The following is a 72,089-nucleotide window of genomic DNA, read 5'->3' on the forward strand; positions in this document are numbered from 1 at the left end:
AATTTACTGCGAACGATGATTGAATCATTATTACTAGATATTATAGATTTGGCTGTAAAACTGTTTTCAATAATAATAATAATAATAATAATAATTATTATTATTATTTTAACTTCTTCATAATAATATTTACATTTAAATTATCATTTAAAGTTAATACCTACTCTCTATAAGCAATAGCTTGTAAGAGTAAGAGTACAATATCAATTAATTAATTATACACAATTTTACAGTACATAATATTGATAAAAATGAAAACAATAGGTATAATATAATTTTTGATGTTAACTTTTGAATGTTACCTAGAATAATGAACGCATTCATACAATAATTTATAATTTATTATGTACATTATTTTCATTGTACAAACATTTACATTTTATAAAAAAGTATTTAAAATATAATGAAAATAATGAAATATAATATACCTATAAAGTAAAAAAAATTTATCTCTGAAATAAATTTATTTGTTGGTCATCAATATTTTGACTATGTTTAATGTTTATGGGCCCCTAAAATTGTTTGGCCCCGACCATGTAGCAAATTGTCGTTCACTAGTTTCAATAGTGTGCTGTTAGTTTTGATACTAGTGTGAATTGACCTATTATAAAACTTTTAGGTAAAGACATTATCTGTGCTTGAACGTTGTCGATTTTTCGAAATTTTCATTTTCAAGCAAGATATTGAGTAGGTATGTGAAATATCGAAAATTAAAAATGCTCATATCTTGCTTGAAAATTAAAATATCGAAAAATGCCAACGCTTTAGCACAGATAATGTTATTAATGATTATCTAAAAAAATAGATGATGGGTCAAATCACTCTAATATCAAAACTAACAGCATACTATTGAAACTAGTTACTAGTGAATGAAAATTTGCTATGTCGTACATGTGTAAGAGTAAGACGGAGACAATAAATGCATGGTGAGCATCCTGTTAAGAAGGGTTTCAACTCAAATATTAACATTAATAATTGCAGTACCTACTTGCGGGAAAGTATTGCCAGTAGAACAGTGATGTTTTTTTTTACCTAACCTATGTTAGTTTTGTTGGTACATTTTGTAGGGTAAACAATATTTAAAACAAAATCAAATTTAGGCTTGAAATAAAAATGCATAAAATGTATATTATCTTGTGAAATTATAAACTTAATTTTCTTAAAATATAATAGGTACTGTTGCTGCTTTTACATTTGTTTATAATATTTAATTTTGTTGCAGTAGTGTTAGGTTATTATGTACTTCTACTCTTATTCGAATTAATTATTAATATACGAATGCATGAACATAATTATTATAAATATGGCGTAATTTTCTAACATATCTGTAATTCTGTATGAATGTATGATACAAATTTATACTGAGAGTTTAAAAATACAAACGATAAATAACTATTTCATACATAAGAGGTATATGCGTAGGTATTAAGGTACCCGGCAGTCAGTATTTATTTAAACACTATATTATAAAACGTGTTGACAATATATTATTTATAGAATAATAAGTAAAATTTATTTATTTAACGTCTGAATTAATAAATTACAATTTGATTTATATATGTGATTATTATATGCGGAATTTACGTTCCATACATTTTTATATATTGTATAAAAAAAAATGGTTAATGGGATAATAACACGCACGGAAGCAAAATTCATCTAATTGACAAGTTTTTTACATATTATTTATTATAGCCGAAAATTCAACAACCGCGATTTCAATAATTTATTATTATTTCATTACAAATTTGATCACACCCGGATTTATTTATTCAATCAAACGTGGCTTCATAGATAATGAATATAAATCACTTAAATTGTTATGGTATAGTACCTATATCACTACTATATACTTATGTACATATAACCATCGATTATAAATAATAGCATTTAGTATACTATAGTGTTCTAGTGTACTAGTATTTATAACCAACATACTTTATTGTATCTAATATATATACGCAATAAGGTTTTAATTTTATATTAGAATATTAGTTGCTATCATACATTCATACGCGCTTTTGTAATAACATTTTATATTATACGTTTTTTTTTTTACTATAATAATTGTTCGAATTAACTTTAAAAACGTAAAACATTCAGAACATTTAATTATGAATCATTCTATAATAATAATATACTCGTAAATCTAAAATCATTTATCTTTCATAGAAATAATTATTAAACGGTTTACAATGACGTGCTTCTTCTAGTCAGGCACGTATACCTATATTATACGTCTGTATACAAACTACAACAGAGGTGGTTCAAACTCTCCCCACCATTACATTTTATATCAAATTTCTTTTTTTACTGATATATTATAACTTTTAATTTGTAATATATATTGGTTATGAATTATACACCCCCCCCCCCCCCCCCCGAAATCGTTTTCTATGTACGTGGTCGTGTCTGTTTCAATATAGTTATATTTTATGACCATATTTTGCAGTCCTGCTCGTATAGCTGTACACAATTTTATGAGAATTTGCCTATTTTATTTAATGAGAATCCTATACTTTTAACACCTAAACAAAACATGGCACTCATGACTCGTGTTTAGAAAGTATATAAAATTGTCAATGTTCTGTGTGAAAAAATTTTGAAATATCATGTATAGGTTATTAATAATAATAACTTATTATTGTGGTGATTACTTATTAGCTGACGATAAAATTTCTTTATAATTTTTTATTCAAATAAAATTTAACTAATTAATATAAACAATATTTACATAAAACATTTTACATTTAAAAATATATATGGTTTTTAAGTAATTATACCTAAATTCACTAAAAAATGTGTGATTTTTGGATACGACAAACTTAAAAAAATTTGTGGTTTTAAGTTTTAACCAACAGGTACCTACAAAATATGTGCGGTCTTAATCGACTAAAAGTGTGCGGTTTTTGGATTCAAAGTAAAAGCGTGGTGTTTTCTTAGGTGAGTATATCATTACATTTAGAGGCTTAGAGCAGATAAATAATGATTCAATCGTCAATATCGAGGGAGTCTCTGTTGGAAGAATAATATCTATATATAGTAAGTATAGACTATAAATGGTAGGTTCCTAAATCAAATATAGGAAAATCCAAAGAAGCTGGTAGTTAATAATTTGGAACAACTAGGTATCAACTATCAAAAAACAGCAGGAAAATAATAGACTAACCCAACACCAGTCCAGTTTGGTAAACTAAATCCATTTGATTTTTTTTTGTTGTATAATAATTTAGAAAGAGAGTATCGTAGAAATTTGAAAATTTTTCTAAACTATCAAAATTAATAATTTAATAGACATGATTTAATTTAATAGTTTGATCATTTATAGCTGATATTGAAATATTCAAAATTTATTAGTTGTTTTCAATTTATTTTTAATATTAAAATATTATTTCAAAAATACATATTATCTTGTCATAGTTTATTTTTATGAACGCGTATTTATAGATATTGAAATATTCAAAATGTATTAGTTGTATTCAGTTTATATTAATATAAAATGTTTTTTATTCTGTCAAATAAGTTTTACTGCAAATCAACATCTGCAATTAAAATATTATTTCAAAAATACATATTATTATCTTGTCACAGTTTATTTTTATAAACGCGTTATTGCAGAGTATGAATGATTATTCAATTATTGTAAAATATGTATGGTCCCGATTTATTTTATATGCGTTCTTAGTTCAAATGTTGGCAAAATATACAAATTATTTTGTACTTTAAAATTATGTATAAAATGTGCATTTCAAATACTTAAGGCTTAAAATGTGTATTACAGTTTAAAGGTTCCTCGCAAAAGTTTTTCTTATACATTTGCAATTAAAAAGGGTAGGCAAGTGGTACCACTTTCCTGTACAGTAAGTATCGTGTGGGTCTCTGTAATAGATGTGTTCAATTTGAATTCAATGATATATTATTGTATACGAAAACCGATTCTGAGACGGAGACGGTCTGTCAGCCCATTGCCTATATAGTACCTACATTATAAATTATAATATAACAAGTTATCACACTTCGCATGTTAATTATTACAATCACGTTGATTTTTCGGCTAAGATTAAAAATAATAATTAGCTCTAACTTGGGCGATTTTCATTAAATTTTAATATTTTATTTTTAACTGTTTAAAAAGTACGATTAATCTAGCTATCTTGGAAATGTATACGTAAAAGTTGCAAGACCTCACGAATAGTATTTTTGAATTATAACAAAACTTGTTATTCTATTTGTTCAAGTATCTAATTTTGTCCAAATTTGGACTTCAAATGTGTGTAAAAAAATTGTGCTAATATATCTTTTAGATATTTTTTAGATTTCAGTATGAAGTAAGTACTTAGGTAATATAAAGAACATGGCAGTAAATGTTTATGCCTTACTATTAAAATTGAATATTTAATATATTTTTAACCACAATATTATTAAATGTATACACAAATAAATTTAATAAATATTTGGACCAATTTTAAGCTATTTAAACGATTAACCCTAATATTTATAAAAAAAAATTTCATTATGATGGGACATATTAACTAGGAGATGAGGGTGGATATTTAAATTGTATTGGTTGTACCTCTATACATTAAATACTGCTGAAGGTGCCATTCGCTGTATTTTAATAAGTAAAGGCATCCGTATACATTTATAATTATAATTGTTTATAACTAATGTTGAGTATATAGGTATAATTAATTTTACTTTAATTTAATTTTAACGACTCCCACGTACTACGTTGCGTACGTGCAGGTTTTACAACGTACCTATTAATTTTTTCGATTATAATTATAAATATTTTGCAGTTTTCATACCTTTATAGTTAATAATATATTAAATATATACCTTATAGTTTTATACAGTGCATCTATGCAATATACAAGATGTAAAAAATAAATTACGTGCAATTCAATTGTATGGTTAATTATTATATATTGTTTTTATTCTAATCCTACAAAATTATCTTACACTAATTTAATGTAAATATCATAACTCATTTAAGTACCTATTTAAAATAGTTTGTACACAAACACAGTACAAACAATAATTGTTGAATAATTATATATTAATTATTAATTATTAATAAAATACATATACCAATCACCGATACAATTAATACATTATACGGACTGCTTTAGTGTAGACGGGTATAGTTAAACAAATAATATTAATATACAGATCTAAAAAATAAGTAGGTGCCTACATGTACAAAAACGGTTTCACTAAAATAAACCATTGCAGACAGCTGTCATTAGTTTTCAAACGGCAAAACTTATTTCATATGTAAATTGTATATCTTATATTGACTTATTATATAAAAGCATCAGAATAATAGCAGCACTATTTAGTATTTATTACAGAAGCAACAATTTACGAGTCTTGTATAACACTTGTTTAACGACTGATATAACTCGTAGATTGGCAACTCGTATAACTACAGCGGTTCAATAAAACAAGACAGAGACCAGAAATCAGAATTTTAAATCATTATTTTAAGATCAATTCGTACTATATTAATTATATACAGCCCAACCATAATATATTTAGGTATCTATACTATCAGTTACAGAATATTAAATTAGGATCATCTCTTGTTAAAGATAATTCTCTTATAATATTATATACCAAAAAATACTTAAAATTAAATTCATATATTATATTTATATAGGTACACGTCAATGTTCGTGCAACGTAAAATGTACCGTGGGAATATGTCATAATGTACTTTCCTATATAACGTTTAGGTATTTTTTTACATGCAAATAAGGTAATCGTATTTTTCTTCATATACCACATCAACGAAACTTGTATTTTAGTTGTATTATTATTTACGAATGCATACCTATATATATAATATGTTTTGTACCTATATATATATATAGGTATATTCATTCATCCATTTTCTTCTTATACATAATAACTAATAAGTGTTTACTTATTAATAGGTAATACTATTTACTGTATTAGGTAGTTACTTTATATTGTATTCAGTATTTTCGTGATGGGTAAGTTTTTTTTTATCCATGTATTTAGTTTATTCAATTTATTTCATGCATATATAATGCATAATTAAATTTCATTACGTATTTTTTCGCTGTCAATGAATATTTAAGTGTAAGTATGTGGTACGTCAGTATGTGCACTATAGACTATAGTTAAGACTAATATATCTGACAGAGTTATTATATGATGTATACACATACGTTATAACTTATAACTAACTTTAATAAAATTACGATAATATCTAATTGTAAATTTTAATATAGTGCTATTAGATATATGTATATGGTAAACCTACAGGATAAGCTACTGTTTTTTTGTGATTTTCCTGTGTTAACCATAATATATCCGTACCCAATATATAGATATAGGTACGCGGAACGTCTTTTACTATAACAAATATGGTATATATCGTAAGAACAAATAAATTCACATTTTTTTATGATGTCCTGGATACTTATTACATTTATTCGGTATAATAATTAACAAACAAAGTTTTTGAAAAAAAAAAAACAATAGAAAGTAATAGTAATATAGTAATAATATTGTACATTAAGCATTATTATACATTTATACTTATCGAGACAGTCACAATAACATAGACAAACATAATATCTACAACCGTGATATGTGACTATAGTGACTGTAAGTAAAAATTTAAATTAAACATAATATATAGGTACTACGCCTAACCTAGTTAATACCGACATCAATACTTATTTTTACCGCCTATATTAAACTGAACAATATTATTCAAGTAGGTAAATATTTATTATTTTGTAACTACCAAAGTCCAATCAAATAAGTTTAAAATGAAAAATAAATTAATATTTTCAAAATGTAAAAAGCCATTTAAAAATGATTTTTCTCATAAACATAGATTTTAAGCTGTCGTGACTGGTACAGTGAATTTTTTTTTATTTATCAGCCTATATAATATAAGTATACGTGACGTTATGGTATAATATGCTTAAATACTTATTAGGTATTTAGGTATTAGATATAATAATATAACTATAATTTAACAAAATCACTATCAATTTTTAATTCTCCAATTGGAATTTAATGTTATATATACGTATTCATATTAAGTATGAATAGCCTAATCTTATAATCGTTTATTTCCGATATATTTTTGATTTATATATGATACATGTATCTGTATGGCTCTAATCATATATTCTATAGAAATTATATTAATTTGATCATTTTAACATAATATGTGCTGGCGTGCTGCAGCCTAATGATGTAATAGGTATAACTGCAGCAACGCACGAAGAATATCTGAATAATATTATATTAGAAAAACAACATAAAATCGAAAACTTTTAATAAATAGATATATTTATGACCGGTTTTTTGAAATATAATTTAAACGCCTAACAAAATAGTAATAAATAAATATGCAAACAAAAATAGTAATTCATTATTGTCTATAGACTATAATGCAGAACACCTTCTTAGGATAACTAACATATAGACTACCTAATATGTATACAGCAAAATCGTAAAATAATAGGCTATAATGGTAGTACTCTTGAATAGCATGAAAATATGAATATGAATATATCCATAGAATTGACACTAATGTTACTACCTATATTATATACATGTAAAATGTAAATAATAGAAAATATAATGATATTTAAAAAAAATAGAAATAATATTTTTCGTTTAAATTATATTACTGGAGGTATTATAAATGGTAAATATACTTATTTCAATTTGTATAACTATCGTATTATAAATAATATTAATATATTATATATACATATATAGGTAGTAGGTACCTATATGTTGTATGTATAAGTAGATATTGGTACCAGTATTATTATTTATGCGCTTATATTAAATAAATAACAATAATTTTACAACACCTACCTATACACTTATTGAATTTAATTTTAGTTTAGATTTAAGAACTATCAAAGATAATAAATAACTTGCAGATAATTTAAATAAATATTTCTTGTATTTCGAGTGTGAAGAACTAAATAAATTTACCATTGTAACATCTGGAACTATATATAGACAATATAGCCTATAGGTACTTCTGTTAATTCTGTTACAACTTACCTGTATGTATAAATTATTATACTGGATGTAAAAATTGTGTTTCTCTAAAAGCCATTTAAACGAATGACAAATTGATTTTTAAAATTTATCGTAATTATTTGTAAAATTGTAAAGATAATTAGGTATATACTAACTATATAGTAACTTAATTTTGATAATTTTATCAACGGTAACCTGTATGCATACGATGAAAATATTAAACTCGTATAGGTAATACGATTATTTATTTAAGGTAGGTATTAAGGTACTATATTATATTATCATATATTTTAATGTAGGTGTATTGTACATAATAATAATATATATATATATATATTAATATACAACCGTGTTATATATAGCTGTTGTAACGATCTTCAAAGACCATCTGTATAGGTAATTAAAGCCAAACGAATATTACATATTTTGTACTTTTGTATAAGGGAAATTAATTAACAAAATAAAAAAAATACATAGTTCATTTTTTAATTATATTTTTAAACGTTTTGTGTGCATACGCGGTCGGATGGGTTTATATTATATAGGTACCTAAACGAGACGTCTAGATAAAAAAAAAACAATTTTTATAAGCTATTATTATATTTATAGGGTGTTTGGAACCGTCGAAATCGTGTCTCAAGCCGTCCTCGGATGACCGGCGTTGTGTACATCATAATATTATACGCGTGCACGGTACACCTCCATAGTGTATATATACGTATACCAATAATAAACAGTACTTATACTATATTTATTCGGTAATTTTGTAATAAACGTATTACATATTTACACCATTTTGAGATACCGTAGAAAATCTGCCGAGTGCCGGTATAACTGATAGTGACACGTACCTGTTACCTATATATACTATTATTATATACAATAAATATGCATGATATTGTAAATTGAAGTTCACTGCAGCAGTATAAACTATATACATATAGGTACAGGCTGTACTGCATTTTCCGAACCGCAGACCGCAGCCTTGGTGAAACTTACCAGTTACTTATATAAGTATCAAGTATGACGTCGGTTGTTAAATATATACCAAAATGTGTAACACCGTGATGTGTTGATACGCGTTTTTAATTTATATCGCATTATGGACAATCGGATGGTTGCAGTGCAAGCGTAGCAAGGAGTTGATTTGGTATTGTAACATCCACTTCTTCGACCGTATTTATGCAAAAAATATATGATCATATTATTGTGAAGACTATGATGGCAACGACGACTACAACGGAGAGTGTGAGAACCATCTGCAAGTTATAATTAAATTTAAAACACCCCTTGAAAAAACAATCCTGGTTGCGCGTCTGGATTGTTGCGTATTATAATTAGCACGCAATGGAATATTAAATTATTTAATTTACTGACAGGTGGTGCGCTGAATGCACAACGATCGCAGGCACAATTTGAGAGGGAAGTGTAGGATTACTAAAATTTGAGTAAGTCTCTTCCATACTATTTATAATGGGATTCTAAAAAAATTTAAATAATTACAAATCTTCTTGTTTGACTGCTAGATAATTTTCGGTAGCTATATTATAATGTTTATAATCAATAATACATCCAACCTCATTAGGGCTAATTCAATGATTCTGTTAAGATGACGCTACACTCGCATGACATGTAAACATGTTGTCTCCATCTTACAATTAATGAAATACATAGCATAAACTGTTTTGCGCGGGTAAGAACCGTTCAGGCTGTAGTCCAAAATAAGCAACAACATTTTCACACTATAAAGAGTAGAACGTTTACTGTGCAGGGTTATTTTTTCGATACTATAAATACAAAAAGTTCTTATTATTTAAAAATTCATTATTTTTGAGATTTTCAAACTAGAATAATTTTTTTCTTAGGTAGTTCTGATATTGAAAAAATAAAAATAACGTTCACGGTAAATGTTTTCCTCTTTATAGTGTGAACATTTGGTTGCTTAATTTGGACTACAGCCTGAGCCCTGAGTGGTTATTAACCACGCAAAATAGGTAGCTGACAACAGAGCGGGTGTAGAGTCTCTTAATAATATACTGTTTATATGTTATACATTTTCTTTTTATTTGTAAGAAGCATTTTTAGTTTCAACATGTAGATGTAGGTATATTATAACCAGTTCAAACCTCTTAAAAATTATTATTCATTTTTATATTTTATTTTCTAGGGATTTTGGAAATAATGACTAATGAGGACATTACATCGGATATGTATCGAAATATCGGACTTAAGAGTTGTGTGGACAGTGGATGGCCGTTGTTGCGAGGAGGGGTGTCTATCCGCTGCGGATCTGCAGTTTGGCTTTAATATAGTGATTTTTAGCTGATAAGTCGCCAACTCGAATACCGAAGTCCGAAATCGCGACGGTGTCGTGAAACAATGAAAGAGCGAAAAACGGAGAGACCGACAATGGAAGGATCGCGCCGTCCTGCGCGACCGTCGTCTCCTGGCGCGGCGGCGTTCCCGCGACGACGGGCGACCCTCAATGTATATCTGTCCGACGATCTTAATAAGAATATTTAAATTAATGATCAAGCGCGCGCACGTTCTGTTCACCGCGCACAATGCGTATACGCGCGCGTTTGTGTGTGTGTAAAATTCGTCGGCTTTTACGCTGCCGCCCGGGCGAATCAAGGTTAAAGGGAGGATCCGTTTGCGGGGTCAGTCGACCGCATTCCAATATGGCCGACATCGGAATGCGACGCGTTTTCGTGCCCGGCACACACAACGTTTTTTTTTTTTACCCGTACCCCCATCACGGCGAGAGATCACGACGACTGGCACAGCTCGTCGTCCCCACTACCGCGTCACCTGTTGCGACCGGATCGCATTGCCACCTCCACCTGGTATCACGGCCGCCGCGACCGCGGTAACGGCCGCGTTCTGCGAGACCGTCGCCCGACCGGCGAAGAGGAGACGGCCGTCGTCGTCGGGAGAGGACCGGCGGTGAGAGAAAAAACAGTCCTACCCGCAGTCCGCGGTCTACGTTCCTCCGAGCCGTCCGATTGCCCGAACGCGTGTGTCTGTGACGGTGCGCGCGCGCGCGTGTGTGTGTGTGCTTGCGTTCGCTGAGCGCTCTGACGGCGACGACGATGATCACGCGCAGCCCTCGTAATGTCGATGGGATCTTACGATAACGCTAAACAGTAAACAATAATAGTAATAATAGTAAATAATAATATTATGAATGCGACGTGGTGCCGTTAAAGTCTCCGCCGCGATATAATACTATTATCATATTTTATACACGCCGTGATGTAGATGATCGCGATTCTCTAGTTCACGACACGCATAATATAGATTAAGATAAAAATATGTGAGGATAAATCGTTACATACCGGAATACTGCGTAAGTTGACGATGTTATGGCACCTATTTTTTCACACCAGCCAGGTACAACCCCCCCATTTTATGATATCATATTGTACGCCCTTGATCCCAGGTCTCCTGATCTATCCGTTTACGACCGTCGTAAATAGTTCCTCTCCGAAACCGATGGGTCTATAATTGTTTGGGTTTTATGACTGCTCTTATATAACGAGTGTACGAGAAATCTTTTTTGAATTTTACAGCGTTCGCGCCGAGTGTGCAGTCTTGGTGATCTGTAGTTGATTTTCTCTGTATAATATCTTCTTATTGACCTATAGCGGTAATAACGTCTTAAATTGTTTGAATGATACCTATATTATAATTTATAATAAACCGCAGTACTACACACTTATCGTTTTACTGGAATTCATTAGAAACTATAATTTATATGCGATAACGTTGGTACCTGATTAAATATGAATATTCCTGCCTGGGTAATTGCGGTATACTTTCACTGGACTTCAGTTGACTTGGGTAAATAGTAATACTATTAATCAATCAATTTAAAATAGATACCAATCATAGTATCATACAACTTGTTTTGAATATCACGAGATTGATTTCTATTTTGTTGAACAACAACATTTAACTGTAACTTATAAGACAAAAATGTATAGATGTGTTTCAAATTCTTAAATCTATATAGGTATTTAGGTATGATTTAAAAACAACAAATAGGTAATGAACATTGATTGAAACTTGGAACCGGTTTGACTTTGATATAGGTTGTTAAACCTTTAGTAGGTACCTACACAAGAACATTTATTTATGTATTATGTTTGATATGCCATAACGCCATATTAAACTGTTATTTCTTAGACCTCTTGAATAGACACAAGACCTAGCCTTAAATCTTGGCGACAGGTTACTAGCATAGTCGGTGAAATTATTTTAACTCAATTATTCATTACATCATTGCTACTTTTCTGTCTTATAACCCAATATATTATAGTAGGTATTTTAGGTAGGATGTATCTAAATAGAATTACATTTAAAACACAATTTACTAATAATTTATAAAAAAATATTCCCCTCCTTAATTTTTTTACCTATCTGAGTGATTTCTAATTTCCTTTTTACAATGGAACCCTTATGTTGCTAAAAAAATTCTATGGAGCCTCAAAAATTAGTAATGCTTTTAAAATATACACAACTCATGAAAAATTATGAATGATTTGCTTATTAATTTGTTTCTTTATAATATAATCATAAATTACATAAATGATAAAAGCAGTGTAACCTTCAATCAAATTGCATCTAATATTATTTACTACTACAAAACAAAATATACGGGTTATTATTAATAAATTTAACATACCAAATATTATTTTTAATTAATCCAGATACGTCCACATAGCCCCTAGATTACGCTCGCAGACCACAGTTTGATACTGCTGCTATAGTTTAATTTTCAGCATATCTAATTGGGTTTATTAGTAATACATTGTATTTTTGATAAATATTTTTAGAGTAAAAATATCTACAGATATGTGAATATAGAAATGTTGTCAAAATCATGCCACAAAGAGACCTATCCGAGGTAAATATTTTAATTTAAAGAAATTAATAACTTATAACATTTATTACATAATTAACAGAAGAAATTGAAATTCATTACATTTTTATTTTTATTCAGGTGGAGCCGGAAAATGGGTGCGGTGAAGAAGGTTTTATGGAAAAAGTGCGTGAATCTAACGCTGCATGTGAATCCGGAGATTATGCTCGAGCTATACAATTGTATAGTGAAGCTCTGCGTCATTATCCTGATAACCACATTCTATATTCCAATCGGTCCGCAGCACTGCTCAAGTTGGGCAGGTTTACAGAAGCACTGCACGATGCCACTTGTGCCCGCCAGGTCAATCCTAGTTGGCCAAAGGCACACTACCGAGAGGGTGTTGCTCTACAATGTTTGGGGAGGCATGGAGATGCTCTTGCTGTATTTAGCACTGGGCTCTCCATTGAGCCAAAATCTACTCAGCTGTTAGCTGGTCTTATTGAGGCTTCTATCAAGTCCCCTCTTAGAGGTAAGCATAAGAAAAATGTCATTTAATTTTGTATAATGTGTATTTTTACATATTACTTCCCATGTTTATAGGCGTATTGGAGCCTACATTTGAACAGTTGCAAAGCATAAATCATAATGGAATAACATTAGACAAATCTCCATTTCTCGTCATGTCTGTGATAGGTCAAGAATTATTAGCAGCTGGACAGTACTCAGTGGCTGTAGTTGTCTTAGAATCGGCTCTTAGAATAGGAACCTGTAGTGCTAAGTTAAGAGGCTCCGTGTTTTCGGCATTATCTTCAGCTTATTGGGCATTGAATTCTTTAGATAAAGTATGTACATATAAAAATTAATTTGAATCTCGATTAGTTCATCTATTATGATCTAATCTATTTTAACACAGGCAATTGGATACATGCAACAAGATTTATTAGTAGCTAAGTCTTTGAAAGATATAGCTGGAGAGAGTCGAGCTCATGGTAATTTAGGATCAGCTTATTTTAGTAAAGGTAGCTATAAAGAAGCACTTACAGCACATAGATACCAATTAGTTTTTGCAATGAAAGCCAGAGAAATGAAAGCTGCTGCATCTGCTCTCACTAGTCTGGGTAAGTTGTTAATTATTATTTTTTTTTATCTAAATAATAAAAATTATGTTTCACACTTAAATTTAACTTACATAATAACAATATTTCTTACAAAATCTAATAGCCATACTTAATTAAAACTAATTAAAAAAAAAAAGTTCCTTATAATTGTATTACGGTGTTACTAAGCCAGTGTTGTGTTCTATAATAAAAATTAATTATAGCTTTATATAATTTGTTAATTAGGCCATGTGTACACTGCCATTGGTGATTATCCAAATGCTTTAGCATCACACAAACAATGTGTACAGTTGGTAAAACAAATTGGAGAAGTTCTTCAAGAAGCTAGAGAGATTGGAAATGTTGGTGCTGTTTATTTAGCCATGGGTGAATTTGAGAGCGCGTTGGACTGTCATATGCAACATTTAAAATTATCAAAAAAACTAGGAAATAAAGTAAAAATTAGTTTTATTGTTTGATTTCAATGTTTTGTATAATCTAAATTTGTTATTTTGTTTGGTAAGGTTGAAGAAGCACGAGCGTTTAGCAATTTGGGGTCATCATATCACTATAGGCGTAATTTTACTCAAGCAATTAATTATCATGAAAATGTCTTAAGGCTCGCACAAGAACTTGGGGATAAAGTGATAGAAGCCAGAGCATATGCTGGACTTGGTCATGCAGCAAGATGTGCTGGGAATTATTCTCAAGTAGGATTTTTCATATGACTTGACTTATTAGAAATCAACTAATCAAACGTAAATGTTATGCAATATTTTAGGCTAAACATTGGCATGAAAAACAATTAGATATGGCATTAAATACACATGACAAAGTAGGAGAAGGAAGAGCATGTTCTAATTTGGGTATTGTGTATCAGTTACTTGGAGCTCATGAGTCTGCATTAAAACTTCACCATGCTCATTTAAATATTGCCAAGTCCTTACACGACCGAGCTGCTATGGGAAGAGCATTTGGAAACATAGGAAATGCTTACAGTGCTATGGGTTTCTATGAACAGGTATAGACTAAAATGATAATATTATATTATAATTAAGATTAAATAATTTAAAAAAATATCATTTTTCAGGCAATTAAATATCATAAGCAAGAATTAACAATATCAAAGGAAGTCAAGGACCGAAACTCTGAAGCATCTACTCACGGAAATCTAGCAGTAGCCTATCAGTCTTTAGGGGCATTTGAAATGGCTCTTTTACATTATAGAGCTCACCTAAACATTGCTAGAGAGTTGAAAGATACAGCTGGAGAAGCTTGTGCTTTATTAAACCTAGCCAATTGCCTAAGCACACGAAGTGACTTTTTGCAAGCTATTCCTTACTATGAAAACTATTTAATGTTATCTCAAGTAAGTTATTTTTAGTAATTAATAATATAAAATACTTATTAGTTATTGGTTTGAAGGAATTACATGACATTGAAGGGGAAGCAAAAGCATGTCATTTTCTGGGTTATGCTCATTACTGTTTGGGTAATTATCGCGAAGCTGTGAGATATTATGACCAAGATTTATCATTAGCCAAAGATCTCCAAGATAAGATAAATATGGGACGAGCTTACTGTAATTTAGGTCTTGCTCATTTAGCATTAGGCAATCTAGAAACATCATTAGAATGTCAAAAGTACTTTTTAGGTAAATTTTTTAAACCAAAAAATTATTCTTTTATTATAATAATACATTTTTTTTTAGCTATATCACATATGACAAAAAGTCTTCAGGCAAAACTCCGGGCTTTAGGCAATATTGGAGATATACTTATAAAAATGAACGACACAGAGGAGGCACTCAAAATGTATCATCGACAATTCACACTTGCCAGACAAATTAGAGATACAAACATGGAAGCAGCAGCATGTAGTTCTTTAGGACTAGCTAACAGATTTATAAAATGTTACGACAAGGCTCTATCTTACCATTGCCAAGTATGATCTTTACAATACAATACTGTGTTGAGTACTATTTATTGTTATTGTTTATATTTTCAGGAATTAGCTCTAAGACAAGAAGTAAATGACTTGAAAGGTGAATGTTGTGCTCATGGACATATTGGAGCAGTGTATATGTCGCTTAGAAATTATACCAATGCAATAAAATGTTACCAACTACAGCTCGAAAGAGCAAAAGAACTGAGGGATAATGCAATTGAGGCTGAAGCATTTGGAAATTTAGGTATTATTCAGAAAATAAATAATGTATTATTATTTATTTGAAAAATATTTGATTATTTGTGTAATAAAGGTATTGCAAGAATGAATATGGGAATTTATGAAGGAGCGATTGGATATTTTGAACAACAATTAGCTACTCTGGAACAGTTGTCATCTCATACATCTTTAATAGATAAAGTAAAAATAATCAATAAATTAAAAACAGTTAGTTTTGATTATTTTAAATTATTATTTGAATTAACAGGGTCGAGCGTTTGGAAATCTTGGTGACTGTTATGATGCATTAGGGGATTACGATGAAGCTGTTAAATGTCATGAACAATTTTTAACCATTGCTGTACAACTTCAAAATCTTCGAGATCTTGAAAAAGCCTATTGTTGTCTAGGTCAATCATACAGACGAATTGGACATCTTGATCAAAGTCTTGTTTGTTTTGAAAAAATACTAGTCATTGCCCATGAACTTAACAACTCAGAGATGAAAGCTTCTGCGTATGGTGAATTAGGTTCCAATCATGTTATGATGGGAAATTACCAACAAGCAGTGTCCTGTTTGCAAAATCAAATATCGATAGCTAGAGAATTAGGTGATAGAAATGTTGAAGCAAACGCAGCATCTGCTCTTGGATATGCACATCAGTTAATGGGTCAGAATAGTGTGGCCCTTCACTATCATAAATTAGATTTAGAAATTGGCAAGGAACTTAATCAACCATTGTTGCAATGCAGAGCTAATGGAAACATTGGAAATGTAGAAGAAGTATTAGGAAACTTAACTGAGGCTATTAAATACCAAGAAGAACATTTGTCAATTGCTAGCCAAATTGATGAGAAGACAGCAAAGGCTGCTGCATATGGAAGTTTAGGGTCATTGCATCATACATTAGGACATACCAGTCAAGCAGTCATATATCTTACCCAAGCCCTACAAAGTATTGATATGACAGGAAAACCAGACGAAGAAGGACGTATAAGATATAAGCTTGGAATGGCATTATTAGCTGATGGACAGTCTGATGCAGCTAGAGGTCATTTAGAACAAGCGTCTGAATTATTAGACAATGCTCTTAACACTATTACCTTAGAACATTCTCATTCTATTACTCAACTAAGATTAGAATGTTACCAAGCTTTGCAAGTAAGTAAATTAAAACTAAACTGATTAATCTCTACTAATTTCAAAAAGTATTAAGAGAACGCTACACCTGCATGTGATGTCTCTGTCTTACAAGTACATAACATAGCAAATTTACGTTCAGCAGATCATGTATAGCTCCGTTAGTTAAAAATTAGAGTGAATCAACCTATTAAGAAACTTGATGGTAAGAACATTATTTGTGTTTGTATTTTGGTTTTTACGATAGTTCAATTTTTTAATATGTTTATAATATAGCGTAAATAAAATTGCTCATAACTCACTTAGAAACTGAATTATCGTAAAAAACCAACATACAAACACAGGTCATGTTCTTGCCATCAAGTTTCATAATAGGTTAATTTACTCTAATTTTTAAACTAACAGATAATTAATATAATCTTCTGAGCGTAATTTTGCTATGTTACGTGCTTGTAAGATGGAAACAAAACATGCGGGTGTGGTATCCTCTTAATGTTAAAGAAAATATTCTTTCACTTGATTTAAAGTTATAAAACAATAAATTATTTTATTTTTTAGTGTTTTTTTATACTGTATAAATAAAAATATTCTTTATTTAATTTTAGACAGTGTTAGTGCAACTAAATAGATGTGAGGAAGCCCTATTAGTCACAGAAAAATATCGTACTAGAGCAAAACCTTCTAGTCACAACACGAGAATAAAATCTTCTCCAGATTACCATAAAATAAATTCTGTAGAAAGTATACTCGATATTGTGAATAAACAAAAAGCTTCAGTTCTTTACTTTAGTATAGCATCTGGTTATTTGTTTTCTTGGCTCATTATTCCAAATAAAGGTAAGTCTGTTAAACTTTTATCCTATCAAAATATTCATACATATTTTTTGTCATTTAGGTGTTGTTAAATTCCATGAAACTTTAATACAAACTGAAAATGGCATGGATAATCTATTGACGCAGTATCTCAAAGATGTGAAAAGTACACTGAATGTTCAGCAACCAATGTAAGTCTCACCAAACTCTGTGACATTCACATCATAACAAATATATATTGGTAATTTTTTGTTTTTCAGAATTGATTCGGATTTGAATGAAGCTTGTCACTTAGACGAACTAGGAGATAGACTAGCTCAAGAAAATGAACGTAGTTATTTAAGAATGGTCAATAGAAACCATTTATATAACTCAAGTAACTACAGTTTGAGTAGTTTGTTCAGGTGCTTATTTTTTGTAACAATCTTAGTGTATGAAAAACAACCAATAACAATTGTCTTGTTTTATAGTGTTGGAAGCCTAGGCGGAAGTACGGTTGGATCTGCTAGTCGACCTGGTAGCGTAAGAGCAAAGAAAACCAAAGCATGGCTAATTCCTGATAGTCTAAATAAACTGTACGAACTGCTGATAGCTCCTTTTGAAGATTTCTTGTTTGCACCATGTGGTAATTATTAAAAACTGAAGACAATTAATAACACATTAACTAAAATTGTAATATTATATTTTTTAAATAGCTTCTCATAGTAAAGGTTGTTCAGGTAGAAAGGAATTATTATTAGTTCTTGAACAAGATTTATTGTTGGTGCCTTTTTCAATGTTACACCCAAAAATAGACGATGATAGTCATTTATCAGGAGAATACCTTAGTGAAAAATTCAGCTTACTCGTTACACCTTCCTTAATGAAATTCAAGGAAAATCAAAGGTTGGTATTGTGTTTTTATCTGTTGCAATATTTTGGAAATAGAACTAACTTTTTTGTGGATTTACATATTACAAAGTATTAAATTAACCGTAAGAACATTTTATGCGTGGAATAATATACTATTGTAAAACGCAAATTCAAAACTTTTATAGAAAATAGATTGAGATGATAAATATCCATTGTAAAACCATTAATAAGCCCTAAGTTATTTTTAAAACAACTTGAAAACATTTAAATTTATTTTTAGAGCGCAAAAGAAAGCTGGAGTTAATGAGTCTTCAAATATGACTACACTTGTGGTTGGTAACCCATTACTCCCAAATTGTGTTAATGAACAACTTAGTCTAAATGAATTACCTCATACAGAACAAGAAGCTAGTATGGTGGCTGAAATGTTACAAACAAAACCTTTAATTAAAGCGCAAGTAAGTAAAATGTTAATATTTATTGATGATATTACAACTAATAATTGATTATTTTACATTCTTTTTTAGGCGAATAAACATAACATTTTAGAACAACTTGTTAAAGCAGAGTGCATTCATTTAGCTACCCATGTTAGTTGGGAATTATCGGCCATCATATTATCTCCGGATGAAAGTGTAATAATATTTTTCATTTATGTCCTATTTATTATGGTTTATCTAATTGGTAATTATATATTTGTAGGAAACCACTCCACAATCTGATATGAATATATCCGAAGTATTATTAACTACAGAAGATTTATTGTCTCTTAAGTTAAACGCAAGACTGGTAGTATTAAGTTGGTCACATGCACGAGATGATTGGGCTACATCAAAAGGACTGTATGACCTTACAAATGGTTTGCTCATGGCTGGAGCTCAATGCATACTTGTATCTTTATGGCCAGTACCAAGTACTGCTGCTAAGATTTTATTAAGAGCGTTTTACTCTGCTTTATTACAGGTAATTATTTGGCTTAATTTGTTTTAATACATTATTTTCATAATATATAAATCATAATTTAGGGATCAAGAGTATGCCGTGCTTTATGTGATGCAATGCAAACAGTTCAACACACAAAACATTTTTCTCATCCATCAAACTGGGCTGGATATTTTTTAATTGGTTCAGATGTGCGTTTATCTAGTAAAGTGGCATTAATGGGACAAGCTTTATGTGAGCTATTAAAAACGCCTGACCGATGCAGAGATGCTTTAAGAGTTACCCTTCACCTGGTATTTATATTTATTACTATTATATTTTTTATTAAAAACAGTTTAAGTTTATTTTGTATTTTAATGTGTTCAGGTTGAAAAATCTTTGCAACGCATTCATCGAGGACAGAAAAATGCAATGTATACCACTCAAAAGAGCATCGAAAACAAAGTATGAAGAAAAAATTATTTTTGACTTAGTTAATAGACTTATAATAATGGATTAAGAATATTTGTTTTCCCTTTCAGACCCATGCGCAACACAGATAAAACGCTTTCATGTAAAATTGTTCTTTTTATGATTTTCGAGTAATCTTAGATTAAAATCACTTATTACTCTTATAATATAATATTAGGGTTTATATATCGGTTTCATATTCTCTATAATTCTTAGAACAGGTGATTTTTTTCTAAGATAGCTAAAAAAAAAAAAAGTAATTTTGTGTGAATGCATTCTGTCTATGTTATACATGGGCCAGAGGGCAGAATCAGTTCGCTGACATCATCTTAACATTTTTATTTTAACACAAGAATTGCAAAATTAATAAATAAAAATACACAATTGCAGTATAATATAGTAGAACTGTAGGAGTATTTTTAATTTAATTCTTCTTAAAGGTTGGTGATGTTACTGGATGGAAAGAGCTCCTACAATCGGTTGGATTTCGTTTTGAACCTGCTGCTAACGGTATACCTTCTTCAGTATTCTTCCCTCAGAGTGATCCTGAAGACAGGCTTACTCAATGCAGTGCTAGTCTACAAGCGTTGCTTGGTATGTTTTTTGTATTTTTAAAAATAATATATTCCTAGTTTATAATATCCATCTAAATTTACAAACTGGTATGTTTAATTTGTTATTGATTTAATTAATATCATTAATTGATTAAAATATTAAATAAAACAAAACTAATGCATATCCCACTGCATTGAACAGTATGAAACCCATTTATTAATAGCACAAAGGGTCAACAGATAGTGCAGAATATCACCATAATTAAGTCAGTAGGTAAACAGGTAGTTGGTACATTATTATAGTTTATAGTTTAAAACATTCATCAAGTTTCAATTGTTAATTATGCGTCAGTACCTAACACATTTCAGAATAGAATAGATCAGTAGCGCCGAACTAAAATTAAGTTTGGACGGGCAAAAATTATTTGTCATTACCTACCACCTTTTGCACCACACTACACCATGGCTACATACTTTTTATATTTATGTTGACCTTGCATACTTATTTTATAGTGTCAGGGGAGTACCCACAGACCCCCCCCCACCCACCGAAAAAATGGGTGGGCGGTCCCCCTGGGTTATAGGTTCGGGTTCACTGGATTGGACTTAAATTTGCAATTTTGGTTGAACAATCTATACATAATTTGTGTAATAATTGTGAGGTCAATCAAGGGGGCTCTAAACCATTGGGTTTTTCATACATTTAGCCTGCATTTATTTGGCTAAAAGTATGTAAATTTTATCAATCCTACCGATTGACATAATAATGCAATAATAATAATATTTGTTTATGAATGTGTATATAAATAATATAACATTATAATATACAATTTCACAAAAGTCAGAAAAATATTTAAAACAATTTTATGTTATTAGGTCTGAACAGTACAACATTAAGCGCAATTTCTAAATTGATATTGACATCTGATGTTACTGACGATGTAATTGCTGTCATACGGCATGTAGTCGAACAATTGAATAATAGACTTTTATCTGAAAATGAACAGTCAGTTGAGATGCCAGTAAATGTTAAACTATGGCATACTCCTGGGTGTCACGAGCTTTTAGCATCTCTAGGTAAACACTGTTGTGGATAGTTATTTATTTTTACACTATAGCTATTAATTAATCAAATCTTATTGTCTAGGTTTCGATTTAATTGAAGTTGGAATGGACGAAGTTACACTGCGCACTGGAAAACAAGCAAATAAACGCAGTATTCAATTTGTTCTTCAAGCTCTGTTAGCTTTATTTGGTAAATTTTCATTACATTTAATTAATAAATTGTGTTATTTTTGGTAATTTTACATTGTATTAAATTGACGATTATCGTTTTAAAACGCACAGACACACAAGAAGCCCCTAAAAGCCTTTCCTTGTGTTCATCAAGTTCACTCGAAAGTGTAGTAACTGTTGAAGACGATAGGCAAAAAGATTCTCCATTAAAACCTAGTTCAACCAACGCACTACGAGTGTCTGGAAGTAATGGATCTGGAGCGTTTACCAGTTATGTAAGGAAAAGAGGAGAACCAGATGGTAGAACTGCTTCAGATGCGTCCACTCAAATCACTAAGGTTAGCTAGATTTAATCAATTTTCTTTTAATATATTAAATAAAAATATAATGCGCATATTATTGTATTTATTTCTCATACCTATTATATTTGTTGTACATCAGAATTCTACTGGAGTTTTGATAATGCCTACGATATTGAGCCGCAGATCAGGTGGTACTAATGGTGGCGGAGAAAGTGATGCTGCATTTACACCATCGCCACCAGTTCCTGGATTAGGGGATGCATTAAGCAAAACACTAGCTCACCAAACTAAAATTAGAAATTTATACTCTACTCCCGTCAGACCAGATTCGTCAAGTTCAGCTAGTTCCGCTACGGATTGGGAAGGTTAGTATTTAAAACTTATAACAATTTTAACAAAATACGTGGCTTTTTGCCATCGATTTTTGCTCAACCGTCGATATGTGTTTACCACGAAGAAACATGCAGGTTCTACGCATAACGCATGCAGAATTGTAGAATGAGATCCGTAAGTGGTTAGCATTCGACCGTTTAATCCCCTCCGTACGGTCAAATGTTGCCGACGATGACCGACCGTAGTGCACAAGACAAAATATATAATCGCTCGGCACCTCCTATCGAGTATTTGGTGGTGACTGGCTGTGCGCAGAGCTGACCCATTTTCGTTATCGCACGCCATGTTCTCTCGTGTAAAAGAATACCTATGTATTATAATTAAATATTGAAGGCGAATTAAGGTCACTAAAAAATAATTTTCAAAAAGAAAATACCATGTGTCCATAGACGTTTAAACCAAGGCCACCCACAGGGGGAACGCCTCACCCCGCTCTTTAGATAATAATTTGTATAGCATTTAATTGCATTTATTTCACGATTAAAGATATAATGGTTACCCGGCGGGCTATGTCACAAGCGATATCGCATGGCAATTGGAATCCCTTTCAGGATCAGCTGCTTAACTAACTTAGTGCGCTCTCTATAATACGATATAATATTATTATATTAATATAGTACCATAATAGGTACATAAATATTCCACATTTACACTGCTTTTATAGAGCCCTGTAGAATAATTGTTATTATCATGAGAGTAATATTAAAGACAACTATTCCATGCTCGTTGGGCAACAATTATTTATACTATCTTTAATCGTGATTTATTCGAATTTTATTTAGCCACCGTCTTGTAGGGTGATGAGGACTGATAAGGTTATACAAAATTGTTCGTCAGTTTTCAATATCATTATTCAGTATTTGGTTTTAATCACGATTTAAAATATACAGGTTACTCAACGAAAATTATTTTTTGGTGCTCGAAAAGTTAACGATCTTGTCATAGCAAGAATTACAGTTAGCGCTTTTGCATTATAGTGATTTCTCTTGGTACTACAAAATATATCAATATAAAATATAGATATACAATATAATGAATTTTGTCCCCCTCCTCCTCCCCGGAGAAAAATGTCTGCGGGCGACCTTGGTTTAAACTATAAAAAGTACCTATATAAATCAATAAATGTTACACGTTGCCTATTAAATATTTATTAGTATTAATTTTAGATAACCACAATATAGGTAACACCAACTTATTGTGTCGCACATTTTCTTCGTAAATGTATGATTAGGTTATTTGCAGTTACAAATTACAAATTATATTAACTATTGTCGAAGCTATTTCTATATGTAAGTCACGTAACTGTCGGTGTAATGAACATTCATAACCATAACATTTTTAGCTTGTTGCTTGTATGCGTTTAGGTGTGGTGTAGTGGACGCAACTTAATGGGTGTTTAAAAATAGATGTGTTTTAGGGATATTTTAAGTCTTACTAGTAAATTTAGACGAAAGAATATAAGAATATTGCAGTTATCTAAATTTTACGCTAGGACATTTAACAAATAACAACCATTTAACAGCCAACTCTTGGTAGTGATAATACTTAAATCTCAAAATAAGCAAATCTAATTTTATTTTGTTATATTTTTAAATATTATTTGTTTTTTACTATTATTTTAATAAGAAATATACAATATACACAACAAGTACCTATATGCAGGCGCCATAGTCTATTGTATATAGATTAATTACACAACAATTAATTTTCAGAGGTAGGGGGGGGGGTTGACCATGAATAATAATTTAAATAATGATAAAGGTCCTGTAGCCTCCCAACTTGGACGTACCTTGGACTAGGCCCTGGTGACCCCAACCTAAATATGCCACTGTTACGCCCAAATTTACTGAACAAAAAATTTTTGATTTTTAAAAAATTCTTCCGTTTTTAAATATGTAGAAAATGATAACAGTATTCACTACATAATAATTAGCAATGACTCTACTAACCCTAACTTAGTAAGGAGTAGAAATTTACTTGCCGTTTAGTTGTACGTCTGAACATAATAATGATTGGTGATAACTAAGGTTTGGATTTGAAGGCAAAAGTCTTTTTTTTAATAATAATAATAATAATAATAATAATAATAATAATAAAAAAATCATTTTTGTATAAAAACGCGTGTCATTTAATATTTAAGATAAGGAACGAATTTTTTTGTTGCCTTTTTTACTGATAAATGCCTTTATTGTGTTTAATTTTCAATTGATTTAATAGTTTTATACACGACATACGTATAAACGGTCTAGATCGATAAGATTTTCTGAAGACTGCATTGTCGGCTGTTAATTATTTGACATTTTATTATCGGCGATATTTACCGTTATCGCTAAATACTTTATCGAGTATTTGGTATAGCAAGTTAATTTAACGTTTATAAAAGTACCTATACTACCTATCTATAGATTAAAATATATTAATAATGCGTATAAACTTACTATATAGATTCAAAATTGTTCGTCAGTCCGCTCCGATTACATTTTCCATGTACACAAATATTTTAAGCCCAAACTGTCAACGTTTTACTAAAGTCAGTTTATCATATCACTATCATATAAGTACATGATAGTGATTTTTTTTTTAATACACACACTAGTTAAATATTATACAATACATATTATATACAAACTATTTAATTTTTTTGTAATTGCTTTTTTAAATTAATTAAATGCTTTTTTTGGTCTTTTTGACATTATAAATGTTTTTTTTTACTGACTATATTGCCTTTAAATCCGAACCGTAGTGATAACTATACCGATCTATTATTAGTAGTTTTTGACGAAAAATTCAACGTTGGCCATCATATTATTACTCTACGACTTTGGACGTATTGTTCCGGTATATATTTAGAAACGCATTCGATAATATTTTTACTCTGTATTTGGTGGACACAAAAACCTCTCTCTTGTCATCCACGTCGATTAAACGACTTCTGATGTGTTTTTTTTTTTTTTGATTTCGCAGGAAACGGGCACTCGACCATACTCCGTCGTGGAACTCACTCGCTACCCCCCATACCACCGATCAAGAAACTCCACAAGCCCAGCGACATCCTGGACAAGATCGTGATGGTGGACACCGAATCGAACCACCAGCCGGACGACGCGGACAAGATGTCGCTGTACCTGGCCCAGGTGCTAGACATATCGGAAAAGGAACCAGGTCCGTCCAAGGTTCAGCCTAACGTGGACGTGGTGAACAGCGGGCTGCAGGATCACATCAGGACGTCGCAGCTGCGGCAGCTCAACTACGAACCGAAACCAACGATATCGGACGTGTACCATGAACGGAAAATCGGACTTGGTCTGGCACCGTCCCTGCTCAAGCTGCTGTCGCTCGACAAACAGCAGAATAACCATCATCGTGGTCATCATCAACAGCAGCAGCATGCCGGCAAAGACAGCCGGTCCAGCTGGCTGTCGCCATCCATGCTGAAGAGGTTCGGTGGCGGGGACAGCGCGCAGGAAACGGCGTACGGCGAGCTAAACAAAAGGGACGAAGGCGATGGCCGGTCCGTCGCAGAGTCTCAATCGAGCACCGGCAGCTACAAGAAGCGGACCGACCACCCGAATGCCGCCGCCGCTGGGATACGCAATTTCGAGAGCCTCGTTGAGGAGGAGAACGGTGGTGCGTGCAAGGAACCGAAAATCAGGATCAAGAAAAAATCGTCTTACGCGCCTCCCCCGCCACCGGGCACATCGTCGTCTTCGTCTTCTTCTTCTGTTATTAAACCTACATCTATGACTGACTCGTAACGCGTTACTCACCGTGTGCTGTAATGACTTTCGGACGATGTGGATTAATCGCAAATACTATACGGTACGAGTCGTCTATTTACATTTATTTTTGTTTTTTTAATTGTTTGTACAATATTTTTTATGTAAAAACTTATTACTGGTGTATATTATTATTATTAAAGTTATTTTGTGTATGTTATATGGGAATATAAATGTTTTCCCCCTTATAGTTCTTATTATGTATTAAGTTTGTTTTACCTATTGAATACAAAAAAGTTACAAACTATATTTCGTTTTTGTACTGCAATAAACTATCCAATGATATACTCAGATATTCATACGAATAAATATTAATTTATTCATACATTTTTTTTAATCTCAGATTTAACACAAACCCTTTATAAAAGTCCTATCTTTATGAACCTTTCAAGGATCGAAGAAGAATCGTCGTCTCTAGATTATTTTATGGTTAATAAAAGTTTTTAACTCAATTGTTATTGGGGGAAATGATATGTTCAAAACAGGGACTGAAACCTTGATGATTTTTACGGTTCCGGTTCCTATTTGATTCCCAGAAAAACTAACATTTAGGTTTCGGTTTCTTTTCGGTTCTAAAAAATAAATTAATTGTTACCTGATTTGGTTTTTTACTTGTGTAAAAAAAATTGCCTAGTAAAACTGTAAAAGTATCGGTTCCAGTTTTTAAATTATTTAAATAAGGGTTCCGGTGAGTTTCCGGTATTAAAATTAATTTAAATAAGAGTTTCGATGAGGTTTTGGTTCCCAATATTCAAAGGGTTCCGGTTCCAAAACCGGTTCTTTTCGGTGAGGTTCCAGTCCCTGGTTCAAAATGAGAATTTTTAAAAATGTTAGATATTTGTTAGTTGTTGGAGAAAATATTACTATAGAAGAGGTCATGGGCAATCCCGACAGCCTGCACACAAAAAAGTAAAAAAAAATCCAAAGACCGTGACAAAAAATTTTGGATCCTCTATTGAAAATATTAGAAAACTGACAAAAGATACCAGAATACCCGGAAAAGTCTTTTTTGATGTCAATGCTACCAACTTCAAATTAAATCCTTGGACGAAGACCAAAAAACAGCTGTATATAAAATTTTTAAATGCCATACAATGAGAAAAAACTCTTCTGTAACCTCTACTTATCCTCATAATACACCAAATGATCAACCTTACTCCTCATTCTTTCCTCATCATCATCATTTCGCCCCAAATAATGATCCTCAAAGTACATCTTTTTCTTATCAAAGTCCCCCATCATACATGTCACATTTTAGTATTACTCCTCGGTATACTTTCCAAATTGTGTTTATATCTATAATACACTTTACTATAATACTTCTCCACAAAATGTAAATGATGATCCGAGCAATTTTGCACAACTACCCCTTCTTGAAATTTATTCTGCTCAAAAACAACATGAACGTAATTATTCCATAACAGAACTAGAATTTTTATCTATTGTCTTTGCTTGTGAGAAATTTCGGGTATTCATCCTCGGATATCCAGTCACTGTCCTGACTGATCATCAATCCTTAACTTTTTTTATTTCAATGTCTGCTGCAAAACGCTCGATTGACCCGGTGGACGTTACACCTTCATGAGTTCAATCTGCAAGTAAAACTCAAACTAGGATTAGATAATGTTATTGATGCTCTATCCAGAAGTCCTGCCGGACAAGAGGAGGCCGAGGAAGTTATGTCAATATTTCCATGTGTCCTAACAGTCACATCGAAAAATGCCCAAGTCAAGTGTAGTGCCAAATATCGTCTTTCAAATCAATTTGTTTGTCCCAGAGAGAGGACACTAACCTCGATAGACTTTAACAGCTGCTCATGGACCTCCATAGTCAACAGACTCCGTATCATTTAAGGAGAACACCATACCTACATCATTAACCATGATTCCCATGGGTAGTTATACAATCTTGAATACCACAGGTCAGGGTCATTCGCAATTCTTTGGGTATCAAGAACGCCTCAACGATGCTGTGTCAGAATTCTCAGGACAAACCCGCACCATCCATCCATAACACTTTATCCGCCAACTGGATGCATATTTTGAGAATGTTCCAATGTCAGTGGACCAACAATTAATTTCTGCACAACGTAGACTTAGTGGTGATGCTCAACTGTGTACGATTCACTAATCCCTTCCCCTGCAAGCTACGATAATTTCCGCATATCATTTCGTCAACAATTTTGGTCCGCTATGACTCAACTTAAGACTCGTAACGAGGTGTTTCGATTATACGAAGGTCTCGCAACACACGCCGTGCAATGGATTACCGAGGCAAAGGATCTGTCACCACCCATCGATCCAATTAACTTGGTTTCGACAATCATTCAACACTACCCAATTCCCTTTAGTATACAAGGACGTGGACTACTACGTGATACAAATTGCTGTATTGACTGAGTTTGAAGAATCTACATCGTTCTACGATTAACGTCATGATGATCACCGACCACATCACACAAATAGTCAACCAAATCCCCATAACGAATGGAAAGAACATGACAACCGACAATGTTATCGTGGAGGATACAATTGAGGGCACCAACAGAGGAATCAGCCTGCAACTCTAGCCGGGGCACCCATTCATCAATTAATTGTATCAGGAAACAAAGAAGCTCCTCGCCAGTGATTGCAGAACGTGACGAGAGCCAAGATACATATTTGTCTGCAACCAACCATCATCGTCTCACACTGATTTTCCTGAACGCACTGTGCAACGTGTCCTGAGCTTCGCGTCGACATTTTTGGAACAAGTACGCCAGCACTGTTGGACTCTGGTGCTTCCATATCCGCGGTCTCCGAACAGTTTTTCGCTACACTGAAGAGTCAAGCTTCCACCCCATCAAAATTGTCTACGCTGCCCGTAACGGGGCTAACTATTTTCACCGCCATCCAAGGTTGAAGTAAGAAGATCACCCGGCAAGCGTATGTACCACTAAATGTTTTTGCACATGAGCTCCAGGGATTTTTCTGGTTATTCCCCATCTGTTCACTGAAATGATTCTCGGCGATGACTGGCTCACTCAGTATGGTGTTGTTTTGAATTATGTAACAAACCAGGTTGAGTTCCGAAATGGAACACGGTTTCGCCATTCCGACCAGAAATCGGAGATATCAAATCTACCCAGATAATCCAGATCATCGTATATCAAGAACTAAATCGACTCATGCACACTGACATTTCTTTCGTGAAGCAAGTCTCGACACCTCCACCCGTTTCGTGACTTCCATTGAACTGTTTCAATCATACGCAACCAGTTGTCGATCCTTTTATAAAATCATGGACTGAGTGTATAGTTAATTCCCACGAAGTATCGAATAAGGAACGTTCAAAACTCATAAGTCTACTGGACCAGTATCAAAGTATTTTTGGTTTCGACCTAGGCTAAACAAATTATATAGTTGCCGTTTCGAAGTATCAGAAGATGTGCCCTTCAAGCCATATGCAGTTAGGTTAGTGCTATATACAGACTTGGGTAAAATACATATTAAAATTATTTCAAATACATATTCTGAATACTTTATGATAATAATATTCCTAAGTATTTGGAATACTTCACAATAATATAATAAAAGTGCAACAATTACATTTTCTAAATAAATATTAATTATATATGAACTGACTATATAATATAATATTACATGTATATAATACATAATATTTAGTATTACGTATATTATAATTATACATTTTATAGACAATTTTGTATTTTCGGACTTTTTGTCCGACAATCAAAAAATGAATCCGGACTTTTTGTACACGGACTTTTCGTCTGGGATTTGAGCCTAGTATATAATATAAAATAAAATAATAAATACCTATAACGAATTTTATGATTGTCATGAATGCATAACTGTCTATTTATGACGTATTTAGTATAATTAGACATTTATAAATGTTAAAAATGTTTTCGTTCAATGTCAACGTATTATTATGACATTAACGATAAACCTACCGGCCGCTACCATATTTCAATATTTACATATTAGCCATACATCGTGTACAAATAACTACAACTTGACGAATTTTAAATAACAATCATGATATTAGATATTTATTATGTAAATTGAAAATTGACATATACCTAATATACGATACATCTACACGTCTATGCACACATATATTATATATATGCATAGTTATAGTTGTACACAACTGAACAATTCATTAGTTATATATATACTTCAATACCTACTTGTATATTATATTATATTACAGCTTAGGTACAATGTACATACATAATAATATAGAAGATATTATAGTATTAAACTCGGATAGTCGGGTATGAGTTTACAGACCGTAATAATAATATTATATAGGTATAATAGGTACTGCAGCACGTATTGTCATTATTGTTTTTACTAGTGTTGAATACATTATTTAAATAACCAACATGGCAAAACAGTAGGTATAAAATATATAATAGACACTAATAATAATCTGTACTTAAAAGTTAAAAGTATTAAGTAGGTATATATTTGAACAATTAATATAGGTATAACGTTTAAATGAAGATAACTTGTTGGTACATACCTACGTCATACCATATTTTTTACGCAAACGTTCAAAGAATATATTGCCAATAGTCTCTATAGAATGGAATGTTTTACTATATTATATTATCTTCGTTAATAAATAATTATAACACGACCATAGATATAGATATACAATGATTAAAAAAATAAATTGTAACATCACGTATTAAACTATTTAAGAGCTGTTTAATAGGTATAGTAATATACTTAACAAATACGGTTTAAATCAGGGCTTCAATACATTATTGTAACGTTATAATTTATAACGCTATAACGGAAAAAAAATGAAAAAACATAAACAAAAAAATCAATAAACGAAAAACGAAAAAAATCGAATAACATTAAACATAATATATCATTAATCATAATTCATGATTAAAAATAAACAATAAACGTATTTGTAACGTAAAAAATTGCAAATAACGTTATTTGAAATAACGTTTGTGATTTTTTTTTTTACATTGAGCCCAATATAATTTTTTTTTTTAAATCTTATAGTTATGAACAATTCAAAGTTGGCTAACCTGTGTTGACAATAATTTATATTTTCCGAATTATTTTATCGCAGGTTTATTTATAAATATTGAATTCATTACTAATTTATAAGTAAAATTAATATTCAACTAATGATTATCCGATTTAATTGGTGAAAAAATGCGGGCGTGTTATTTGGAGTATAATTTGATATAATTTCAAGTTATTGCTATTGTTGTTTAGTTAGTTGTAGATTTGTCGTCAAATTGTGATTATGTTCCTTTCGTCTAATCGTCTATGGTGTATACCTACTTAATAGTTTAACTGATAATGGTTAACTGATCAGTTAGCTCGACCTCGCTAAAAACTGTAGGAAGATTGTAAATAGGTAATGTAACCTGGCCAACAAATTCTACTAATTTCATAATTCTTAAATAACAGTGTGGATAATTATGGCACAAATAAAAGTAGAATTTATTCTAAAAAAAAAAAACAATTCCTTATTTATTTTTAAATTATAACGTTTAACAAAAACGAAAAATTAAAATAACGTTAAACATTAAAATTGTATAACGTTTAAATACCCAAAAACGGAAAAACGATATTTTTTTTTAGAATTTAAGCCCTGGTTTAAATTAAAAATTTTTTTTTTAAATTTTATTAGAAATAAATCATCTATACAAGTAATGTTCAATAAGCTTAAATGTTAAGAGAATACAGGACGTGAGAAATTGAACAATAAGCCGCCCACTGGCAACACTATTAGCATGAAAAGTTTCGATTTAAATATTTATAAACATAAATTAATAATAAACCAATAAACAAAAATGATAATATAAATAAATAAGAAAACAAATGGTATGAAAATTAATACGAAACGACACATTCGTTACGTAGGTACGGATGTATAGAGGTTGACGAATGTCAATTGCGAATATTTACGCATACGTTTCGTTCGAAAAGTTTCGAGAATACGACATTTTGAAACATTACGCTAAAATAGCGGATTACGTACATTTTGCCCGTTCGTTTTCCTTTCCCTTTCGTAGTTTTCGAGAATAGACCCCCAGGAGAAGAGACTTGCGAGCCGCCCAATATATTTATAATGGAAGAGCCGAAATGAAAAAAAGGTCAAATTTATATAATATTAATAATAAATAAAATAAGATATCAAATGTAATGAAATGTATATATCGTGAAATAATATAATAATTAATAACGTACGATAATCAATAATGTCAGATTAAATTTTATCTTAATTTTGTTTTTATAAATACCATAAAAATATTATGAAATACACATGGATAATATTATGTCTTCATAGTTGTGATATTGCGCCGTCGTGAACTCGTGACTGTATCATCGTAAATCGTAATAGGTATTAATAAAATAATAATTTTATTATTATGTCTAAGAAACGCAAGTATGAAGAACATAGAGAATTCAAATTACACTGGGAAGGAGAGTTTTTTTTTTATAGAACTGTAGAATTGTAATTTAACAAATCATTATACTTTTTCATACACATAAATTTGTATTACCTATTTTTTTGTAAAAATGTTATGTGCCTTACGATAAGAACGGCTCGCGAGCCGCATAAGTCTATGACGCGAGCCGTAGTTTGGCCACCACTGATATAGTCTATACAGAATAGGAAATGTTACTATATAATATTCGTTAATAAATAATTATTATGCGACAATCATCATTCGCGCATTTATATACCTAGCCACCTAGGTATCTGATATAAAACCAACACCAGTACATCTCACTGTTATCGAACATTAATTATTTACGTTTGAATTAATAACTAGTAACTACCTAGAATATTACTATTATTTTCAGTGCCGTGCTAATTTTCATCGGTGTCACATGACAATAATATTTGGCACCCCTATAAAACATTTGCACCCTAGGGTCAGTCTTGTAAAGAATACTTTAAAAAGTATTCGAATACTATCAGAATACTTTTTTTCACAACTGGTTTTTGACAATTTTTGAATGATTGGTATTTAACATTTATTAATTAATAGTTAAACATGTAACGTAATCATAGGTTATTTATACATTTTGACCACATATGATTTGGCCGATACAACACATTGGTGTTTATAAAAATAATCATGTCATGGGCCAATATTATATTTCGTTTAAAGAATAAAATTAATGTTCATGATTTATAATATGTCTTGTCACAAATTTAAAACTATTTTTCTGGATCGGAAAAAAGTATTTGTTTAATGAATAAAAAATACAAATAAAAGTATTCAGAATACGTATTAAAAAAAGTATTAAAAAAAGCATTCAAATACAAAAAAAGTATTCAAATACATTTATTTGAATACATTTATTCGAATACTTTACAAGACTGCCTAGGGTACTTGTCCTATTTGCCTCCTCCTTGGCACAGCTCTGATTATTTTTATTAAAGAACACTGCCCTAATAATATTCTTTGAGTAAGATTTAGATTCTTAGTTGTTCTAGTCTTCAAGGTGCATCAAATATCATTGCATCAAATTATATTATTCTTGTATCTACCTGGTTTAATTGCTATCATTATATTTTATATTAGCCGACCCGTCACAGCTTCGCTCGTGATCGGTTGTTTAATTTGCCTTCGGATGATGATATGTAGAATTTTGTTTATCAAATGTTATCGTTTAATGTGATCGGCAAGTAAATATACAAAACGGTTAGGTAATGAAAACGTATTGGAATGTTACTTCATCAATTGATAACGGCTGGACCAATTTTTCAAATTTGACGGGTATTTTCAGATTTCTGTTTTTGTTTATAGATGGTTGCTATAGGGGAAATAACAACTTTACATAGATTATAATTATTATTATTATTTATATATGTTATTATGTATATTGAATATTAATCCGTTAGAGCGCACCACTTGTACCAATATTGTATCTTTATTTCCTGTGACTTTGAGTTATATTTTGCGATTCTCATATAGCTACTGACCTTCCCCTAATCCGGCTAAACATCTGTGTTGAATTTCAAGTAATTCGGACGAGTAGTTTTCAAGATATTGAGTTCGGAAAAAAGCGACATTCATTTTTATTGATATAGATAGATAGATTACATTAATTATTAGGTACATATACTTCATACTTCTGAATTAATTAATTTTCTACATATACAACAATTTATCAAATTCGTAATTTTTTCTCTAAAATGATTCATTCATTTTTGTTACACCCGCATGTGTTGTCTCCGCCTTACAAATGTACAACATAGAAAAAACTGTATTGCGTGAGACAACGCATGCGGGTGTAATAAAAATACTGGAATATTGGTAGTTCTACTATTTATACAGAGGGAGTAATAAATTGTTAGTAATAAATTGTTCCGCGCAAAACAGCTTTTGCCATGTTGTACATTTTGTAGACGGAGACAACTCATGCGGGTGTGACGTCCTCGAATAATAATTACTAATTAAAAGGACGCCGCACCCGCATGTGTTGTCTCCGTCGACATAGCAAATTTAGGTTCACTAGTTTCAATAGGGTGTGGTCAGTTCTAATATAGAGACTAGAGTGAATTTTACCTATTATCAAACTTTTAAGTAACACTATAATCTGTGTTCTCTCGTTAGTTTTTTACGATATTTTAATTTTTAAGGGCCAGTATTACCATCTCCCGTTAAATTTAACTGACTCCTAACCGGCTGAATTCGGCTAAACTATTGAAACCGGCGAACGAAAATTTGCTATGTCGTCCGTGTGTAAGACGAAGACAACACATGCGGGTGCGACGTCCTCAATATACCTACTTACGTCGTAGTGACTGTATATCTTTTTTTTTCTTGTCACATCGCTATTCGCTGCATATTATTGCTAACTATTTTGTGCATTGCTCACTATCATGCAACACATATAATGCTTAATATTTCATTATCTATATCATATTTTTTTTTTGCCTAATATAGGCCCCTTGCCGCAATATCTCTTCTTCTGGTTTCTCTATTCCTATCAAATTTAGGTCTATACGACAATCATATTATGACTATATCATATTATTGTAGAATATGTCGTGTTATACGTGTACAACAGTTGTATTTGTTCAAATGATAAATGGAACAAAATAAATAATGGCATTATTAGCTTTAACTAGAACGCATAGATAATAATATTATAATATAATATAAAGGCTCTGTAGCTTTAACCATCTTTATTCAAAATGACGTCACAGTGTCACATCCGCATGTGTTGTTTTATTACAAAACGCGTTTACGCAGTCCGAGTATAAATCACTCAATTTTGGTTCTAGAGTAAAAATACCTATTATAAAATTGAATTGTGACAATATTTCTGAAGGAGTTTATTATACCCAATATTAGTTCATTGAGTGTAATACGATTGCGCGTGCTAAATTATTTTAACTTCTAAGCAACGTTGCCAAATATACAGGTGCGAAATAAAACTAAAACGACAGAAAATGTACTTAATTTTTTAGGCACAGTTGGATCTGGGCTTTAAAATTTAACTTAAAAATATTAAATGTAATTAGTCAACTTTTTTCAATTATTTACTTTTTAATTTATTTTTCTATTCGAATATTTAACCATTTTTAATGAATAGTTTTTTTGTATAACGATAATTATTTTCTTTTAGACGTAGACTGCGTGTGAGTGTAAAGTGTTAGTTTTATTTTGTGTTATTTACGTAATTTAACGCTATTTTTTTTATAATAATAATGAGTATTTAAAAACTTCCTGAATGAATGAATTTGTATCTGTAATCAAATATAAAAATTAATTACAAAACAAGTGAAACTGTTTACAAACAATTTGGCAACGGCGCATTCGTTTTCACGCGCAATCGTACGTTTTTGAATAGTCAAAATCATGTTATTTGTTATTCCGGCACTGCGTGCAATCGTACTTCACCGAGTTTATTATATCCATGACAAAATAAAGTTATTTTGTCATGATTATATCGTTTAGATATAGCAGGGATGGGCAACTGGCGGCCCCGCGTACCTTTTTTATCTGGCCCGTGCTACATTTCCAAATTACCTTATTTTCGTGTTTTGTAGTAATCATTTTAAAAATGTCCGCTAAAAAAGCGTAAAAAATAAATGTTAGTAAATTTGAAGGACTTTTTTTTGTTTTTTGCTTTCTCCTATGCACTGCGCGGCCTGCTAGAAATTTAAATTTTTTAAAAAAATGTCATCATCTTGCCTTCCAAAATATTGTTATCTTTTAATTTTCTCATAGGTGCTTTTATTCTAACACCAAAATTGAATGAGTTCTAGGCGGAGACAAACACGGATGTGACGTACTGATGACGTCTTCTTAAAAATGAATAGGTACTTCATATAAGTGACAATTATTGAACGCATCAGTAAACAAGTCCAGATATATATCGTATTATTTTACAAAGCTAGGTACACTGACTCCGATTTTTCCGTGAACTGAAGAACATTAAAACTGAGATATACTTAAACTTATATAGAGTATATTATAATATAATATATATATATATACTATGTGGGATTTGGCACAACAAAAACTGCACACGGCGAAGCCGGGATATTCAGCTAGTCTATTTATATAGTATATAGTATAACGGTTTTGTTTTTGACATAATGTCACTTGACATGAATTATACACATCATATCATATTAATCTTTCTTCTTTTTTTTAAAATTGATTTCCTTTGCCCTTATAAGTATTATTGTTTATTCAATTTATAAAAATTAATAATTTATTGTGTCTTAATTATAAATATGTATAATTTTTAATAATTAAAATTAATACCAAAAATAAAAATGTACTTGAACAATGAACATAATTGTTTCAGCTCCAAAACAAATTTTAATACACAAAATATGTTAATGAACATGAATTTATGCTTATCACTAGCAGAAAAAAAAATTTTAAAAAATTTGAAAGAATAAGTTATGGGTCCAACTGAGTACAAATATTACTCTGCTAGTGGCGTGTGAACAAAAATTGGAACAAACATTTTAATGAAAAAATTAAACATAAAAGTAAGAGACCTGTTAAAGAAAACACTATACTCTCTAACTACCTCTATTGAAAATAATAATGAATTTGAAATTCAGTTGCAACGATTTCTTACAAATCTTGAAAACGACACTGATACCTTGTCTTTCCATGGTTGTTTTTGAACGTATTATATTGTATTAAAAAAGAAGAGTTGGAAATTCTGCTATACAATATATACTAGTGTAGCAGTAGAACATTTGCACCATTAAATAAAGCATATTTATCTAGAAGGAAAATAGTGTACATGTTTAAATCTATATCCATGTATGATGTATCCACAAGGCCAAAATTACTATGTACATTACCTAAAGCTAAGCTAAGAGACACTATAATATTATAATTTATAATAATATGATGGAATAGTTAAAATAGCAAAAAATAAACCAAGTGATAGAATTAAAATCATTAGTTAGTCATACAAAAAGTAAAGATTAAAAGATCAAGATGTTGAACAAAATAATTAGAAAAAAATAATTTAAAAAAAATAAATAACAAATATATTATTTGTATAATTGTATTTGTATACACATCTGTACTTGTCTCGTTACTGTTATATATTTTAAATTATGCAAAAATATTCACAAAGTTGAATCCATGAATCCTATAATAGTAGAGACGTAGAGTAATGGATGCCAAGGCAAATACTCTAGAAAATATTGAAGGAATAGAAATTCAACAGACAAAAATATTTCTTTAACCTTCAAACAAAGTGGAAGAATTTGTAGAGGTCAAAAAACACAAATTAAACATCATGATAAGTCAAGTCAAAAATTCATCAAGTGAATGTAATACCAAAATTGTTTATAGTAGATGAAGCTCCTTATTTTTAAAATAAAAAAAGAGCAGAAGATAACCCTCATAAAAAAATTAATCATCAGATTCCAAAATGGCCCAAGGCAAAGACAATGGAAAGACACAACTGTTACCAAAAACTACAACTGCCCAAAACGAAAGCTGTATTAGTGTGGATTTTGACCATATTTATTAAATATTATCTTACATAAATATTAAAGTTATTTTATGACTAGTGAGAAAAAGTTTCAAGTAAATGAATGCAACAAATGCATCTTTTACTATTATTTATTGTATTTGATAAAGTGTATTAGGTATACAGTCTTGTAAAGAATACTTTTATTTTGTATTCAAAATACATATTCGAATACATTATAAAAAATATATTCTGAATACATAATTAAATATTATTAGAATATTTTTTTTCAAGATAATTTTTGTGTTTTGGAATGGTTGGAAATTAACATGGATCAATTATATTTCATTCAAAGAAAACACTATTGTTCATAACTTTTAATGTGCCCAATTTTTAATAGAAAATTTGTTTTGTTGCGAATATTAACTATTTTTTGAGTTTAAAAAAGTATTTTTAAATGAAAAAAAAAATACAAAAAAAATTATTCAGAATACGCATACAAAAAAAAAATATATTTGAATACACTACAAGACTGATTAGGTATATTATATAATATTATATTTGAATGAAGAAAATATTATGAACATTATCTCAAACCATTATACCACCTATTTACTATAATAGATATAAATTAATTTTGAAATTTATATTGCAGATATTTATTATTATAATTATATAATAAGGTATTTTAAAAATTGCAATAAATAAGCTTATTATTATTAATTGTTATTCTTTTAAATCTTTTTTTTAGGTAGGTACGTACAAGAACATATTATGGTACTGTTGAATATGTTTGTATTATAAATAAAATATCAAACGAAGATATTGCCTACAGAAGTATAAAGTTGGTAGCAGGGTTGGGCAGTATCTTAGATATAATTGTATCTTGTATCTTGTGTCTCGATATAATTATATGAAGTATCAAGTATTTCATAAAATAATGTATGATGCAATACAAGATACAATTCTGCTTTTTAATTTCAAAATAATTTCAAAATAATAATAATAATAATTAATAATCTTAATAGTTTATACTAGTTCTTTAATAAAAAAAAAAATTATTAATAATTCAATTTTACTAGTCTCAGGTCATTTTTTTGTAGGTTGTAGCCTTGTAGGTTATTGGAAATTATTTTTTAACCCAGTACCGAGAAATCATAAAATATAGTTATATATGTGATATATATATATATTATATCAGTGACACATGCACATTGAATTGGACTTAACGTCTCTACCTTATTAGATATCCGTAATTTTACCCAATTTTTTTCACTGACGGAGTTTACACTAAAAAAAAGGTTCTTGTGGAGGAGCTTACATAAAAACTGTGATAGAGTAACTGCAACTTTGTTACTAAAAATATATTATTAAGTTAATAATAAACAATATATTGTATATTGTACATTGTAATTAAATTTAATGAACTAATACTTTATAATACTTATAAGGCAAAAAAAACAGTTTTTAACCTGTTTTTCGGTAAGGCAAAACAAGAATATTTTTTTAATGGTTTTTCTGGTACTGATAAATAAATTAATATATTTGTATATTAAAACTTGTTTTGGAGCTTGAACAATTATGTTCATTGTTCAAGTACATTTTTATATTTGAGATTCATTTTTATTATTAATAACTACACACATTTATAGATAAAAGTGTAAAACACTATAAAATATTAATTTTTATAAATTGAATGAACAATAATACTTATAAGGGCAAAGCAAAACAATTAATAAGAAAAGAAGAAAAGATTAATATGGTATAATAATATGTAGTTCATGTCAAGTAACATTATGTATGCCAAAGGCCAAACCGTTTACTATTTGTAAATTTACTAAGCAAATACATATACATTTAGGTATATTGTAGAAATGTATTATGATATAAGGTATTCTATGAAGTGCAACAAAAAGGCTTATTGTTATAGAAATAAAAGTATTAATATTTGCTTATAATATTGTAACTATATTTTAAAATCTTTATTATTAATTATAAGGGCAAAGGAAAACAATTTTTTTATGGCAAGTACCAGAACATAATTATTATTATTTTTTACTAATAAACGCTATACAGCTTTTAACAATATATGTATGTAGTACATAATATTAATGAATGTATACACTATACAGTAACATATAATAACAACAGTGAATATCTTATAAATTAAACAATATAATATTACATAATAAGCTCTTAATCACTATCATTGATCTTCATAATGATGGACCCCATTCTTTTGTTTAGTGTTATCACCTTATCTTTTCTACATCATAGAGTATTACAACATTTACAACTCTATGCGCTATGCCTCTATATCGACACATCGTGCCTAACAGAATAAAGCCTCGTTCACACGGTGACACTAATGAGTATGACACTAATGATATTGTGTGTCGTGACCCCTAGTGCCGTATATCAAAATCGTTTGATACGCGACACTAGTGTCAAGCAACTGTCGCCGTGTGAACGAGGCTTAATAGGTCCAAGTGTCACATATTTATTATTATTTATCCCTAATACTTTTAAAATTGCACGGGTGTACGGTACACGACACGCGCGTGCCCAGAATCAGCTGGCGGTTCGTGACAGCCGATAACGTTGAACCGCAGATATCTATACTTAACTAGATAAGGTACCTACTCCTTTATAATAACGGATATCTATATACTTCTAGATAGCGAACTCCGACCATAAATTGCAGCATCAAGGTCGACGGAGGGTAATTGTATGCTATTTTATATGGTAAAGATAAGGTACATTATGATTTACCTCGTATTGTATTTTATTATTTCTAAACCTGTTGTTTTTAAAAATACAAAATATTTTACGTTTACTATTTTATTTTACCGTTAAATTAGTATCATATTATAGATATCTGTGCGTTGAACTTATACCTGATAACTGATTCTGGATAATTTTCTCACATGCGTATTATCAGAGAACACCAAACGACAATAATATGCCGTGGTAATCGTAGATAACACATAAAAAGATGACCTACTCGGCCGAAAAAGTCATTCCTCGTGCGTAGGCGTAGCGATCACAATGACTGACATCTGAACTACACTATACACATGATAAGTTATAACTATATTTTTCCTTGTCCCTACTATTTTTTTATCCCGTGGTGTTTGAACAACTAGCGCTGCCGCCTGCCGGGGACTGATTTCCTTACTAATTGATCGGAACGAATTTTTTGTACCGAGACGAGGGGCTCAATGATATTATGTCATGTAACAGTTAGTAGTTACATTGTACCTGTCGAATGTGATTTTGGTGGGGAAGATACTTTACACAATTCAGTACAATACCCATAATAACAATACCCATACAGTATATGATTTTAAAGGGTAGCACTGCATTTGGTAGTAACCGCCGCTTGGAGTGCCCGTGGCGTAAACAGGAATTTGCTCTGGGAGGGAGGCGATTGTGCATTTTTTGTGAAATCTGTAAACTACATGACACATCATGGTACTATACCATGATATATTATAATCATACAATCTCCGCAAAACTCTATAAGGAACCGAATTCAAAAAAAGAGGATATAGCGCAATAATGGTTTTATCTCAGACTCACGCATGACAGGTATGTTCATAATCGTTTTTTGAGTAATCTTAGAGCAAAATCATATGTTGTAAAAGTCTTGGGGAGGCTTGCACAAACGACTTGTACTCCTGTAGCGACTTACCGAACAGTTTTTTAAACAAAACCGGGCGTGGCTTGAACGCCCGATAGTGGTTTGTGTACTATTGATTACCGGACCTCTAAGCTACAGAGCACAGATTGGATTTCGGTTCGGTAAATTATCATTGACGCTATCAATGTTATTGGTAGTTTAATATAATATTATTCGGTAATAACGGTTATCAATAATTCAATATTTCTTTACGTAATTATGCATGGTTTAGATATACAAGGTTATAGCAATAGTACCCTCTCATTATATAATTTTATCACGTTAAGGAATTAAAATGGCAGCGTAAGGGGACGACCTATATACTGGCTGTATACTATATTACTATGATATTACAATATATACCTACTAAGATAAGGACTGTACCCTTTCGCTGCCATTTTATTTTCGTTTGATAACAATATAGACTATGTGCAATGACCTTGTAAAATTAAGTCATGTACTTATGTAACACAGGCACAATCATTAACTTTATAGAATGAATAAATAAGGTGCCGGTAATAAATTTACATACTGTTCTTTATGTTACCCATATTTAACCCACCCATAGAGAATAATAATATCTTTGAGGGTTTGACATATCGGTTTTCTACACTAAACTATTTTTTTCCAATAGTTCACTGATATTTCAAAACACCGTAATAAAATCATATTTTTTTTGTGACTTAAATATTATTGAGTGAATACTGATGTGTCGTTAGTACTAACAAGAAGATGTAAAATGGTCATCTATATTTAATCTATTGTAAAATTAAAAAACAAATGTACCTATTTCTTAGCAATTAAACATTATTTTTTTTTACTGGCGATGCGCAGACATTTCTAAAAATTAAGTTTAATATTGAATGAAATTGAAGGTTGTGCGTACTAAATATTTTTTGTTACCTTTATCGTCGAACACGGCACAGTCTATTATGATATATACTTATTGCATTATGTAAAACATTTTAATTATATGTATTGGCAATCGTTATACTATACGATATTATTTGGTCACTTCTACTGAGAAACGGAAAACAACAAGTTCAGCATTACATATTTTGAACTGCAATACGAGACTATGGTGTTTCTAATAGCTGAACATAAATTAAAAACTCATTTCGTCGTGGGAATGTAAGGACAGTGAAAACTATGTATTTAGTACGTAGTTATTACTTATTGCGCGACAACAATCTCTGTGCGCCCGCATTAGTTTTAAATAGTTTTAATACAATAATACATACCTATATTATTGAATGTTAAAATACATCGAAACCTACCTTTGATACACTCGAAATCTAATTCTTATTTTTCTAAGAAAATACATCGTACCATAAGGTCCCTAAAATTGTAATTAATGTTCTCTTGCGGGCTACAAATAATAATTCAGGGTTGGAACGTATAATACAGTACAGTATAAAACACGTATTATACGTGTGTATAAAACGTATAAAACGTACAGTATAAAACTACTTAGTTTTATACGTTTTATACTGTATAAAAGTTTTTTTTTTTTGCTGCATCGAACAGCTATTATCAAGTACCTATTCAAGTTATAATTAATTATTTACTATTTACTATTTAGTTCATCTTTAATCTTTATTCTGTATTAATAAACTACTCTAATATTAATATTTTATAATAACAAAAAAGACATTTGTGATAATTTTTTATATTAATAAAAATATATATATTTTTGTTATAACATATAATTCAAAAATAAATTTGTATTGTTTTTAATTTTATTCTAAATTTAAGGAAATTTAGTATGTCTTGGGCGTTAATTAGTTTTATACGTATTATACGTTTTATACGTGGAGTATAATACGTGTAACGTATAAAACGTTTTATACACGTATATTACCAACCCTGATAAATACAGAATATACCGGTGTTATACCACCAGCAATATGATAGATACAACATTATTTACTTAATAGTTGTTTGCAATAACCAGATATAGGAATCGAAAATGGCAAAATCAAAATTGAATGTAACTTGTTATTAAATAATTATTATTAAATATCTATATTCTTTGTGATGATATTATTTACGGGATTAACATTTAGGGCCGTTCTTACAGTGCCCGGTAAAATGTCGGTTAACGCTAACCGACCGATAACGGATTTTATCACCGGCAGAATTCGGCCGGTTAACATTAACCGGACATTGTAAAAACAGCCCTGTCCGGTTTTTTGTATTTAATAAATCTTTAATGTCGAAATTTGACTGGTTCGAGTATTGAGCGTAATTTCTTGAACTCGCGCAATATTGATTATCGGTAATACTCCAATTTCTTCCTTGAAAATATTGATCAACGAGAGTGACCATCATTACGATAGTATAACATATCACACATTGTATCAATACTACAGTAGTTGCTCCTGCTATATTCAGATATTCTATGGTTGCTGCCTTTCCATTACGAACCACAACGAAGTTAAACAGTTTTAAATTTTTGTTCAGACCAAACAATTTTGTCACCCGTCAGTAGGTAGTAATAGTACCTATATGAAAGTAGTGGTTCGACTGGATCTACTACTATCGCGTTCGCGGATAACGTGCGATATGATATTTTCGGTATGTCTCGCAATAGCTGGTATAATATTACCGGCGTTTTTATTATTATTATCAGTGTTGTCTGTGTTTGTTGCGAATGACGTCTACTCTCGTCGGATTTTAACGATCGGAGGTCGTCGTAGAAAGGAAGAGGAACACCGTTTGTTTTCGTAATAAACGGAGGTAGGTACGTGTTGTGACGGGCGGACTCACACGGGAAGGCGGCCACGTCCTCAAATGAAAATTGAAACCTTTCGCGCCGACGCCGTTCATCGTCGAATTTAAGACAGAAATACTATACGCTTCTGCCCGTGGAACTTTTCCACGACGCGACGTTTTACGTTGCGAAAACTCGCATTTGGCATACGCCCGTTCTATGGTCATTACAATCGTGGCCCGTAGCGACTTGCAAATCGCACTTTTGTTAAAAACTAAAGTCGCAGCAAGTTATAACCTACCCGACATCCATCATAGTATTTGTGACAATTTTTTTCACGACATGGTCGGTCTCGTATGTGTATAGTGATTAAAACATAGTAATAATAATAATGAAAAAAAAACGACGAAATATATTTCATACAATAACATTGGTAACGTTTATTCATTTATTGCACAATGTGTGTAAAACAGTAGAACATCGGTTATATTTGTCAGTGTTATCGGTAAATATCGCAGGAGAAAAAAATATTAGTAAATATCGCTAACACAACAAAACCGGAAACCGAGTGGCAACGTGACGATGCGAATCACGATCTTGTAAACGCGAAGCAATGATTAACTACAACAGCTGCAGGCAGCTGACGGATCTTTGAGCCGCCGTCGCCGCGCATTTTCGTTATCGCGTCACGGACAGCACTGTAGAATAAGAAGCGGGAAACGATGCGGTGACAAAGGGCCCAACGCGATCGGACGGCACTACAATGGTGAACCTCTTAACTTGTCCGTCGCTGAAACGAATATTATTATTTATTGCTCAAAAATCGGCAAACACATCACGACGCGTCGAACGAATTCGGAAGACTGCTGCTGACTAATGACAAAAAGGATCGTGCTGAGCGCTAACGCAAATCTCCCCACCACCCTTCTGAAGCAAAAACGGCACTGTAGCTGCTGCAGCGCTAGGACGGCGCGGTGCGCGGCGACCAGCACTACACCGCACCCCGCGCACGATCATCGGGTCAACCGTAGACAGTTCGTAGTTTCGTCCGGCGTACGTTCGCAGCACCAAGTTACGAGCCCACAGTGAACAGTTCACAGTCCTTCTTCTGTTGTTCAGGTGTTCGGCCGTTCGTTTGTTTTGTGCCCGACCGTCGTTCCGTCGCCGCCTTGCAACGCTCGGTGCATGTACTCGGCAGCGCACGCAACTGCAGAGCCTCTCACCGTTCGGCGTGCGCGCATGTTTTGATCGGATAAACCACTCGATTTTGTCTCGTCCCGGCGATCCAAACTCACCCGCTTGAACTTGGTTAGACCACGCAGGTTGCCGTCGATTACCATGTGAATTTCATACGACCGTTAGCGCGTTTTCTTTCGGCTCCGACGAATTACCACGTGCCAATATTATGGTACGCGTACCATCGTCGCGGTCGTACCGCCCGAACCAGATTTTTCAACGGTTCACTTGACGCCGCCGCAACTGCGTCCATCTCCCCCACCACAACTTTACAGAATATCCGCCATCTTTGTTTTTTGTTTCGTCACTTCATTTGCTACTGGGCCGTGGTTGGGCGAGTACGTCTCCTGCATTTCGGTGAAATATCGACCACGTGTTTTTCGAAGCCATGGGAGACGCCGACGACCCACCCCGTGATGCGAATCAACCCTCTCGAAACGACGCGCTTGTGGCTCCCGAAGGTATGTCGTATTATTTTTGTTCGTAACCTAATCAAACCATAACCTCTCCTTGTTTAATTTGTGCGCAGAAGACGAACATTACTACGGCAAACTGCTGACGCACCTCCAGACGTTTTTACCGTTTCTCACTGAAGTCATTAACAACAGCGAACTTTTAGACATTTTACCCGACCGTGTGTCCAAGTTGCGGTATTTGTACGAACTGGTGGACGCCAAAAGGTTTGCGTCTTACCTAAACAATATTATATCATTATGCCAATCGTTTTTATATTACATTGTACTTGGCAAAGATTCTAATTTGTTAACATTAAAATATGGTGTATTATTCTTTGGTTTAGGTTAAGTACAGATATCTGATTAAAAATAGACACTTAACAAGTTAAAAAGTTAACTTAAAAGCTAAGTTGAGCTTAAAAAGTAGAAATAATGATTTTAATTTAGAATTTTTGTTTATACAGTGTTGCCGATGTTCCAACACTTATGTGCTGACATCTATGGTGGAATTATTTTGTACAATTTTAATTTTGTACTATCAAAATTTAGATCTCTTTTTTTCAATTTTATATAGACATTATTTTTACAGAAAGTAACGAAAAAAAAACCTTTTAGGTATTTATTTTATCTTTTAAATTCAAAGGAAGCTGATTTATTGGCCATTGGGTTTATGATGTATTTGATGAAGGTTATCTTTCGAAAATATATTATTTCAGATTACTTAAAATGATAATGAAACTATTTTAATAAATTATCTGTAATTTTTACGTTTATACATTAATACACACAGTTCCTAAACTAACCAACATTTTAATATTTTTTGCAACATCACATTTAATTAACATTTTAGTTTTATATGTCATAGATGAAAAATGTATTATGGTGTTTCAGATTATTAATGAGTTTGGATTTATCTTGTGATTTATGGTAAATACTATTTTTGAATTGCATCCTTAATAGTCACTATTTGAAGCTTCATACATTACCCATCCAATATTTGCACATTTTCTACTGAAAAACCACTGTATTTTGTACTAGTTCATTAGGTTGGCTCTTTTTTATTAATATTATCATTTTCTTATTGTTACAAATGACAGATACCTATCTAAATAACTTTTATGTTAGAACAATTTTAAGTAACTACGATCTACCCAGATGTATTACTGTTTTTAATATTCTCAAGCTAATGTCATATTTGAAGATGTTTGGTCCAAGATTAACTGTATATAATAACTATATAATTTGCAGCTTACCTAAAACACGTTATGTAATAATACAAATTTGAAATACTCTTATATAAAACATTTATTTTAATTATAAATTGTTGAGGTACTCTGTGGCCTATAATTATGTCTTAAAATTATGATTATTATTTGTATGTTGTTATACGCAAAATAAACAAAGACTACAGTTTTATGCATGGAAGTACAAATACTTAAAAATGAGTTTTGTTTACATAGTATTATATATATTGAGCTAATATTTATTTAGTTCCCATAAATTATATCCCTACCCATAGTATCAATATTATATTATGTACAATTGTGGAAATTCTATTCTTTGTTTCCAATGATTAAGAAGTTGTTTTATTTTAGTAATTAAAACCTCTTCGGAATAATAGTGAAATTATTTACTAAAGTAGATAAATAGAATTCTTAAAAATTGTTTTTAGGGACGTAATAAAAAAAATACACAGAAACTAAATCATTGTGTTAAAACTTTAAATTGTTCATCATTGTTTTACAAAAAAATGTATTAATATTTTTATCAATCATAATATATTATCATTTGTTTCTCATGTACTTGTATTTTATTTTGTAATTATTTATCACTAAGTCATTTAAAGTTTGGAATCAAAATAATTAATTGAATATAACAATTAGTTATTACAATATTATGTTAAAATATACACTATTTTTTTAACAAGAAATTTTCTTTGTATTTACCTATATATATTTTTTTTCTTAGGTTGTCACCAGATCGACTAAAAACTTGTAAAAAAGTATTTTATGATTTATACGATAACTACAGTAATCCGTTAAACTACGTAAGTGTTATATTATTAATCTTAATTTATTTTAAACATATTTTGTTATAATATATAATAATTTATTTGTTTGAATAAAGTCTAAATGATGCATTAGAACAGTAGATTTTCATTATTATTTACATTTTATTTGTTTATATCTTGAATATATATACTAATTAAAATGATTATGGCATATTTAACATACACTAGTTGTAATGTTTATATATTAACTTATACATCTGAACTTTCACAGTATTTACCTCCAGATTTTAAAACTAGTTGGATGCAAGAAACAAAGTTAAATGACGAAGAAAATAATGTGTAAGTAGTGTATTCTTCTTTATTTATCTGTATCCAAATACATTTACAAAATTGTTACTAAAAATAAGGAATTATTTATTAGGCATTTTTTTTAATAAAATATTTTTTTGGCAGATCTTTAGAAGTAAGATGTACATCTAACAAAAGTAATCAAAACCAAAATAGTGAGTCTGAACTTTCCAATATAATACCAGAACCAAGTACTAGTTATGAAAACATAGTAAACAATCAAATGGATTTGCCACCAAATAATGAGAATATTATTAATAAAAATGTTGAAATTGGCGAGTCATCTTGTAGCAAAAATTCAATCAATGACTCATTGCTTGCAAAGAATGATCTACCAGAGTTCTCGGACAGTCGTATAAGGCTTAATAAGATAATTGGTTTTGCAACCAATGCTTCTATTGAAAAACTTAATAAGTCTGATGCATCTATACCGCATACTGAACTTAGTACACAAATTTTTGACGAAATGATCAAACAAAAAAATGGCCCAGTTATTTATAAAGATATGTTAAAAGGTATCAACATGGATGATATTGATGTTAACTATGTAAAAAATGTAATAGATGGTATAAAAAGAGCTAGTTGTGTGGAACCTGTTCAGCCACCACCATTACCCCCATCAGATCTTATGGATTTGGGAGCATCAAGAATAAATTTAATGTCAACCACTGAACCAAATTCTAGTGATGTAACTCGTGATAATGTTTTATTAAGTAAATCTTCAACTAATAGCCGTGTACAATTGAACACTGAAACAAATAAATTGTCTAAGACTGGTTCATCAAATGAAACTAAACCAAAGTTTATATCTGCATTAAAACCAGGTACATTAATTGATCTTGAAAATTCAAAAGTAGTTCGTGCTTCATTGCATATAGAGTCTCTTAGACCAGTTATCAAATCAAATGAGAAAAGTACTGAGGTTAAAACATCTCTCGTTGACATCGTCCCTCGTGATCCAAGAATAAGGCATAAAACTTTATTAACTTCTGGAAAGAATGTTAATCCATTTAATACACCTGCTTCATTAATATCAATTGCGCCATATACTCCTTTTGCTCCAAATAGAGACAATTCAAATGCCAAGTTGTTTGATACTAGAGCACAGGAAATATATAATGGCCAAAGTTCATCGAGTCATACAAATCTTCAGCCGTTAAATCCACAATTTTCTTCAGAACATAATGGAAACTCTATTCAATTGAAAAACAGGTCATTGTCTCTTAACCAAAACAAACATAATCGTAGTGATGATAAAAAAAATGATTATAGTCAATTCAGTAATCCTACCCAAATGCATGTTAATCCATCCCATATTGAGCCATTAACCAAATATTGTGATCCAGTGCCATACAAATTTCATTGTAATGATGCATCCAAGAGAGATCCAAGAACATTGAAAAGTGTTAAAACAACTGTTCATCCTAATTACAAAGAACATAGAGAAGCCAAGCTCAGAGAACAAATGAAAGGTTATCTAAAGAATAAAAACCAAATGAACCAGGACCATAATCAATATCGTAGCTTAGTCAATGAGAAAATAGAAAAAAGTAACATCATTGATTCTTCTTATAATACTTTTGGACCTGTAAATGAAACAGCTAATATAAAAAAATTTAAGATACCCAAAATTAAACATAATGAAGAACTTAGTGATAACAGTAAAGAAAGGTACTCTAAACTTAAAACATTTGGAGACAATAAAAATGATACAGATGTCTTAACAACTGAGAAAAAATCCAAAATACACTTGAAATCTGATACAATTAGAGAACAATATTTAGTAAATGATCAGAAATCTGAAACAAATAAAAGTAAAAATTCAAAAAAAGACCTCAAAATAATTGATAAAATTATTGATAGTGGTACGGATAAAACCTCAGAAATTGAAATAACTAAAAATAGTAATACAGATGGAGATCTAATAATTAAAACAATGATGGACAATAAATCAGAAAAAGTTAGTTGTCCAGAAATGAATCTTAAAGAAATTACTGTTGACATTCCAAGTAAGGTAAATAAGGAAGAACTTGATTCTAAATCTGAACAAAGTAGCATTTTAATTAATCCCCCACTCAAGACTAAGCCTAAGAAACATAAAAAGTATTCCAAGGAAAAAGAATTTGAAAAAATTATAAAAGAAGCTGCCGAGAGTTTAAATGATGACGGATGGGGTCCAAGAACAAGAACAAGGAGTTCTGTGATGAAAAAAGAAGGAATCGTAAAAACTATAAAAGTTAACAACTTAAAGTCAAAATTTGAAAAAGACAATACAACAAAAAATTATAAGAAATTAGAATCAGGTGAATGTAGTAAGGAACTTGATAATGGATCAATTCCGAACTTGGAAGATGTTAGTGGACGGACTGAAATCAAACATAACATTATATCATCTACATCAAAGGAACAATCAGGAGTTGTCAATTCTACAACAACCGAAATTGTGTGTAAAAGTCAAGAAAAAAATATTGTTTCTTCTAATGAAATTAATTCTACAGCTGATAGTATCCCTAAAATTGACGATAAAGCTTTAATTGACATTTTAAAAAATCCAAAGTTTATGACTGTGATGAGTATATTTCAAGATGAAGATAAAATGGAAAAACTTAACAAATTATTAGAAAGTTCAGATGTCAATACCAATGATGATAAATTTAAAAAAAAAAGTATATTAAGTAAGGAACAAATTGAAATTGATGAAAAAAAAAAGATTAGAAGAAAAATGAAAAAAGAAAAACGGAAACTGAGAAAAATGAATAAAAGTATTAGTGCAGAATCTTCTATTGAAGAAAGTAAAAATGAATTTTTTAATGACATATCAGGTAATAATTTTAATCAAGCAGAAAACATAGTAAAAACTAAAAGGAAAAATAGCTTTTTAAATGAATTCTATGATGGTAATACTAGTTCTGAAAATATTAACAGCCATTCTTCAACTGATCAACATAAACTTAAGCCTATCAAACGTAAAAAATCTAAAGAAAGCTATGGTAGTTTTGAAATACTTAAAGATAAATGCAAACCGGAATTAAAAGACTTAAAAATTGTTATTGCTAAATTTGATAAAAATATTAAAAGAAGTGATAACTGTAGTTCAGATATTTCAAGTACAAGCAATGATATACAAATCAATAATAAACCAAAAAATATTGAAATAGCTCAAGAAATAATATCTAAGAAACCTTTTTTAGGTCCATTAAGTGTTAAATTAGCAAGACAAAAAATGGAAATAGAAAAGAATAATTCCCAAGACGAATGTGACATTAAAAATTCGTTTGAATTTAAAACTAAAAAACTTAGAAAGGGATCAAAATCCATTGATAAATTTAATAAAAAAGAAAAATTAAATTCTGAAACCTTAAATAGTTTAATGATAGAACAACCCATTGTTTTAATAAGGCCTATTCAAAACCCTAAGCCATTTGATGATGAAACCAACTCCAATAAATCAGTTGAACAGAATTCTAATACATCAACTTTTACTGTCAACAAACCAGAAATAAAAAAGGCTAGACCGTCAGAATTAGATAAACTTCATGCTGATATTAGTGAAATGTTTGATTGTGAAGCTGTATTAAATGCTTCAAATATACGACAATGTAGAACCAATAAACAAATTGACTATGTAAATACAAATGTATTTATGTCAAAGAAAAAGAAAATGTCAAATATTGAACCATTGGATTCAAATGATGATCAAAACGAGTTGGACTGTAATGTAAGAAAAACAAATAACACAAAAAAGAAAGTTAAAAAATCAACAGTTAAATTAAATACAAAGAAAAAAATTGTTAAAAAGTCAATGGCAAACAAAACTTTACCACCAGTAGTTGTGAAAACTGCAGTTTTAAATAAAAAATCCAATAAGCAACAGAATAAATTAAAAAAATCAAAAAAGAGAAACAAGAAATTTATGAAGTCTAATCGTAAGCAATTCAAGGTTGTATCGTCTGATGATTTTGAATTGAATAATGTGTTGAAAAATAATATATCTACTGAAATAACATCTAAAATTGTCTCAGAAAACAAATTTAAGGACAAACTTTATTTTCAAACTGCTGATAACTTTTTGGAATGTAAATTTTGTAATTACAAGGATAAAGGATTGAATATTGTTCGCCATTATAAAGATCAACATGGCGAGGAAGAAGTTTTACCATCCAGATTACCTAAGAATTGTACTGAATCATTAATACATCAATCTTTAAAAGAAAATTTTGTATATCCAAATCCCCAAGATTTAGAACCAATTTGTCATCGGTCTGTGAATGTTAACTATACCTGTGTTTTTTGTCAAGTTATTTTCCATGATTATTTTAAGTTCTATGATCATATTACTGGTCACACTGGAGAATACAGGTACAAATGTAAAATGTGTGAACAAATTTATTCAAATGAAGATGATTTGAATAATCATATTTTAGAACACACAGACTATGATAAAACTGGTGGAATTTCACATTTAATATTTCCTAATCCAATCCGTGGTAAATACATTTTTGGATATTTATGTTCCTTTTGTTATTATGTTCAACTTCATTATAATAACATAGTCAAACATATGGCATCACAACATTTTGATGAAGATAAAAAATTGAATGGCCATTGGACAGCTATACGTATTAGTATGTCTGTGTCAGATAAAATGTACACAGGTTCTTCAATTGATTTTGACAATTTGGTTGGATGTTTACCTCCTATTGAGTCTGATCAAGTTATTTCTAAAAGTAAAGATAATGAAGACCAAAATCAACAGTCAACTGTGATGGATTTAAACGCACTATCAAACGAGCAAAATCAACCAAATTCCTTTTTATCTATCAAAAAAGAATTCAATGAACAAAATATTGACGAAATTCCAAAAGAGTCAAGTATTGATGAAAATCTGCCAAAATCAGTTACTCATGCAAATCCTCCAGTAACTGCTTATGACAAAGTTTTAGAGCCAACTAAATTTCAATTTTTACCGGAACAAGCTTATCAATGTAAGTATATCTTTAAAGACTATTAGTATTTATTAAAATTGGATTTTTTTTTATTAGCTCCTAAAAAAGAATCAAGAATCACCACAGAAACACTTGCGACTGAATATTTTGAATACACATTAAAAGACAAATCTAAAAAATGTGTCATAGCTGGCTTAAGTTGTGAATTGATAAATTCAATGTTATTGTTTAAATGCTCAGTTTCAAATTGCCGAGAAAATCAATTTTCTACTGTAATTTTTATTGATTATTCCAAGCATGTAAATAAGAATCATCAATTTGTAGTATGGGATGGACATTGCGAAGCATGTCATCACAAACTACCGATAGTTTCTGAACAACATTATGTAAGAGATGCGTTAGAACATTTAGTTTCTCATCATTTGACTCTAAAGAATAATGAACAACATCCCAATACTACAGGTATGTAAATCTATTGTCTTATTAATATTTTAAAGATCTATAATCTAATAAAATTAAATTTTCTAGCAAATCTTGGAGGTTCAAATATTGAATGTTTATCTTCTTGTCAGGATACAGTAAAAAATACACCATGTGTAGAAAACTTTTTGAAAGTTCGTTGTTTGCCTGGTGATAAATTATCCATTCGTAAGTTAAAATTTTGTTATTCTTTATATCAGTGGTTCTTATTGTTTTCAACCATGGAACACTTATAATTTTAAACAATCTTTGCGGACTATAGCCATAAAATAAAACAGACAATGTAGTATTAGTACTTGTAATTATTTAAGCAGTAGAGCTATAGTTGTAAAGTCATAGTTATGAAAAACAATTTTTAGCAAAGACGTCTTTTATACTAGACATTAGTAATAAAGTAGGTTGAATTAATTTTTGCCTAAAAAATTGCATTTGCATAGAATATAATAATGTATTTAAAAATTTTCAAGTACTCACAAATAATATTTTTAAATTACAACAAAATAACTAAAATCATTATTCTTTGTTTAAGTATCTAACTTTCAAGTCCAAATTTGAACTTCAAATATCTTAGATTTTTTGGTTACAGTATGAGAAACCTTGTTTTAAATTTTCAATCCTTAGGCATCAAAATTGAACATTTTAAACTTATAATTCGTTTTTTTTTTGAGATTTTGATAAATTATGTCAAAATTTAAACTTTAAATGTTTACAAAAAAAAAAAAATCATTCCTATGTATCCTTAATATTTTTCAACTGTTGTTAAAACAACTTATCCTTATCTTGTATTGATTTTTTGTATCTTATGTATAAATAGAACATTTTTTTATGAAATTATTACTCTAAATAATTGTTGTGCTTTTGAAGAGTTTTGTTTAAATTTCTTCAAATGCTTTTAAAAAAATATTGTGGATTTATGCTCAACTTTTTTTTAATTTCCACTAACAACAACTTAGCGAGAGCCTATTATATTAAAGTTAAAAGTTTTTTGATTTAGTGAAAATGTACGAAAAAAACTTAAAAGACAAAATTTTCTCATGCATAACTCAAAAAAAGTCGAAATATTTTTAATATTATACGCTGAAAAAAAATTCTAATATAAACACTTAATGATAATTTCATGGATCCATGGTCATTTTAGAGTTTACTAAGACTCAAAATTGAATTCAAAACTGGTTTTGCGTAAATCTCAAATTGTCCTTAATGTTTTTATTTTTCCCGACGATTTTGAAAACTATTGAGACATTTTTGATTTCGCCTATCAAAGTAACAACTATTAGAATTCATTTGTAAATATTCATATTCATATTATTATTCATCATTGCTCCGCCTTGAATCAAAAAATGTTTTTCTATACAATATATTACAATATCCTAATACAACAAATAATTAGAAATATAGAAACATAGTACCTATGTCCTATATAGTTCCAAATGTATTTTAGTTAACGCCTATATCTATGATTGGGTCTAAAATATGAATTATGATTTATTATAAATAAAAAATAAATAAATAAAATACATTAATCTCTTATATACATACCTTCTTTAAGCATAGCTTGTGGATGAGGAGTCAATATTAAAGTTATAATGTAATTTATTATGTTTACAGTTTGCGATAACCAGATATTTTAAACACATTTAGTAAATATAATATAATATAATATACAATTTAATTTAATTATACATTTGTATTAAAAACATCGATAGTGGTAAAATGAGTCCGGGCACACAATTTACACAACTGCGACACCCGAGCCAAGACAAAAAACTTTACCGCTATCTCTGTAGTGTGTGCCAATCTTAATACTAGAGACTGATAATTACCGCATAATATAATATATTGATATAATATTTTTTGCAAATTTCATTTAGGATTATCATTATTTAAATCTACATTAAAAAAATTTTAAAATTTCGGACGAAGGTAATACACAAATATTTGTCTAAAACCGGTATTCATATAATTAGTTTTAGCCAGGGAGTCAAAACTGGTTAAAATATTTCGGGTTTCATGCTCAAAACCGGGTAAAATTTTTTGCAGGTACCCGGGTTAGGTTAGGTATTAGGTAATTAGGTTTATGTTTTATAACTCAGGTTCAAATTTTATATTTACCGATAAAACTGTAGCATATAAATGTAAATATAAAATGCTGGTCATCAAACAACACTATACTGATTTTATAATTATATTACGCGAATACCTTTATAAAGTCGACTAGGTATACAATTAAATATTTAATATTTAAATGTGTACTTAGTCAATAATTAATAAATATTTATAAAAAATGCAATAAGTCTTTACAATTTAACTAATTACCCCATGGCCTGAAAGTATAGAGAAGCGGGACTGGGTTCTAACTTCTGGCCTCTGGGTAAAGATAATTAGAAGTTAATTAATTATTTATTACTTATTAGTGTATGCTGTATATAGTTCAGTTAATTTTGTGGATTTCGGGTTTCGTGTTAAAAACCTGGTAACATTTTTTCCGGTGTCGAGTTGCGTGTTGCAAACCGGGTAACATTTCTTGCTGGTAACCCGAGTTCAAACGGCGATCTTAGGTCCAGTTGTACCATCTCCGATTAAAGTTAACCGAATCGGTCGAATTTGCCTGGTTAAATATCTGTTATTAGCTAATTAAGCGTAATCGAAGTTTAACCGTAAACGGTACAACCAGGAGCGTCATTTCAACTTTTTTTTGTTGGCGTCAAAATGTTTGCAGGCCATTCAGATCATTACCAGGCCACATAAAAATATATTTTTTTTTTTTTTTGATGGTGGGGGGTGGGGGGTTAAGTGGGGACAAAAACTGTAGAAAATTTGTATAATTTATTTAATATGTCACTTATACTAGTATGAAAATATTACAATATCGTTGCTATTTTTGATGAACTATGTTTAGGTACTTTTAATGTATTTATTTTATATTATGGATACCAGTGTACTGCAGTGGTATTTACACTTGGTAAATAAATGTATTGGTATTAATCACCTTTATAATAAAATACCTAACTAAACCTAACCTACACATTTTTCTCCCTGCATACTCAAAATATATAACATAGCTAGCTTAATAAAACCACAAATCTATTTTATGGGTACCCTTCTTCACATTGTTCGTGTTATAATTTTATCAATTATAATACTGTGGGACCACAAAACCACACCAAAAATTTTGGAAATTTAACATTAGTACAATACATTTTTTTTAAAAAAATGAAAAAATATAAAATATATATAATATAAAACACTTAGGTATATATCGTTTCTTATATTTATTGTTGGCAGGCCAAAGAAGGCGTTTTAAAAAAAAGTTGATGCAAATGTACACCCTGCACCCCCCTAATGACGCCCCTGGGTACAACTGTCCTTTAGCATCATATATCCTACTTTCCCTAATTTTTTTAGGGTTATCCATATTTCATACTATACCAATTTCCCGTATCCTTTGTTATCCGTAATATACCAAATTTATTAATAAACTGATTTAATGGCCAAGGCCATTAGTACTTAGTAGTTTTGTAATCTACATTCTACATAACATCATCCTTCCAAATTTAATTTAATTTGCGATTGCAGTGGTTTTATAGCTTTTTAAGTAAGTCTTCTCTAAACTTTTTTGTTATTGCCGAAGCCCGAAGCTATAGTAGTAAGCTATAGTACTAAACTTAATATTCTGACCGGAGCGATCAATGTATTGATTTTACAATTTGTTCTTTGTTTTCAAGATGAGTTGTTCGAAATAATACTTCGATTTTAGACTTCAGTAACTGTACTGGGTAGGAAAGTGAATCTAGTTGGTGCATTCAAGCAGTGACTTATACATAATTCCCCAATCGGTGTATTATACATTTATATTATTATTTCTTAAGAGGACGCTACACCCCCATGCTTTGTCTCTACATAACATAGCGAATTGTACGTTCTGAATAATCTATTTCATTCAAGCATGTTTAATATAAGTTCGAATTGATCTATTTAGAGATGTGAGTGCTATAGATCTACCACATACATTTTCACCAGAAAAACAATTTACCATACATTTTACCAATTTTTTTACCGGTAAATTATTTTATACCTAAACAAATCCGTGGCCACTCTAATCAAATGAAATCAAAAACTCCTATCCCGAATTGTACAGAGATATCATTTTTATCAACTGATAATATATACCAATACAATAATTTATTATACTAATCACATTTTCTATTTTTTCGATACTGCAAATTATAACTATATAAGTAAAGTTAAAAGTAATATAAATGTTTTGACTTATAAACATAAAAAATAAAGGAAATTATGTGTTAACTTAGATAATTTAATTTAAATAATTTATTAATTGAATTATGAATATTCATAATATGTACTGAATACTGATACAGAACAATAGAACCATTTTTAGTTATTTATTGGTAAATTTACCGATATTTTTTTGCGTAAATTATCCATTTCTACATCTATTATCAAATTTAATATTAATAATATTGTTTGGCGAACCTCGGGTTTTATATTATATACGATATATTATATTTTAATTTTAAAGCAACTTATGAGTATTTTAAAAATATAAATTGTTTGCGCATTTTAAACTAGGTATTCTTAACTTGTTATAAAATTTAAATGAAAAAAAAAACCATGAGGTTCACTATATAATACTATTATATTACTTCTACATTTGATAACAGGATAATTCGCTACAGTATTATAATGGCTGTCAGTGTTATGACGTGAATTCAGAACGTCCAATTTTCTATATTACGGGTTTGTAAGATGGTGTCAGCGTACGCGTGTATAGCACCTTCTTAAAACTTTTTTAAAGTAGGAAGATTAAAGGTCCCCACAGAATGCAGTGGTGGCGTTAAATTCTATTGTCTTGGCTTTACCGCCGCGGTGAGCGGTGAATTGTGTCCTGCAGCAATTAACCGCCACCGCTGCAGTGTGTGGGACCTTTATTATTAGCCGCACGGACATGTTATCGGCGGCGGTGGCGACGGCGGGCTGTTAAATTTTACTCTTATTTCTTATATTATATATTTTATAAAATTAATGTATGATTATTGATTACTGATTAATCATTAGTGTAATAGTGTGCCGTCTGTTGGATGTGACAAAATATAAATGTAATTAAATCCTAGGCATTTTTTTTTTATATTACCTTGGAACGGCCCAAGAACACTATTTTATAAAATTAAAAAAAAGGCTTTTCTGAACCCTCACATACTCTTGTATACGCCTTTGCATTCTAGAGGCCAAAATTGAAAATTCCCAGTAGTTTCAATTTTCAAAAGCGCAGGGAAAAAATAAAATTCGTGCATTTTTATTTTTTACGCACAATTGATATTGTTTTTTAGTGTTCCTTACTCAAAAACAAATAACTGTTGATACTTGAAATTTTCTTCGAATGTTAATATTAGAATTTTCTATCTAGTATATTTTCTTTTTGAACTATTTATATGCATAAACATTTTTTGATTTTGATCAGTGTTTAGATTTGTATAGATATGTTTATATAACATAATAATATATCCCCGTTGTGTCCGTCCGTTAGTTACTAGCACGTTATACGATTGTTGATATTTAATTATTTATTTATTGTCCGTTCTCTGTAGTTCTGTAGTTATTGTACATATTTACATTTATACGTATACATTTTTTATGAAATTATAATTTATCGCGTTGCATTAAAATACGTTTTGAAACTGGGAATTTAGCTCTAGAGTGAGCTTTCCTAATTTGTTATTCAATTATTGTCGTTAAACAATTTTCCGCTTAGGTAAAAATTTGAAAATATAAAATATGGGTATCTCGTATCGAGGGTTGTTATTAGTATTATTAGAAAAAAAAGTTGAGCACAAAATTCGTCAAAATCACTAAAATTTGCAAATTATTTTAAGTTAGACATTTATAAAATACTTTGTATAGGGGACGGAGTGGGCGAGCGGACTAGGGTGTTGGTTGCGACGCATACCGTCGCCGGTTCGAAACTCGGCCATGGGCGGCACTTCTCTTCGGACAGTCACGGTGTCTGGAGAGAGAGAGACCGCCGTCCCCCATCCGGGCATGGCAAATACGGGTGCCCCAGAAAATTCTGCCAAACTAACAAACACGCGTGTTTAAACCTACAGTACCCTCGCCCACAGTTAAAAACCACCCAATGGCCTAAGTTGCCGCGGGTTAATTAATAAGAAAAAAAAATTCTTTATTTGATTGATAAAACTAAAACTTCTTTTTGGTTGTGTATATTATACTATACTTTTTTTATTATTAATTATTAATTATTAAACATATTAATAATTTGCATTCATTATTTATCTAATACAGTCATATATTATGTAACATTATTTGAAAAAAATATATTTTATTAAAAATGGTTTCTTAATAAAGAAATATTATACTTCTATCTATTTTATACAGATAAACCCAGCAGTTCAAGTATTACCAATATTTGTGAGATGTCTTTTGATGAATCATGTGATGAGACAAATTCCAATGGCGAAAATGGTAATGAAAAGTATTATAATATATATTGTGTTATTTATTTATTAAAACATTATACTAAATAAAAACTAGATAGGATTTTAAATTAATTTAGTATATGAATCCTAGTAATTTAAATGATTTTTTCCAAATTCTAAATGTTGGAAATAAACCATGATTAAAAATCTTAAAAATGTATTGAATATAGATCAGGTTTTTAAATTATGGGAAAATTGTGGTTTTTGAATTGTTGACATAATTTACCCTATTTAATCTAAGAACTGTACTCGGCAGCCGACTTGTGTTCATGGGTGTGATATCGTTACAGTTAGCGTACAAACAGGTGTTGTCATCCGACAACAACTAGAGTTGCTGCTAAGCATGACGAATTAGATAGGTGTCATCGTAGTTGGTAATCGGTCAAAAAGTCCGGATTAATTTTTTGATTGCCGGACAAAAAGTCCGAAAATACAAAATTGTCTATTAATGTATAATATATACATGTAATATACACATTATATGCATGTAATATTATATTATACAGTCAGTTCATATATAATTAATATTTATTTAAAATTTTTTTATATTTTATTACTTTATATTATTTCTGCGATGTCAGTACAATGTCAATGTCACAATATACAATATTATAATATAGGCCATAGGGGAAACCCGGGTGAGATGTAAAATGGGATAATCCAATTCTACAATCATACGACTACTTTTCTGGGATTTTTATTATACTTACCTACAGAAATCTTACAAAATAAAATAGGTAATAAAAAATCTAAACCGCGTTGCTTTATTTTCGATCCTTAGCTAGAAAAATTGAACATTTTATAATTTTCATATTACGTTTGGCTATACAATAATAATAATAATATTAATAATTTGACATACATTAGTTACGTTTCCCCAAGAAATGATTGTTGATACCAATACAATAATAATATTTCCATTTCAACCTCCATCTTAACTAAATAGCGTCTCAGGATACACTTACTAAGTGACAAATTCAATTTATAATTCTCGTCCACTACGTCCCTCATGAAATCGATTATATCTATGAGATAAATGTACATGATGCAATATACCATGCTAGGTACCTATATACAGACTTGGATAAAATACTTTTTAAAAGTATTTCAAATATATATTCCGAATACTTTTAAAAAAGTATTCAGAATATGTATTCGAATACTTTATGATAATAATATTCCTAAGTATTCACAAAAAGTATTCTAAATATTTATCTAATACTTTCTTTCAGTAGATTTAGATTTCAATAGCAACAATTTTATTTTTTAATTCTGTGTTTATAAATGAACATTATTATAATCTCGATAATTCACTCCTATCTGGCTATCTATTAGTTATAAATTATATTTAAATTAATATAATTAATAAGTAATAATTAGTAATATATAAGAGTACCTATACAAGAAATCTAGTACTTAGAGTACTTGTAAAAAGTATTCAAAATACCGTATTAAATACTTTTAAAAAAAGTATTTCTAATACAGTATTCAGAATACTTTATTCGGAATACTACCCAAGTTTGTCAATATAATATATTATCTAGATTTATATTATAATCGTGGTAATAATGATTATCGTAATTACTTATTGTAGTATGTAGGTATAATCTTTTGGTAGATAAACTGTAGAAATACTGCCGCGATAAACATAAGATAGATATAGCCAAATAGGTGCCTACCTACCAAACTACAGTGGATTTCCGTTATATTTTTGTTAGGTATAAGAAATAATAAGAAGTAAAAAAAATACAATAATATAATAAAAGTACAACAGTTACATTTATTAAATAAATATTAATTATATATGAACTGACTATATAATATAATATTACATGACGTATATAATACAAATATAGTATTACGTAAGTTATAAATATACATTTTATAGACAATTTTGTATTTTTGGACTTTTTGTTCGGCAATCAAAAAATGAAACCGGACTTTTTGTACAACTTTTTTCATTCCGGACTTTTCGTCTGGGATTCTTTACAGTTGTACTAGTTTTACACAGTATGCGTATCTCCTTCACCTCCGACCCGTGTCGTAGTTCTCCACTTTTCATTGGTTTATTTCGTTCTATGTTAATTATGTACGTATATGATTGATATCCAATATGAAGTGGTGTACTACGATAAAGACGAAGTAAAAAGCGGAGGATGCGTCTCAAAATACTGTGATGATACCAGATATCTAATATTTGTCATGCTGCTAAGACCAATACCTAGTATACCAATACCTTCATAACTTGAATAGAGTATAATGTGATAAAATACCATTAAGCTGATTAATTTGCTGAACATTATTTTGAGGTTTCTTGAATAAAGATAAGAACACTGCATAAACCATAGATAGTCGTCTCCTTATCATTGAAGTCGGCCGCCATTTACACAGCAGGGAATGTTTTCAAAATAATATTATCACAGTATATAATATTATGTATAAATGTAAAATAAATAAATAACTGCCTGCTTTATAAATTGTGGCCCACTTCAACATTGGTCACAAGCTCACAACCAGCATTCGGAACGTTCTCTAAAAAATTGAATTCATTCACGTTCACGTTCAGTGCTTAAAAAAGGAACTCGTTCACGTTCATATTTTTTTCAAATGAACAGATTCACGTTCTTTGAAAATATAAATGCGTTAATTTGGTTTGTTCATTTAATTTTTATGTATCGTTTAAGGCCGGGGGCTATACACAGCGTATTCCGCAGCGTTTAAAACCCGGCGGAATACGCCGTGTATGGCCCCGGCCTAAATATTAATACCTACATTATCGTGGACATCATAATATTATTGTTGTTTTATGTCTAGCAATGTCCTTTTGAATCTCACGTATTTTATTTTTATAATTCGTAATATAATATTATGTATTATGATAGTATAACCATTGATTATAAATACTAATAATATTATCAATCAATATTTATTAAATAGTAAATAAATTTGAACGTCTTAAAAATCGTTCAAACTCATGGTTGCTCACGTTTATTTGAAAATAACGAGTGACGTTCATGTATCTTTCACTAAATATGAATGTGTGTTCATTCCAAACACTGGTCACAACTGCATTATAAAGAGTAGTATAAAGATTAAAGACTTAGGGCCAGTATTACCATCTCCCGTTAAATTTAACCCACTCTGTTATAAAATCTGTTATCAGCCAGTTAAGCGTATTCGAAGAATACCGATGATTGTAATACTGGCCCTTAGACGGCTATCTAGAAGTGTTGTATATATCTATGGCATAAACTATTTTAATCAAAAAAGAATTTATTAAAATAGTTTATAAATAAAAATATTTACCTCCCCTAAGAATCTAGAAAATAGTTATGACACCTTCAGAATTCAAGTATCAATAAATTTAAATTCTTACAATATAATGGCAAAAAATGCATATTTTACTTAATTCTGTTATTTAGTGTTCCTATTTAATTGATTTACTGGATATATTTATGATTTATGTAATGATTATATTTGTTGTCTTAACTTTTTAAAATATAAATATTATTTATTTTTTCCTATAGATTTCATAGAGAACAATATGTTTGGAAACCCTGAACAATCTAGCCATAATATATTACTCGGTACCCAATGTCTAACATCAGGTATGTATCAGGTGTATTTCAGCTATAAATTTCATGTAGTTTTTTAGTAATTTAAAACTAATATTCTAACCTCAAATAAATCATATTTATGTCAGACTTGTCTTTGTGAGTATGTAGAATTAAACAAAACTATTTTGAGAGTACCTAAAGACAAATAGGAGTAGTAATTTATGTAGCAGATGTTTAATATTAGTTATTAATTATTTCTTATACAATTCTTAACTATAATAAATTCTTGATTGTCCCGGGATTCCTAAAAACAAAAATGTTTTTTATATTTTTAATATTATGTTACGAGTTGCTGCCACAATTAAACTAAAAGCTGCATATCAGCTGTTATTTGTACGATAGATTTAAAGTAAAATTAATTATTGATGTGTCTGTTTTCTTTTCTATATATATAGTGAATCTAAATATTAATCATGGTTCTAATGACGAAAGGTTTCCATCACAGACTACTGGTGTTAAGAGTTTAAAAAAGGTACATACATTTTTTATTAAAATAAGAAATATACAATTTTGTAGACCTAATATTTTTATTTTACTTATTGTGTTTAGGGAAAAGTAAACACTTTAAAAATAAACTCAAGTGCATCTGATGACAGTGATCTTAATATGTGGATGAATGTAAAAACAAATCGTGAAGTTATTCTTCCAAATTCCGAAATATTTCTTGAAGAAGGTCAACAAATTGTTAATAATGGTGCGCCTGTAGATGGCACAATATGTTGTTTAATAGACACAGCATATACGAAAGATTATATTAGAAAAGTACGAGAATTGCCGATGAATGTAATGAAAACACGATTAGCTTTTAATGAAATGTCTGCTCTGCCAAGACTATTGGGTCTTTTTAAATGTATGGACAGAACCTGCACAAAAATTTTCAGCTCTAAAGATTTATTTAAATTGCATATGAAATTACATTTTTCAAATGCAGAAAAAAAAAAAAGTAAAAAGTTTTATTTAAAACTTTATTCATACAAAATAATATGTTTTCTTATTAATCTTTGTGTGTTGCAGAAAATCAAATTTACAATGTTGAACAGTTTAAAATGTGTGCCTATTGCTTTAAATTGTTTGATGATGAAGAATCTTTGGCTAACCATATTTCTGAAAAATACACATTTTGTGAATACTTTTGCCCTCATTGTTTTTATCGTGCTTATACTGCCTCTCATGTTTTGATCCATCAGGTAATATTATTTTTATCTATAACTTTAATATTATAATTCCTGTGTATAAAAATATTTGTATATTTTCAGTCTGTAATTCATACCAACATATCCAAACATTGTATAATAAAACTTGAATATGATGACGGTGTTTGCAAATATCCAAAAGAAATGTTACTTGTGGTAGACTTCAAGGAATTTGTATTACCTTACAAATGCAACGTTGGTAAGTTTTTCTGTTATTTAATATTTTCAATATTTTGTTAGTTATTGGTTTAAGTTTAAATATCCAGTGTAGTCAGTTGTATATTTAAAAATATAGTTCCCCAGGTTCACAATGTAGTAGCGCCCCTTTTCCAGCATAATTATAAAGTGCTTAAGTGGTGACATAGTTTCCCAACTTTTCCACTTACCCACAATACCGAAATAACCTCACAATAATTTGTCAAATCTCGTAACGCCCCAAAACGACGACTGTTGTCACCAATTTGTTTCAAAATGTACACCTTTCTAAAATAATTTCCTTAACTCTTACACAACACCAATTTTGACCCGACAACAACGACTACAAACGACTTAGTCATCGCAATCCACATCAAAATGTCTCCCTTTTGGGGAATGGAACCACGATTTCCCCCAGTCATGCGTGACAGGCGGTGATATACTTACCTTACTAATACCACAGAATAGAATAATACTACTGAGCTACTAAGAACTAATTATTAATTACATTTTCCTTTCCATTTTTACATTATATGGCTGTAGCATTATTTTTACCACAGGTAGATTAAAAATGTTGTTTTGCCGTTTTTATTTTACATTTTTGTAATTTTTTTTATAAATTTAAATTAATTAATTTGTTACTTCCATTATTAAACAGTAAACCATAATACAATAATATTATGATGAATTGTAAAATGTAATAACCCCTATAATATAGTGATTGTCGACTGTCGCTATTAATAAACGGCTTCAATAATATTATTGGTATGAACTATGAATAGATTAGACACATTTTAAAATCTATATTTATAAAAATGAATGTTTGTGTGTGTGTCCTTTATCTATTCCTTAACTGCTAGACCGATTGCGATGAAATTTGGTATAGGGAAGGTTAGACCTCTGGGAAGAAGATATTAAGATATTAAGAAGTGCTCAAACAGAGATTTTAGCACCTAATGTCTCCAGTTCGAACCACGGTTTCGGTGGACCAATTTTTCGCATTATTTTTATTTTTCCTTTTTAATTTGTTTTGTTTATCTATGCACGTTGCTTACGATATAATATGAATGTTTAGTTTTTTTTTATTCATTGGATTTTAGTACAGTTAGGTAAGGTTAGGATTTTATATTAATTGATTGCATTAATCCGCCGTAGGTTGAATTAAGTAAAAACGACAAACTTGGTATAACTGTTAAACCTTAATGTTAAATTATACTCACTTACATACAAACCAAACAGACACGGGGTCCGCGATCTACCGCAGGTTGATTGCCTACCTAATAATATACGCCTGCGAATATCACGGACAACGTCAATGGAGATGGCTATTAAAATATATTATTTACACTTAAAAAGGCATTGCTTCCTCAGCGTTAGTTTTTTTTCGGGGCAACGCCGGGTGATTCAGCTAGTAATAAATATTAATCGAGCCACAGCTTTAGATTAGTATAATAAGTACTATAGTTAATAATGCAAAAAATTCGGGACGTAATCTTTTTGTCGTAATTCCGAATTCGGTTACATCTTTTTTTCATTTTTGGGATGCAGACGATATTGTACAGTTATAACTCACTTTATATGTTTTATTTGATTTGCATGAACATTTTGTTAGTTCTAGTTAAATTGTAAAATGATTAACGTAACGTGTAGTTAAAATAAGAATGCATAAATGCTCATAAGTATTGGGTACTTTAAGAGGATGTCAGCGCACTATTCGTTTTCTCTCTGGCCCACGCGCAACATAGACAAAACGCATTTACGCAAAATCATTTTTTCTATTCGTTTAATTAATCTTAGAGTACAGTCACCTATTAAAAAAAGATAGAGAATAATATTTTTGAGGGAATGACATATCGATTTTATATTTTATTATTATTTGACTTTGTATTCGACTTTCAAAATAAATAAAAAAATGTTTTAATTTAAATGATGTTAAAATTGTTTTGAGACAATATTTACACAAATCGATATGTCATTCCCTCTCTATCTTTTTTGTCATGGGTGACATTACTCTAAGATTACTTAAACACATAGAAAAAATGATTTTGCGTAAATGTATTTTGTCCATGTTGTGTGTGAGCCAGAGAGAGAAAACAAATGGTGCGCTGACTTAGCCTCTTAAACATCAAGCATTGCACCCTTTATAGGCACTGAATGTTCAGTATCGGTTGATATACATTTGTTATAAATTTATTCAAAACATAAATATTGGATCATAATTCATAAGTACGTGGGAACATATAATTTATATAGTTCAAATTTTAATAATTTTGTCGAAATCACGATCGTTTACATATTATTTTGTAAATAATCAATTATAATATAGTAGCTAACGTTTGAAAATGTAATGCAGTGTTTGTCATTAGTTCGTTTACGATAAAAAGTATCTTTATGGTATGTCTAGAGGCAGTTGGTATAAAAGTTATTGGCCTTTAAACCTAAAGGCAACTAGTATATTATATCCTTTACCTGCTACTAGGATTTAGGGTTCATCATTTACACACATACTGCTACCAACAAATTATTGGCCTGCTATAAAATGTCTACGGGTATGTACACCACAAATTCCGCTGGAAGCGCTAGCAGCCTGCTAGGTTTTTGTTTAATTTGATAAGAACATTTTTTGTCGTCGCTTTAACAAGGATCCTTATATTTTGGTATTCCGGACTCCGGTAATCCGCCAGTCTGGTCCATATTATAAGCCGTGGTCCGTGGATATACTATTATATTTAATATTGTTTTACAACCGTTTAATTAATTTGCGATACACGCGGACACTTAGATCATAATATACAGTATTTATAATATTAAAGTGAATATTTGTATTATATAATCCAAGCTGACACCATACTGTAGGGACGTAGGGTTCACTTACTACTTGGCAACGGCGCTATACTGGTGTAAGTGGAATAATATGTTATCATTAATAAATAATATGCGAGACCAAACTACTGTCAAAATTAGTTGTGTCATTTTTTTCTGTACTCGTGTGGATAAAATGTACACTGTAGTATCGTAATAATATGAAATTTACTTTATCTACTACACTAGCGATAATTACATCATGAAAACCATGACAAATAGTCATGATGCAAACGCAAACCGTGTGTTCTAGTCACAGTCCACAGATTTCTGTATATTACTATATAAATAATTTTACCATTAAAAACAATGTTATTCCTAATACTTTTTGTATAATTAATGAAATGTTTTGTCGACCGACAAAATGGCGGCCGTCCACAGCGGCACAGCTGAGCTTCACTTTTAACGATTTAAATAATTATTATAATATACGAATTCCTTATCTATATATGTCTAGACGTCTAGCATAGAAGACGTCTATGGCTCTAGTCTGCTGTATTAATTAATGTGGTCATATATTATCTTGTAAATATGAACATAACACATACCGTCCTTATCAGTGATCTTACAAAATCATACTAATTACGTGTATATAATCGTGTCATAAGTGTAAACAAACTGCCTCAAATTATTATCAGTTCATGGGTACATTTTTTTATGGGCCGCAAAAACACATTTATTAAAATTTATTTAGCCTCAATATTACAAGAATGTCGTATCCATATTTATAAGATCTGTTATCGTGGTCTAGTCAGTGCACTCGGATGGAAAGTATAGGAGTAAATCTGTTATCAGTTATAATATTTTGTAAACATCGCCCTGTAGGCTTTTGTGGTCTGTTGGCACTTCTAGGCGTCTAGACCTATTATGGATGCATAGATAATATAATACATGAATAATATATTATAATATAGTATTAATATATGTTATTTACGTATGGTAGCTAAACTTCAATGATATCGTGTACTCGGCTATCTTGTTGTCTACGAGTGACGAGAGTGTACATTAATACTTATTTTATTTGTTGATATCAATAAAAAATAAAAAATAGTAATAGTTCATTTTTTTTAGTTCTAACATCATCATTAACAAACTTTATTTTAACTCGGATTTGTTAAGGTTGCTGTGGTTTCTCTTGTTATTTGCAAAACGAATTTGTAGAGCATTTGAATCAAGAACATCAACAGTGTGATAAATTCTGTTGTTACATTTGTGCTAATAAAGATGACGGTGAAGGATTTTTTGCACTCCAACCAAATTTAATGATTACAGTAAGCATGCATGGTGTATCAGATTTAACAAATAAGGAAATCTTTAACTATCAATATTTACATGGTTTATTTTAAAATTCTTTTCCTTCATTTTGTTACTTGTTAACATTTATCAGGTTTTACAGTTTTCACCTTTAGATTGTAATTGTTTGTTAGGTTTTTAATTTGTCATCAATTGAATTTTGTACATATAGACATATTACATAATATTATTAAATAAAAAATATGAGATCAAAGTGATTGTAAATCATGTAATTATAAGATAGGATAATAAAAAATATATTTCACAATTAAAATAAAATGTGTGTTAATTAATTCTTTATTTTTTACAGCATTTTAAGCTTCATAACTTAAATAAATATCAATGTATTTTTTGCTTATTTGGTACTGAAATTAGTGATTCAATGATAAAGCACTTAGCATTAGAACATTTTGAATATGAGCCTTTATGCTTGGAGCGTTCTACGGTATCTGATAATTGTGTACGCATATTTAATCACAATAATTAATAAATAATTACATCAATGAAATGTTTTTAATCATTTAAATACTTACTATTACAGGAATCTAAAAATATTAGAAATCTGAAAATTTTAAAATTGACAAAGGTTATTGATAATGGAATGGTAGAGACAGTAAATTTACCCATGGAAGCAATCTCTGCTCCTGAAGTTTTGCCACAGCGATCTAAAAAAAGATCTATTGAATGTCCTGATGTCCTATCAGCAGCTATGAAATCTGCTCGAATTGATGAAGGATCTCAAGCAGCAGATACAATTGTTATTACAGTTCCCGATAGTGCACAAATGGCAGAAAGTAGTACATCAATGTCGTCAGTTATTGATAATGAATTTATAATGATTGATGATGTGAACCAAAATGATATGCAAGAAACATTAAAAATAAATCGCATTTGGTCTGAATCTAATAACAAAGAAAAAGAGCCTAAAGTGTCATCAAATGATGATATTATTATTATTGATGATGAAGACGATGATGATTTGTTAGAGAAAGAACTTAATGAGGGTCCTTCCAAACGAATATGTTTAGAGGTCGAAGAATCAATCAATGGATCAAATAAGGCCAAAAGATTGGCATATCCAATTATTGAATTGGATAAATTGTTTGTTTGTAAAGAATGTGGTAAGTATTTAGTTAAATTATTTAAAATTTTTAATAATTAATAATTTTATTTCTTAATTGAAATGTTTGGCTTGTAGAAAAAGTTTTCTCAAATGGACAAATGTATTCTGAACACCTAAACGTCTGTCCTTTTTGGGATTATTCGGCTGGAAAGAAATGTGTGCATTGTGCTAAAGTATTCAAAACTATATTAAACATGACTGAACATGTTAAACTTCATGGACCTGATCGTTTCAAATGTTCTTTATGCAATTTAAAAGTACCATCTCAACGAGCCATAACACATCATATGAGAAATAGTCATAAAATCATAAATTTAGATTTTGTACCTGAAACTTCTAATTTAACCAATTTGAATAAAGATGATTTTATTGTATTTGAAGATAAGACAATTGAGCAGAAGAAACAAAAGACGAATAGCTTATTAACTTGTACCCAGTGTTCATTTAAGGGCATCACTCGTAAAATTATTGTTTCTCATATGAAGGCTGTTCATAATGCTGAGCAAAATGTAGATTGTGAAGATAATTTATATAAGATAACGCCAGAACAACCAAATGATGCAAATAACTCAGTAAATTCTTTAATGCCTCAACAGAATGAACAACAAAATGCAAGCTTGAAAAGAAAACGTTCCACTGTGAGTTATTATATTACTTAGTTTCTAAAATTAATCAATTATCAACACAAAGCTATTTAGCATTTTGTCTATATGTTTTTTATGTTTCTTATAAATTAGAATTTTGGCAACCAGAAAGGATCACCAAAAGCAAAAACCATTATTAAAAACCAATCAAAAACTTTTTCTCCTGATACTATTGACA

General features: G+C 30.3%; 2 protein-coding genes across 4 annotated transcripts in view; both read left to right on the forward strand.

Annotated features, from left to right (window-relative positions):
- The first annotated feature begins 10,855 nt into the window (after positions 1–10,855).
- On the forward strand, positions 10,856–26,885 carry LOC100158663 (tetratricopeptide repeat protein 28). The gene is made up of 30 exons (XM_001948363.5): positions 10,856–11,398; positions 12,888–12,958; positions 13,055–13,445; positions 13,517–13,758; positions 13,830–14,034; positions 14,260–14,468; positions 14,538–14,723; positions 14,795–15,034; positions 15,104–15,382; positions 15,439–15,667; positions 15,725–15,957; positions 16,021–16,204; positions 16,274–16,380; positions 16,448–17,341; positions 17,926–18,157; positions 18,216–18,324; positions 18,394–18,537; positions 18,604–18,758; positions 18,829–19,018; positions 19,266–19,443; positions 19,513–19,620; positions 19,688–19,948; positions 20,011–20,220; positions 20,294–20,371; positions 20,818–20,971; positions 21,808–22,008; positions 22,079–22,186; positions 22,279–22,505; positions 22,609–22,834; positions 25,827–26,885. Exons 2-30 carry the CDS (start codon positions 12,935–12,937, stop codon positions 26,615–26,617), a joined length of 6,795 nt encoding a protein of 2,264 aa, XP_001948398.2. The 5' UTR covers positions 10,856–11,398; positions 12,888–12,934; the 3' UTR covers positions 26,618–26,885.
- Positions 26,886–41,976: 15,091 nt separating this feature from the next.
- The window catches only part of LOC100161455, a 34,800-nt gene continuing 4,687 nt past the window's right edge, over positions 41,977–72,089 (forward strand). Inside the window, exons 1-19 of one of the 3 annotated variants that reach the window (XM_029491226.1) lie at positions 44,634–46,693; positions 46,762–46,912; positions 47,579–47,614; positions 48,656–48,734; positions 48,970–49,037; positions 49,152–54,031; positions 54,089–54,454; positions 54,521–54,640; positions 60,884–60,970; positions 64,512–64,592; positions 64,997–65,073; positions 65,151–65,544; positions 65,616–65,788; positions 65,858–65,993; positions 69,971–70,122; positions 70,455–70,604; positions 70,686–71,265; positions 71,343–71,905; positions 72,005–72,089. The exon at positions 72,005–72,089 is cut by the window's right edge and continues 230 nt beyond it. In XM_029491226.1, coding sequence (XP_029347086.1) covers positions 46,621–46,693; positions 46,762–46,912; positions 47,579–47,614; positions 48,656–48,734; positions 48,970–49,037; positions 49,152–54,031; positions 54,089–54,454; positions 54,521–54,640; positions 60,884–60,970; positions 64,512–64,592; positions 64,997–65,073; positions 65,151–65,544; positions 65,616–65,788; positions 65,858–65,993; positions 69,971–70,122; positions 70,455–70,604; positions 70,686–71,265; positions 71,343–71,905; positions 72,005–72,089 — 8,251 coding nt within the window. In that variant the 5' untranslated portion in view covers positions 44,634–46,620. Of the gene's footprint in view, positions 42,193–44,633; positions 46,694–46,761; positions 46,913–47,578; positions 47,615–48,655; positions 48,735–48,969; positions 49,038–49,151; positions 54,032–54,088; positions 54,455–54,520; positions 54,641–60,883; positions 60,971–64,511; positions 64,593–64,996; positions 65,074–65,150; positions 65,545–65,615; positions 65,789–65,857; positions 65,994–69,970; positions 70,123–70,454; positions 70,605–70,685; positions 71,266–71,342; positions 71,906–72,004 lie in introns of those variants that run through there. The other 2 variants (XM_001948545.5, XM_003240980.4) reach the window with 2 other exon arrangements.

This window comes from Acyrthosiphon pisum, chromosome A3 (assembly GCF_005508785.2).
Source record: "Acyrthosiphon pisum isolate AL4f chromosome A3, pea_aphid_22Mar2018_4r6ur, whole genome shotgun sequence".
Taxonomy (NCBI): Eukaryota; Metazoa; Arthropoda; class Insecta; order Hemiptera; family Aphididae; genus Acyrthosiphon; species Acyrthosiphon pisum.

What these genes read in the sequence shown, in the direction of transcription:
- LOC100158663 (XM_001948363.5), top strand. Translation starts at nt 12,935, where the DNA reads ATGCCACAAAGAGACCTATCCGAG. An exon ending in ATCTGCTCTCACTAGTCTGG is followed by an intron (nt 14,035 to 14,259) that starts GTAAGTTGTTAA and finishes TTTGTTAATTAG; the next exon opens with GCCATGTGTACACTGCCATT. An exon ending in TTTACTCTGCTTTATTACAG is followed by an intron (nt 19,949 to 20,010) that starts GTAATTATTTGG and finishes ATCATAATTTAG; the next exon opens with GGATCAAGAGTATGCCGTGC.